The sequence below is a fragment of the Lactuca saligna genome, chromosome 9, assembly GCF_052625555.1.
Source record: "Lactuca saligna cultivar CGN05327 chromosome 9, ASM5262555v1, whole genome shotgun sequence".
Taxonomy (NCBI): Eukaryota; Viridiplantae; Streptophyta; class Magnoliopsida; order Asterales; family Asteraceae; genus Lactuca; species Lactuca saligna.
In genome coordinates, this window is record NC_136425.1 from 99,350,161 (window position 1) to 99,422,249 (window position 72,089).

Consider the following 72,089-nt stretch of genomic DNA (forward strand, 5'->3'; position numbering starts at 1 on the left):
GTTGTTGCAGCCTCTGCAACTGTGGCGGGTGCGAGTGTTGGGCCAGGATGGGTATTTTAGTATCGGGACTTTGATAACACGAAGCCCCTAACCTTTAACGGAGTATATGACCCAATCATAGCCATGAGGTGGCTATCTGACATGGAATGATGATTTTTCACATGTTCATTCCCTACTGACCAGAGCGTCAGGTGCGCTCTGAAACTGCTGAGGTCTGGAGTGAAGGATTGGTGGAGACTTGTTACTGGGTCGTATTCTGATGAGCAGAGAGCTACGGTATCATAGGATAAGCTCAGAGAGTTGTTCTGCACTCGCTACATTCCGCGGGTTGAGCGCGATAGGTTAGCTTAGGAGTTTTTGGATTTGAGACAGGTTATAGGGTCAGTAACGGAGATCACCCAGATGTTTACCGAGAAGGAGATGGTTTGCTTGAAGTTTGCTTCCGAGTAGGCTCAGATGAATGGTTATCTGAGCATGCTTAAGGCTGACATCATACAGTTCGTGTCCACTTAGAGATGTGATACTTTGCTAGAGTTACATGAGGCCGCCAGGCGGCGTGAGCTTAAGATTGAGCTTCAGTTGAGGGAGCATCGGCAGTCCCCGACATAGGCGCAGCCAACGCTGAAGCGGTTCAAAGCCGCTGATTCTAGGTCTGCTGGTCAGCATAGCCGCACTTGTAGGAAGTACAGGAAGGGTCATGTCGGAGTTTGTTGATCTGGTGGTGCGTGCCGTAAGTGTGGCAAGTAGGGCACTTTGCGAGGGATTTCCGCCAATTAGACTAGGTTTTGGATATGAGGATTTGTTACTACTGCGATCAGATTGGTCATATGAAGACCAACTGTCCGTTTCTCACCACTAAGCCGCCGTAGGTTCTAGCAGCGACTACTTTGAGGATGATTGACGGGAGTCAGGGTAGGACAAAGCCCCCAAAGGCTTGAGGATGCACTTTCCAGCTCACGATCGAGGAGGACAGCACAACACCAGATGTGGTGGCTGGTATGTTTCTATCCCTTATCTCGTTGATTATGTTTATTATATGGTCATGTGTTTGCACATATGTTAGGTATGTTCCTAGTGAACTCTTTGCATGCATGGTATTGTTTGACTCAGGAGCAAGTTGGTCTTTTGTCTCTCGATCTTTTAACAGGGAGTTTGGTTTACCATTAGGAGAGCTAGAGTGTCTATTGTGAGTTTCCATCACCAATAAACACAGGGTTTCTGCTTCATCAGTTTATTGGGGTTGTGTTCTAGAGATATTTGGGGTGTCTTTTCTTATTAACTTGATTCTGATTCCCATGGGCGATGTTTGCGTTATAGTGGGTACGGACTGGCTGAGTTGTTTTACTACCATGATTGACTGTGAATGTCAACAGGTGGTAGTCCGATCCCCAAGTGGGGGAGAACGGGTATCTATGGTGATGACACCATGTTGGGTTTAGGGTTTTGCTCAACCACCAAGGATCGACAGTATACTCAGTATGGATGTACGAGTTATTTAGCGTATGTGGTGGATATGCAGGTCAGCGATTAGGTATTGGTTTCAGAGGTTTCATTCGTCAGAGATTTCACTGATGTATTCCCGGAGTGCCTCCTGAGAGGCAAGTCAAGTTTAGGATCGATCTTGTGCCAGGTGCGACTCCTATTGCCAAGGCGTCGTACGGATTGGCACCGCCCCGAGATACGGGAACTGTCATCACAGTTGCAGGAGCTGCTAGGTAAGCATTTCATCTATCCGAGCAGTTTTCTGAGTGGAGCACCGATCCTTTTCATCAAAACGAAGGATGGTTCGCATCGGATGTGCGTTGACTACCTGGAGCTAAACAAGTTGACGGTGAAGAGTCGTTATCCCTTCCGACAGATATATGACCTCTTTGGTCAGTTACAAGGATCATCTTGGTTTTTCCAAGATAGATCGGAGTTCTGAGTACCATCTGGTCAGGGTGAGGGAGGAGGACGTGGAGAAGACCGCGTTCTACACTCATTACGGACGTTATGAGTTTATAATGATGTCGTTTGGGCTTACCAATGTGTCGACGATATTTATGGACCTGATGAATCGAGTATGCAGGACGATGCTCGATCGCTCAGTTATTGTGTTTATCGATGATATCTTGGTGTATTCCAAGACCAAAGAGCACCATAAGAAGCATCTCCGTGAGCTTTTGGGAGTTTTGAGGCAAGAACGACTTTATGCCAAGTTCTTGAAATATGAGTTTTAGTTACGAGAGGTTCAATTCCTTGGACATCTCGTTAAACAGGATGAGATTTTTGTCGACCCGTCCAAAATCAAGGTGGTGATGCAGTGGGAGGTTCCAAAATCCCCCTCGGATATCAGGAGTTTCCTGGGTTTGGCAGGGTACTACCGGAGATTTATTCAGGATTTCTCCAAAATTGTAGTACTCCTCACTCGTCTGACGAGGAAAGGGGTAGACTTTCGATGGATCCCTGAGTAGCAGACAATGTTTAAGACCCTTTGGCAACGACTATGCGAGGCTCTAGTCTTGACCCTCCTAGAGGGAGTGGAGGATTTTATGGTTTTCTGTGATGCATCCATCATCAGATTCAGATCGGTTCTCATGCCGAGAAGGCGAGTGATAGGCTATGCATCATGGAAATTGAAGCAACATGATATGAGATATCCCATGCATGATCTTGAGTTGGGAGCAGTAGTGTTCACCCTCAAGATCTGGAGGCATTACCTCTATGGGGTCCACTGTACCATCTACACAAACCACAAGAGCTTGAGGCACATTATGGATCAGCCAAAACTGAACATGAGGTAGAACAGGTGGCTGGACGTGGTCAAGGATTATGACTGTGATATCCTTTACCATCCTAGTAAAGCGAACATGGTGGTGGATGCCTTGAGCCACAAGTTGGCTGGATCTTCGGTTCTGACATCATGTATGAGGATTTCCATGGACTCTCCACTAGTAAGATTGATTAGAGAGGCTCATTTCGAGGGAGTGCAAGGGGAAAATTTGAAGATTGAGAGGATCAGGGGCGAGATCACCCAAAATGTTGAGGATAGTCGCGGGTTGTTGATCCACTGTGGTCAGGTGTAGGTTCCGGTATTTGGCGGGGTTAGACAGATCGTGCTGGATGTCACACCCCCGAACCAGACAGCGCAAACGTCCGAGGGCTGTCGTGACTCAATTGAATACCATCACAATGAATATACATGAAACATAACATTATACATCACCAACATTCGGAATGATACAACTGGTAGCGTTTACATCCATTACATTGTTCCCAGAATATTACATTCTCAAAAGTAACTGTTTGATACTAAATTAAACCACAGCAAAACGTCATAGAGTACAATTCATCCTTCACTTTATCTGTTACCTGAGAATACAAGTATTTTGAAAAACGTCAACATATGAAATGTTGGTGAGTTCATAAGTAATGTTTGAAATCCAATGTTTGTAATGTTTTGAAAAACACCAGAAAATCCGATATTTTCTGAAAATAGTAAAGTCAAGAATGTGTGAAGATCCAGAGATATGCTTGTTTGTTTCTATACTTGTAAAAATTGTTCATTTAAAATTTGTGTGCATTCCGAATCCGTATGTATTGAAATACCCTAGGAAAACCCGATGTTTTCCTAATTCTTTGAATTACATGAACGTACATTGAAACAATTGCAACGTGTGAAGTTATCGGTACCAGGCGACGTTGGATTATTTTTGAGCATGATTATTTGCTAGAAACACACGTTACACAAACGACTACTCTATAGCAATACTAACGATCCCGTAGGCGTCGTCCGTACTAATCACGTTATCCAACCGCCCTGACTACGTGTAGTCCCACACCCGAAGAGAACGAGGACACGAAGGCCTCGGTAACTCCATTAGCCGGTTTGGGATAAAAGGTACGAGGGGTCCCAGACCCGCCTCGCATGAAAAGGTAGACTTTACTAGCAATACCAAAGGACCCTTGGGGACCAGTAGTATACAAGCCATTGAAAGTCCTTTTACGTTATGTCGGATCGGTAAAACCCAACACTTCGTAAGAGAGAGGTCTTCGGGCCTTAAGATCGGGTCATTGGGCTAGCTAGGCTCAACGAACAAGATTTTACACTTTTGGGGCCCAAAGGTGGTGCGTAGACGTCTGTGCACACTCGCATGTATAGTGACTTCCCAATCATTATCGTAATGTCGCAATGTCATAGTGTCGTCGTGTTAGTAGTTTCGGATTTTTATTGGTTCGAGACCGAACCAATTCGTTTGACAACAACTTTTGGTGTTGTAATGTATTGTATTTCGTCGATAGTCGTGGTATCATCATTTGATCAAATTGCATGTATTGAACTAGTCTTGAGGATTTTTCTGTTTTCAGCCCCTCCTTATTTGTAAAAATTTACTTTTTCAACCCTTTATTTAAAAACTTTCCGGTTTGGTCCTTAAATCAATTTTCTTGACATTTTAATACCAAAAATTATTGAATTAAGTATTTTCCAGCATATTTTTCATAGAAAACAGCTTAAGTCCCTGAATTTCAGTTTTTCTCGGTTATAACCTTTCTTTTTCGAAAGTTTGACGATTTTGGCCCAAATTGTAAAATTTTTGCAACTTTGGTCCTTTTCAAATTTAAAAAGCATTTTCAACCTTTGAAAAGGACTTGGATCACTTATAGTCCACTGTTTTATAGAAAAACACAGTTTTGGCCCTCCAAAACAGAAAATTTCGCATAATGGGCCTCATTGGGCCGAAAATGTCATTTTTAGCCCATTAAGCTTGAAATTTATGTTTTTAATCCTCTAAATGAGTATATTTCCAGAAATTGTTTTATTGAAACTGTTTTGACATAGTTCCACCCTCAGAATTCGTGATTTGTCAATTTAGGCCCTTAAAGTTTGTATTTTTCGCATTTTAAGTCCAAAAATGGTATTTTTAGCCCAAAGAAATTGTTACTAAACCATTTAGCCATTTTTCTAAAAATAATTTGTATGTAGAAATATATTTGATGCTAGAGTCTTTTAACATAAGGTATATCTCGGTTTTGAGGGGTTTTATGGCTAGATCCAACATTATAACACACAAAAGCACACATATAAGCATGGAATCATACAAAGCATACAAAACACATATAGATCTACACTTTCACTTGCATTCCCCCCCCCCCCCCAAAAAAAAAAACTTATAAAAACCGAAAATAGGGGGTATGAAGCTCACCTTGTTTGAAGCTTTCGGTTTTTGGAAGAAAAGATGGAAGAAAGTTTGGTGATTTTCGGCCTTAGCACCTTACCTTGGTAGATCTCGAGTTTGATGACTTCTAAGGTGCATGATCACAAGTTGGAATAGATTTAGAAGAGGTTTTTGATGGAGTGAAGTAGCTAGATCATGGATATAAGTAAAAACTTACCTAAGATGATGATTAACTTGCAAGATCCTCTTGAAAGCTCCTAAATTTCGAGATTTTTGGAGTGGGGAGGAAGGAGTGTTCTTGAGAGAGTTGACAAATTTTTGTGAATGTGTGTGTGTGTTGCTCGGCCGAGAGTGATAGGGATTAGAGAAGAGAGTGATTTTGAAGTGATGTTTGCATGGAAGAATGAGATGAGTTGCATGGATATCCTATGGATAACAATGATGTGGCAATGGTAAAGTCAACTCTTCCATTTCCTCTTGGGCTTGTGCATTGGGCCGAGAATTTGGAAGGGAAGAGGAAAAATTTGGGCCTTTGCCCCTAAGCCCAATGTTAGTGTTAATCTTGAGTATGTTTTAAGTCTAAAGGAATGTGGTAGGATTTTTATATTTTTATTGGACTAGTTTAGGTCATTCATGTATCAAGGCTTTTAATTCATTTCATTCTAGGTCCAACATAGCCCAAAATGTTGAAATAAATAGATGTGGGTCCAATTAGAGCCCATTTAAGAGTTCTAAACCCAAGATAGTCAAATTGGAAGTTTATTGGTCCATTAGGCCCAATAAGGAAGTTCTAGTCCAAAGTGGACCTAAATAAGAACTTCTAGGGTTTCCAATTGCTTGCTGGCTATTTGTAATGCTTGTATGGTGTATTTGATTGAAATTCTGTTGTCACAATAATAGGTGTTACGCATGTTCTTAAGCTTTTGATTCACTTTAGCTTGAGTGTATAGTTTACAAGATACAAAATTTCCAGTTGTGACATCATCCCCCGTTAGAGGGAATTTCGTCCCGAAATTCTGTTTGAAAGCTAGATTTGAGAATGCTAGAATATGTGAGGGTACTTTTGCTTCATTTGATCTTCGCCTTCCCAAGTGAATTCTGGCCCCGCTTTGTGTTCCACCGTACCTTCACGATCGGGATGCAGCTCTGTTTAGTACGCTTCACCTCTCTGTCCATAATTTCGATTGGTTCTTCGACGAACAGGATATTCTCATTGATTTTGATTTCGTCAAGAGGAATGACAAGGGTTTCGTCTGATAGTCACTTCTTTAGGTTAGAGACATGGAACACGGGGTGTACACCGTTTAGCTCTGCGGGTAGTTGCAGTCTGTATGCTACTGGACCAATTCGGGCGACGATTTCGAAAGGTCCAATGTACCGTGGATTTAGTTTTCCCCGCTTCCCAAAACGAATGACTCCTTTCCAGGGCGAGACTTTTAACAGTACTCGATCACCGACCTGAAATTCTAAGGGCTTTCGGCGTTTATCAGCGTAGCTCTTTTGTCGGTCACGCGATGCTTGCAACCGAGCTTTGATTTGAACGATCTTTTCCGTGGTTTCACGGATGATCTCCGGTCCCGTTAGTGCTTTGTCCGACATGTGTGTTTTCGCTAGCTGGGTGTCACCTACTTCAACCCAACATAACGATGATCTACATTTACGCCCGTACAGTGCTTCGAAAGGAGCCACCTTGATGCTCGAATGGTAACTATTGTTGTATGAGAATTCGATTAAGGGTAGGTGGGTGTCCCAAGACTTTCCAAAGTCTATCACGCATGCGCGGAGCATATCTTCGAGTGTTTGGATGGTTCGCTCGCTTTGACCATCCGTTTGTGGATGATAAGCGGTGCTCATATCGAGGTTTGTTCACATCGCCTTATGGAGTGATTGCCAAAATCGGGACGTGAACCTACTGTCCCTATCCGAGATGATAGATGTTGGTATTCCGTGAAGTCTCACGATCTCTCGAATGTATAAACGCGTCAATCTCTCAATCTTGTACGATTCTTTAATTGGCAGGAAATGGGCAGATTTCGTCAGTCGGTCAATTATTACCCATATGGTGTCTAATCCATCCGACGTTTTAGGTAGCTTGGTCACGAAATCCATAGAAATCCCTTCCCATTTCCACTCAGGAATTGCCGGTTGCTGTAACAATCCTGAGGGTTTTTGGTATTCCACCTTTACTTTGGCGCACGTAAGGCACTTACTGATGTAGGTCGCGATTTCCACCTTCATGTTAGGCCACCAATAGTGTTGTTTAATATCCAAATACATCTTATCGGAACCGGGATGAATGGAGTATCACGTCTTGTGGGCTTCCTTCATGAAAACATCTCTGAACCCTCCAAATTTAGGGACCCAAATACAGTTCATGAAATAGTATACTCCATTCTCCTTTGCTTCCAGGTTCTTTTCCATTCCGCGCAATGCTTCGCTTGCTCTATTTTTCCGTCTTCATGGCATCCGACTGGGCTACTGCAATTTGAGTGGCCAGGTGCGATTGAATGGTTATCGAGAGAGTCTTCGTACAACGATTAGAGTACTCCTTCCGACTTAAGGCATCAGCTACCACGTTGGCCTTGCTTGGGTGGTACTTAATCTCACACTCATAATCGTTTAACAATTCAACCCATCTTCGTTGCCTCATGTTCAACTCCTTTTGGTTTAAGATGTGTTGGAGACTCTTGTGATCCGTGAAGACGGTGCACTTTGTACCGTAAAGGTAATGCCTCCAAATCTTTAGGGCAAAGACTACAGCTCCCAACTCTAGGTCATGGGTCGTGTAGTTTACTTCATGCGTTTTTAGTTGGCGGGATGCGTAGGCTATCACTCTCCCACGTTGCATGAGAACGCAACCTAAGCCCTGATTTGACGCGTTGCAGTAGACTACAAAATCTTCCGTTCCTTCAGGCAGAGATAGTACAGGTGCGCTACAGAGAGCTTGTTTCAAGGTTCGAAACGCAATATCTTGTTTGTCTGTCCATTTGAATGGTACGCCCTTTTGCGTAAGTGAGGTAAGTGGCTTGGCGATCTTAGAGAAAATTTGAATAAATCTCCTATAGTAGCCTGCTAATCCCAAGAATTGACGAATTTTTGTGGGCGTTGTCGGGATGGCCCATCCTTCTACAGCTTTGACCTTAGAGGGATCCACATGGATTCCATCTTGGCTGACTACATGACCTAGGAAATTCACACTTCGCAGCCAGAACTCACACTTAGAGAGTTTGGCGTAAAGTTTTTCTGATCGCAGAGTTTCTAAGACTTATCGGAGATGTTGGCCATGCTCTTCCTTGCTTCGAGAATAGACGAGGATGTCATCGACAAAAACAATGACAAAGTTGTCGAGGAACGGTCGGCAGATTCGATTCATTAGGTCCATAAATGCGGCAGGGGCATTCGTTAGACCAAAGGGCATTACGACAAATTCATAATGTCCGTAGCGAGTTCGGAAAGCGGTTTTTGGAATATCCTCTTCCCGGACTTTGAGTTGGTGGTATCCGGACCGTAGATCTATTTTAGAAAAATAACTAGCTCCTTGGAGCTGGTCAAATAGATCATCGATTCGTGGGAGTGGGTAGCGGTTCTTGATTGTGAGTTTATTTAATTCCCTGTAATCGATGCACATTCTAAAAGATCCGTCTTTCTTTTTGACAAAGAGCACCGGAGCTCCCCATGGTGAGTAACTAGGTCGAATAAATCCCTTGTCCAAAAGTTCGCTGAGTTGGCTGGATAATTCCTGCATCTCGGCAGGAGCCAGCTGGTAGGGTGATTTAGCGAGAGGAGTTGCTCCTGGAATAAGGTCGATTCGAAACTCAACCTGTCTCTCTGGGGGTACTCCCGGGAGATCTTCAGGAAACACGTCCGAAAATTCACATGCTACGCGAATGTCTCGAACGTTAATCTCCTCCTTGGTTTTGTCCACCACGTGAGCTAGGAACGCCAGATTGTTCCTTCTTAGATATTTCTATGCCTTGATGCACGAAACGAGGCGAAGGTTCATGCTAGATTTGTCTCCGTAAATTACCAGAGTTTCGTGATTTGGGAGGCAAAGACGAACGGCCTTCTCATGGCACATAATTTCGGCATGGTGGGGGCTTAACCAGTCCATGCCGATGATCACATCGAAACTCCTAATTGACACTGGCATTAGATCTATTCGAAAGACGTGTTGATTAAGAGTTAGGGTACATCCGGTGTAGATTTCCCCAGTGGATTCGGTTTTCCCATTGGCCATTTCCACCGTATAGGTTTCATTTAGCTTTTGGGGTAGTTGTCTTAATAAATGCTTAAACTTATTGCTTACGAAGCTTCGTTCCGCTCCGGTGTCAAATAAGATGCATGCATAAGCGTGGTTTAAGGGAAACGTACCGGTAACAACAGAGGGGTCTTGAAGGGCCTCACTCTGACCCATGGTCAACATCCTTCCTGTTCCTCCATTTCTTAAATTGTTGTTGTTAGGACAGTCTCGGCGGATGTGTCCAGTCTTCCCACATCTGAAGCAGGTGTAGCTAGGCCCTGCATTATTGCCGCTGGCATGGTTGTTGTTGTTGTTGCGAGGGTTGTTGCTGTTGGTTCCCTGATTTTGGTTATGGGGAGGGTAAGCCTTGCAGTACTTTGCAGTGTGACCCCTTTGGTTGCAACTGGTGCACTGAAAATCCTTGCATTCTCCATAGTGATGGAAACCGCACTTGTTGCATTTGGGAAGATTACCGGAATAAGGTCTGGAAGCATTTGAAGTGGCTGAGGTTGGAGCATGTGGTGCGGCTGGAACCGGTGCGGTAACAGCATTAACCGCCACTGTCTGCTGCTTCTTGGAGGTGTCGAGGCCCTGGCGCCCCTTCCTCTTATTGTTCTTTCCCCTCTTGCCATCACTTTCCTTCGTCTGCTCAGTCTCCACTGGCTTCTCTCCCTTCTTGTTGTTATGGTCATATAACCTTTTTGCCAATCTTTTCGCACTGTCAAATGTTTCGGGGTTTGCAGCTATCACATTCCCTTGAATTGGTGATGTGAGTCCCCAGATGAATCGCTCAATCTTCTTTCCTTCCGAGGCGATCATACCCGGGCACAACAGAGATAGTTTGCTAAATCTCGATATGTAGGCATCGACATTCGCGTTCTGCATAGTGAGGTTCCATAGCTCTTGCTCCATCTTCTGTATTTCGCCTCGTGGGCAGTACTCAGCCATTAACATTTCTTTCATCTCTGTCCACGGCATAGAGTTGGCTACAGGGAGTGTCATGGATTCTACATGTCCGTTCCATCAGGTGAGTGCTTGATCCATAAAAGTGCAGGCCGCGAACTTCACCTTCATGTGCTCAGGGCAGTCACATATCTCGAATACCGACTCCACCTTTTCGATCCATCGCTTCAGAGTGATCACCCCTCCAGTGCCATTAAAAGTTTGTGGTTTGGCGTTTGTGAAGTCCTTGTAGGTACATGTCTTGGTGGGTCCTTGATTCATTCCGTTGTTCGAACTTCCGGCTCCTTGCCCATTGACTCCTCCATTGTTCCCTTGTTGAATTTGCGCAATCGCTGCGGTGACTGCTGCAGATACAGCTGCCTGGAAAGCGGCTGAGTCAACTTCAGGTGGGGTTGGTCCTGGGTTTCCGCGAGCAGGTCGGGGGGGCATCTTTCTGTCACAATACGGAAAGATGTTGAGGGTATGTTGTTTCTGTGAGGTCGTGATCCTACTGACTAGGTGCATGGTACGAACTTAAACACTACTACCATTGACCAATCAATAATAATTTCTCAACACATAGCAATTTGCAATATTGTAATAAAACACGTAAAAATTTATTAATATTATCCGCATTTGATACATGAAAATTTGCTCGTAGGAGCATACATGAGTGATACTAGTTCGACAGCATAACGACTCTATGAGTAGTGTAGTCACTTAAACATAGAGTCGGAGTACATAGAATATTTCCTAAAGACCTACTATGACAAGTCTATCCCTAACCGCGATGAGCTGCGTCCTACTATAACGGTGAAATCATATGCTGAAGTGCTGAGCCAACAGCTGAGCCATCTCAGTCATGTCCACAATGACCTCATCCCTCTCAAGCTCTGCTTGCACGGCACGTGCTTCCATGGCGAACAATTGTTGCCGCAAGTCGGCAATCTCGGCTTCTGGGGAGCGATTTTCCCTCGCGGGATTCACTGGTGGGACGTGGTGATCCTGTTGCGCTTCGCTAACAGGAGATGCGACGGGAACTATGTCCGGGGCCTGATCCTCCCCCATGTCATCGTCGGTCTCATCGAACTCGTAGTCGGTGTCCATGTATTCGTCAGGTTCAACGTCGTGGACTCCCTCCTGATTCCCCTCTGGTTCGTCTTCGAGTATCCCGTGTGCTTCTAGGGCTTGGTGAAACTGAATGTCCTGATGCTCTCCCTCCATGAAGACTGGGAGAAAGTATACGAATAAGCTATCACTTTCCTATGACTCTACCGCTATTCCACAAGATAAACAGGCGTTCTCTTTTTGGTGGTAGGGGTATAGTTTTAGATTCCCTAGAAATCCCGATCTCATCAGGGCGTGTGTTAGTTTTACTTTGGAGAGAATGTAGTTGATCAGGTGGTGGATGCCTTGAGCCACAAGTTGGCTGGATCTTCGGTTCTGACATCATGTATGAGGATTTCCATGGACTCTCCACTAGTGAGATTGATTAGAGAGGCTCATTTCGAGGGAGTGCAAGGGGAAAATTTGAAGATTGAGAGGATAAGGGGCGAGATCACCCAAAATGTTCAGGATAGTCGTGGGTTGTTGATCCACTGTGGTCAGGTGTAGGTTCCGGTATTTGGCGGGGTTAGACAGATCGTGCTGGATGTCACACCCCCGAACCAGACGGCGCAAACGTCCGAGGGCTGTAGTGACTCAATTGAATACCATCACAATGAATATACATGAAACATAACATTATACATCACCAACATTCGGAATGATACAACTGGTAGCGTTTACATCCATTACATTGTTCCCAGAATATTACATTCTCAAAAGTAACTGTTTGATACTAAATTAAACCACAGCAAAACGTCATAGAGTACAATTCATCCTTCACTTTATCTGTTACCTGAGAATACAAGTATTTTGAAAAACGTCAACATATGAAATGTTGGTGAGTTCATAAGTAATGTTTGAAATCCAATGTTTGTAATGTTTTGAAAAACACCAGAAAATCCGATATTTTCTGAAAATAGTAAAGTCAAGAATGTGTGAAGATCCATAGGTATGCTTGTTTGTTTCTATACTTGTAAAAATTGTTCATTTAAAATTTGTGTGCATTCCGAATCCGTATGTATTGAAATACCCTAGGAAAACCCGATGTTTTCCTAATTCTTTGAATTACATGAACGTACATTGAAACAATTGCAACGTGTGAAGTTATCGGTACCAGGCGACGTTGGATTATTTTTTAGCATGATTATTTGCTAGAAACACACGTTACACAAACGACTACTCTATAGCAATACTAACGATCCCGTAGGCGTCGTCCGTACTAATCACGTTATCCAACCGCCCTGACTACGTGTAGTCCCACACCCGAAGAGAACGAGGACACGAAGGCCTCGGTAACTCCATTAGCCGGTTTGGGATAAAAGGTACGAGGGGTCCCAGACCCGCCTCGCATGAAAAGGTAGACTTTACTAGCAATACCAAAGGACCCTTGGGGACCAGTAGTATACAAGCCATTGAAAGTCCTTTTACGTTATGTCGGATCGGTAAAACCCAACACTTCGTAAGAGAGAGGTCTTCGGGCCTTAAGATCAGGTCATTGGGCTAGCTAGGCTCAACGAACAAGATTTTACACTTTTGGGGCCCAAAGGTGGTGCGTAGACGTCTGTGCACACTCGCATGTATAGTGACTTCCCAATCATTATCGTAATGTCGCAATGTCATAGTGTCGTCGTGTTAGTAGTTTCGGATTTTTATTGGTTCGAGACCGAACCAATTCGTTTGACAACGACTTTTGGTGTTGTAATGTATTGTATTTCGTCGATAGTCGTGGTATCATCATTTGATCAAATTGCATGTATTGAACTAGTCTTGAGGATTTTTCTGTTTTCATCCCCTCCTTATTTGTAAAAATTTACTTTTTCAACCCTTTATTTAAAAACTTTCCGGTTTGGTCCTTAAATCAATTTTCTTGACATTTTAATACCAAAAATTATTGAATTAAGTATTTTCCAGCATATTTTTCATAGAAAACAGCTTAAGTCCCTGAATTTTAGTTTTTCTCGGTTATAACCTTTCTTTTTCGAAAGTTTGACGATTTTGGCCCAAATTGTAAAATTTTTGCAACTTTGGTCCTTTTTAAATTTAAAAAGCATTTTTAACCTTTGAAAAGGACTTGGATCACTTATAGTCCATTGTTTTATTGAAAAACACAGTTTTGGCCCTCCAAAACAGAAAATTTCGCATAATGGGCCTCATTGGGCCGAAAATGTCATTTTTAGCCCATTAAGCTTGAAATTTATGTTTTTAATCCTCTAAATGAGTATATTTCCAGAAATTGTTTTATTGAAACTGTTTTGACATAGTTCCACCCTCAGAATTCGTGATTTGTCAATTTAGGCCCTTAAAGTTTGTATTTTTCGCATTTTAAGTCCAAAAATGGTATTTTTAGCCCAAAGAAATTGTTACTAAACCATTTAGCCATTTTTCTAAAAATAATTTGTATGTAGAAATATATTTGATGCTAGAGTCTTTTAACATAAGGTATATCTCGGTTTTGAGGGGTTTTATGGCTAGATCCAACATTATAACACACAAAAGCACACATATAAGCATGGAATCATACAAAGCATACAAAACACATATAGATCTACACTTTCACTTGCATTCCCCCCCCCCCCCCCCAAAAAAAAAACTTATAAAAACCGAAAATAGGGGGTATGAAGCTCACCTTGTTTGAAGCTTTCGGTTTTTGGAAGAAAAGATGGAAGAAAGTTTGGTGATTTTCGGCCTTAGCACCTTTCCTTGGTAGATCTCGAGTTTGATGACTTCTAAGGTGCATGATCACAAGTTGGAATAGATTTAGAAGAGGTTTTTGATGGAGTGAAGTAGCTAGATCATGGATATAAGTAAAAACTTACCTAAGATGATGATTAACTTGCAAGATCCTCTTAAAAGCTCCTAAATTTCGAGATTTTTGGAGTAGGGAGGAAGGAGTGTTCTTGAGAGAGTTGAGAGATTTTTGTGAATGTGTGTGTGTGTTGCTCGGCCGAGAGTGAGAGGGAGGAGAGAAGAGAGTGATTTTGAAGTGATGTTTGCATGGAAGAATGAGATGAGTTGCATGGATGTCCTATGGATAACAATGATGTGGCAATTCTAAAGTCAACTCTTCCATTTCCTCTTGGGCTTGTGCATTGGGCCGAGAATTTGGAAGGGAATAGGAAAAATTTGGGCCTTTGCCCCTAAGCCCAATGTTAGTGTTAATCTTGAGTATGTTTTAAGTCTAAAGGAATGTGGTAGGATTTTTATATTTTTATTGGACTAGTTTAGGTCATTCATGTATCAAGGCTTTTAATTCATTTCATTCTAGGTCCAACATAGCCCAAAATGTTGAAATAAATAGATGTGGGTCCAATTAGAGCCCATTTAAGAGTTCTAAACCCAAGATAGTCAAATTGGAAGTTTATTGGTCCATTAGGCCCAATAAGGAAGTTCTAGTCCAAAGTGGACCTAAATAAGAACTTCTAGGGTTTCCAATTGCTTGTTGGCTATTTGTAATGCTTGTATGGTGTATTTGATTGAAATTCTGTTGTCACAATAATAGGTGTTACGCATGTTCTTAAGCTTTTGATTCACTTTAGCTTGAGTGTATAGTTTACAAGATACAAAATTTCCAGTTGTGACACTAGAGGAGGCTCATAGGTCTCGTTTATCTATTCACCCCAAGGCCACCAAGATGTATCGGGATCTGAGTTTGAGGTACTCGTGGTCGTGCATGAAGTGAGAGATCGCTTGGTACGTCAAGAGGTGGTTGACCTCAAGGATGGTCAAGACCGAGTATTAGAGGCCACATGGCAAGCTGCAGCCTCTGGAGGTTCCCATATAGAAATGGGAGCACATCACGATGGAATTTATCACCAAGTTGCCGAGGATGGTGAATGGATATGATGCTATATGGTTCATCGCAGATCGATTGACCAAGAGTGCCCATTTTCTAGCAATTCGAGAGAGTTCGTCGGCCAAGAAGTTGACCGATATGTATATCCATTAGATCATTGCTCACCACGGGGTTCTGGTCTCTATTGTTTCAGAACGTAATATTTGGTTTACCTCCCGATTCTGGCAGAAGTTCTTTGAGGAGCTGGGCACGAGACTGCATTTCAGCACCGCTTACCACTGCAAACAGACAGCCAGAGCGAGCAGACCATTCAGACCCTCGAGGATATGTTGAGGGCATGCATCATTAATGTTGGTAGGAGTTGGGACTCCTACCTAACCCTTGCAGAGTTCTCCTACAACAACAAATTTCATTCCAACATTGGTGCTCCATCTTTCGAGATGTTGTATGGGCGGAGATGTCGTACCAAGGTGGTTCTGCAGACTACCAAGAAGACTCAGCAGATCAGGCAGCGATTACAGACTGGTCAGAGTCTGCAAAAAAGTTATGCCGACCGATTCCAATCCAAGTTGGAGTTTCAAGTTAGCGGTATGGTGTTGCTAAAGGTCTTACTTTGGAAGGATGTGATCTGCTTCAGGAAAAGGGGAATGTTGGTTCCCCGATTGGGCCGTTTCGGATTATTGCCACGGTTGGCAAGGTGGCGTATAGACTGGATCTTCCAAAGGAGCTCCGCCAGATTCATAGCACTTTCCACATTTCTCAATTACAGAAATGTATATTAGACGAGGATACGGTACTGTCATTGGATGACATTCAGGTCGACATCAGAGGTATATCCTGCGTAACAAGGATATACCTTTGGTAAAGGTACAGTGGCAACATCAGAGGGAATCAGAGTGGACTTGGGAGCCGGATGACAAGATGCGCGACCATTATCCGGAATTGTTCCCCGCATCAGGCTTCGAGGACGAAGCCTAGTTCAAGTGGGGGAGAATTGTAACATCCCTATCCTCAGGTATGAATTTAAAACATTTCTATTTATGTTTTCAGGGTAACTCGATGAATTGGAAGGCTCCAACTCGTCGTGTAGAGTTTTAATGGTCGTGCATCTTTCAGGGTTTACTCGACGAGTTGGAAGGCCCCAACTCGATGAGTTGAAGGCTGAACATGAAAACCCTAATTTCCAAGGTTTTGCACCATATTTAAAGAACTTATGACCCATTGTTAGGCTCCCTCATCGCCTCCTTGTCCAGATAAAACCCTAATCGTGCCTCTTTTCTCATTTTGAGTGTGTATGAGCTTAAAGAGTATTCTTTGGTGCTTTTCTTGAAGGAGCTTGAAGTTGGTGGTGCAAAGTTGAAGGGAGAAGCTTTAGATCCATGATTTTCAGTGTGGTTGCAACCACTTGGAGGTATAAAGTCGTTAACTTGATCATCCCTTTTTCTAGATCTATTCTTTTGAAAGTTATGACCATTATTAGCTTATTTTGGGACCATTTTTGGATTAGAGCGTGTTATGAAGCCATGGTTTCAGATATGGACATCTCATGGCCTCCATAGACTTAGATTTGCCAACTTTATCAAGTCTTGGCCCTCCTTTATGTCGTATGTCCCTTGTTAAGCCTTATTTGAATGTCTTAGCCCTCTTGATGCCATTCATGGACGTAAAGCTAGCAACTTTATGTGGTATGCCAATCCTAAGGGACCAGATCTATAGTTTGGGGCTTTGGTTTTGCTTGGAAGTGTCTAAATGCATTAAGGCTAGGAAAACATGACGAGTTTCTCTGCCAAATCGACGAGTTGGATCGATTTTTCCCTCCTTCTGGATACCAAGTGAACTCAGCGAGTTGATGAGATAACTCGACGAGTTGGCTAGGGTTCTTCTCGTCTTTTTGAGCACTGAAGGAACTCGACGAGTTGCTAGATGAACTCGACAAGTTGGGTCAACATGGACTGTTGACATTGACTATTGACTTTGACCTTGACCATGGTTGACTAAGTCTCACAATACTTAAGGATCTAAGGCACCAAGGCCAACCCTGTGGATTATATCATGCTTTATTACAGTTTTGATCTGTTAGATCGGTATCCTGATATTTCTATGTCGTTATGATCTGTTAGATCGGTATCCTAGTGTATAGGATGATGCTACGATTGATGATCTATTAGGCCTGTATGGTTATTGTATGTGCTAGCTAGTGTTTGATATCCATGTGTTTATCGTGTGATTGATGGTGGATTAAGGTGGTCCTGCTTTGTACGCTAGGCCAACAGACCCAGGGCATCCCGGATAGACTGAAGGCCCAACGGGGCGTACCAGTCAGGCTAAAGGCCCGGAGAACGGTCCAGTAAAGCTTCTTATTGTGGTGTTCTTGAATTCGTTGTAGATGAGGGTTTGATATAGATATAGATTCCATAATGGGTATGCTATATTATTCGTTCTTTTATATATTAACTTGAAAAATATTACATATCCAATTCTTTATTTTGATTTTTTTTCTCATCTTAAATGATGGAGAACATGCTGTTACTAGAAGGAGATATTGTAAATGTGAAGAATGCCAGTTTTTCAGAGGAGTTATGTGGAACTTCGGCCTCACACTATGGATTTTCTTTATATATCCAAACCAAAGCCATGTTAGTGTTTTATGATACTGTATTTCCTTGCATTTAATCTTTCTTTTTTCTTTATATTATATGGACTTACTTTTAACATTTTATCTAGTTTAGGATTCACAGCTTATATATGTCATTATCATTAAGCAGCTATTCTACTTTGACAACTGGTGATAGATCGATGGTGGTATGTATCAAATTTTATATTTATATAGTTGAGACAGATTGTGAGGTTGATTTTGCACCATCTCTCAAGTCTTGACTAGAAAGAACCTAAAATGACTTGTTAAATCAAAGAACCACCAAAAGGTCTGTTTTCTCTTATTGTTCTTTTACATTTTTCCTTCATTATCTTTTATTAAATGGTCTCAATGGAAAAAACTAATACATAAAGGGTCCTTGTATCAAGATATTGTTACTTAAATGGTCCCTATGGCAAAATCTGTTACATAAATGGTCCATGTTGCAAAATTTGTTAAATAAATGGTCCTGTATCAGAATCTGTTACATAATTGGTCCCCGTGGCAGAAACTACTACATAAATGGTCCTTGCGGCAGGATACTATTACATAAATGGTCTACATTGCAGAAACTGTCACATAAATGATCTTCATCAGTTCTGTTCTTTTGAGTGACCAAATGAAAACTTTACCAATTTACCATTAGTTTGGTTTTAATAGTCACAACTCACAATCATTGTTAGAAAACATGTCCTCACTCTCAAATTCATATAGATAAGTAAGTTGGTTGGGACTAGGCCAAGTTGTTATCAAATAACCATACAGATTCTTGTCATTGTTACGTAATTTTGGATTTTGTTTTCTTTTTGTGACTAATTATTAGTTTTTTGCTTCAAAATTTTAGTGAAGTAATCGACTTAACTCGAAAAATTCCTATCAGTGAAGGTAATATATTGCCATTTAAATGGTTTGTGGTAGGATAATTTTCATGGAAGAGCTTTATCTAATGCATAGGTTCTTGGAGCCTAATGTACATCAATATGCAGATCATGCCAATATAGTTGGACAAAGTGTTCTCTGTAACTTTTTTTGCTGTTTTATTGAAGAGATAACATTAAAAAAAATCCAAAATTATATTTTTTTCTTCATGGCAGCTCACAGGTTAGTAAAAGTCATCATAACAATGGTATGTATTTTCAACTAGAATAGCCAAGTGATCCATGATTCTTTTTGTGTGTTGAGATTGTTAGTGTATTTAGTTCAATAGTTTAATGTTTTAAGTAATTTCTAACAAAATTTTAAAATTATTAACCCACATGGAAGATATTTTTGTTTTAAATATTGAGAATTTATGTAAGCCAAGTTAAGTTTTAATTTAGATAATGTTTTTATGTTTTACATTTGTTATCTTAATGGTTTGTTATTATTTTATATTACATTTAAATTTCTAAAAAAATAAGACATAATTTTTAAATATAAATGTTTTATGGTAAAGAAAAGCTAAAAGCATAAAAATTGTTTTTATTTTAAAAATTTTATAGTGGCATAAAAACATGCCACAAAAACCAAAAGTGTTATAATGATATAAAATAGTACTACAAAAACCTAAAAGTGTTATAGTGGCATAAAAAGAAAGTCACTAAAACCTAAAAGGTTGTAGCGATACAGCAAAACAGTATTACTAAAAAGAACGTTTCTAGCAGCACTTTTTGCTTGTGCCACTGATTACCAATGGGTTCTTTAGTGATATTTTTTTGTTTTCACTGACACTTTTTTTGTGCCACTAAACATCGTTTTATTTGTAGTGAGAAATTGATAAATTAAGAGAACAAAAAAGAGAAAAACGAAAAAACACACCCTTTTAAGTTTGGTGTCTCTCTCTCTCTCTCTCTCTCTCTCTATATATATATATATATATATATATATATATATATATATATTTAGGTTTATTTGAAACCATATTAATTTTGTGAGACTGTGAGATACAATCTAAAAATAAATTTAAAATACAAAACAAAAGGAAAATTTGAAAATTCTTTTATTAATTATTATTTTCGTCATTTTATTTACCTAAAAAAATTTAAAAATAAATAAATTAAATAAATAAATAAAAATTATCGTTTTTTTAAAAATACGTGAAATATTCTAATAGAATATTACACTGTAAATATTCTAATGTAATTTTTAAAATGTTATAATATTCTAGTATTCTACTAGATTTGTCAGAGATTTAAAATATATTATAATAAAATATATTATAATATTCTATTAGAATATTTCTTAGATATTTCAAAAAAAAAAAGTAATTTTTTAATTTTATTTATTTATTTTGGATAAAAAATAATGAAAATAATATTAATTTTTTTTTCCTGAAAATATTCAATTATTTTGAATTTTAATTATTTTTATGTACCAAATGAATGATTAGGATTGCATTCTTTCCGTTTCATCAAATATATATATATATATATATATATATATATATATATATATATATATATATATAAAGGGAAACCACTTTTGTATCAAGTGGGAGAATAAAATAAACAAGTGGATATACTATAAACTAATACAAAATATCTAAGTAAAATTGAAAATGAATAAAAAAATAAAAAATATCTAATTTTACAAAAATAACGATTATAGCTTGAAGCATTATTATGCGTCTTCGGTAAATGTGGAAAGCAGTTGTCATTGTAAGGGATTAGTTTTGCTATTTACAGCAACCTTTTCCTTTCCTTTTCTTGAAACAAAAACTTTTCTCTCTCCCCGTCTCTCTCTCTCTCAACACATCACTTTCCTCTCTTTCTTCTATTATTGGTTAGCAGCTGGATATATCAATCTATCCACAACCCTCTCTCAAAGAATCAAACAGGTAAAAGAGCGCAACAATCCACCATTTTTATACCTAAAGAGTTGCATGTACATCAATATACGATTATAGTTCCTGGATTTCGTCTATTTAAAAGGTTTTCGTCGGTTGTTTGCCTCGTTTATGGAGGCTCTTTAGGAGTTAGATCTGAAAGATGATTATACCTAGCTGAATAACCACTTTTGTTACTATCATTTTTGGGTACAATAGAGCTATCAATAGTCTTATCTCAAAACTCTCTCCCTATATACTTTGAGAAAGAAGTAAGCGGATGAACAATATCTTCCATTTTTCTACCTAACTTAAGCCCTCTTTTTCTTGTAATCGAATACTGTTGCATGTTCATCAGGATATGATTATGATTCTTTCTGGGGTTTCCTGCGTTAAATATACAAGTTCAAATCAAGCTAAAAAACGTTTCTTTAGATATCAGTTGTGATTGCGGTTTTGTTTGGATTGTTGCAGAAGAAGTAGTTTTGACTTTCGAGAGACACCAATGGCGAGAGAGAAGATAAAGATAAAGAAAATCGATAATATAACAGCCAGACAAGTGACTTTCTCAAAAAGAAGAAGAGGGCTTCTGAAGAAAGCCCAAGAACTTGCTGTTCTTTGTGATGCTGACGTAGCTCTCATCGTCTTCTCGGCTACCGGAAAACTCTTCGAGTATTCAAGTTCCAGGTAATTCATCAATCTAATTTAGACTTGTATATATATCGTTCTGTGTATATAGGATCCCCTTGGGGCGTTTATTCTAGATCGAATTTACTCTAAAATTAACCTCTGAAGTTAAGTTGTATACTTCTATCTTGATTTATATGATCAATTTCATGGTGTATACTAGAAACATGAAATCATGTCAATGACTCCTTCTCTTGATATCAAGAAAACGATGAACCCTAATTAAATCCCCAAAATGAATTATATAAATTCTTTGAAGATTTTTTTGGAAAGGCTTATTTGATTTGATATTAAACTTCTTTGAGCATATATATATATATATATATATATATATATATATATATATATATATATATATATATATATATATATATATATATATATATATATATATATATATATATATATATATATATATATATATATATATATATGGGAGTTTCGGGTTGTTCATCTATAGGTTAAGATGAGTAGACTTTCTATTCTTATCAAAGTTCAAAATATTATTACTGTATTTTTTTCAGTTATCTTTTAGATTTTCATAATATCCTTTCAATGAATGGGTTTTTAAAAATATTATTTAAACTTTTTTATTGTTATAACTTCAAATTTATATCATTAAATAAATATAATCAAACAATAATTCGTATAGAAAGACTTCATAATAACTGTAATATTTTTAAAACAAACATACTATTAAATATATAGTATCATTCATAATATATTAAGATAAACATGTACACTTGTTATAGAAATATTACATATGTTTGAAGAAATTATAACACATATTTACAGAAATATTATATATTCATGTGTTGGAACATCTTTTCCAAAAATGATCAATTGTCGTAGATTGGAGTGAGTTTATTTGTTTTAATACTATTCATAATTTAGTTTTAGAGTTAAAACTATAATTGGATTAGAGAGTATTTATTCTATTTTTAACTCTAAAAATAAAATTACATTATCTATATAATTGGGTTGGAGATGAATTAGTCTAACAAATTTTCACTTTATTAATTTCTACGAAAGTTAAAAAGAAACTTCTAAAAATAATATATGCTTTTATCAAGTGGTCCAACATATATCACTTTGATTTACCAATACGTAACATTAACAGGAAACCTTATCATTGCCCATTAGAAATAAGAGTCCAAAGTCCACTTGGTTATTATGGTAGCTAATTAGTAATGCATATTATATTACCATTAAAATAAATCAACAATGAGTATGTACAATACGAGAGTAACACATTAATAGGTTGGGCTGCGTTCATAAATACTCACCAACACTTTATCGGATGGAGCACAACTTTTTAACAAGTTGGTCCGGATAAGATAAAATCGGATAAGATAGAAATCATAGAATCACTAACACTTACCCATCGACATATATAATAATTGGCATCATTTTATACATAGGACCCCAAATCATTTCATCTTATTACCTCTTGTATCTAACCACTAATTAATTATCAAGATCCATAATAAATACATATGATGAGAAGTACATAGATGCTTGATATGATACGTATTGAAACTTGATCAATACATAAACCAAATCAAAGATTACACATTAACGTAGTTAAGCACTATAATATGGAATATAAGAATGCATTAACATGTTAGCTACGCCCCCTTTGTGTTACTTGAATCACCAACATCATTATATGAGATAAAACACTAACATTTTTTCATTTGATGGAAAATGTATTTACGTTTTGTACAACTTTCAAGTTATTGATGTAACAGCCTCATAAGATAGAATCACCAACACAAACCAATATTACTACTTGCATATTACTACCATACGAAATCAACACCAACTTGCATATATATAATTGGCTATTTAATCAATCCATAATGAATTCAAATGAAAAGCACACAAATTATAAGCAAATTGTTCCCAAGGTTAAGGACCCCCTTTCGGAGTAACATGTTAGGGTTAAAAACATACAAACAATAATAAGATGCAAATAAACCCAAAAAATGATAGCGGTTTACAAAATTGTGCTATGTTCACAAGCGGATTAGATATGCATTAAATTTTTTTGGAAGAATCTTACAACCGGAGGGTTTACAAGTTTAAAATATAGGAAAAAATATGGGCATAATTAATATAACGACCCTGTCAAAGCAGTACTAAATAGTACAAGTAATATTTTATATTTTTTCTTATAAAAATGAATACTTCTTACATAGTAATAAACCAAAAGTACATTGTTATAGTCAACATGCATCGAATACCTAAATCATATTCGTATGCTCAACGAATTTTTCATGCTCATCCTTTGCCATCTTCAAATCTCGCCTGTTTTACATATCCCTTAGGTTTGATTGACAAAGAGAACATATTGCGATAATATTCTGTGAAATAAGAACAATATTAATTTAACCATTAAACAGAAAAATACAAATCATGTTAAAAGACCAGATGTACAAGCAGCAGTACGTAACTTCTAAAATTCATAGTTACTAGTTAGGTATTACCTAAGCAACCAACTAATGACATTTAAAAAACGTAAAAAAAAAAAAAAAAAAAAAAAAAAAAAAAAAAAAAAAAAAAATCAGTAAAATACGTTCTAAATAATTTACATAATCGTACCTTCTAAAGTTCATATGAACAATATAAGTTGTAGCTTAATGGAATCATTTAATAAAATAAATTGTTATTTCAAAAATAACAACTGACCATGAAAGTGGGCTTGATCACTTAAAATATTTATCACCAAAAATTGTGATCCACGGATGAACGAATATCGTCCAACTTCACACCCGAAAATGGTGTTTTCCAAAGGTTTTACATGAAAAGAAACATAAAACATTCTATTTAATAAAAGTAAAAGCTTACTTAAGGAAATGCTTTGTTGTCGGTTATCATGAATTCCTTCATCCTCTTTGAGACGTAATAACCACAATATTCTCAATAGAACATGCGATGATTATAGTTTGCTATATGTAGTATTATAGTAGTGGATTAAACTTAAACTAACGAACATGAAAAAGTTTCGCGTTCATTTAGTTTGTTTATAATCACCAACTCTATTATATCTAGATATATATATGGCCTACAACTTGATACAAATGAAACGAATTTAAAGTATTTGGGGTGTTTTGAAGCATGCAGGAAATGCTAGGAAAGTATAAGCTCCACTCCAGTAACAATCGGGATAAAGTAGATGAACCTTCTCTCAACCTGGAGGTACGTATCACTTCAAATTCAAGAATTATTCTTCTCATAATTAAGGATGCTTTTTATTTAAACAAAAACCATTTCTCTATTTTCTAAGAAAAGAAGACATATTTATAATTGTTACGTGATGATATGTAGCTAGACGAAAGTGATGAAGTAAGATTGTCCAAAGAGATCTACGACAAGAACCGTGAATTAAGGTATACATAAGACATAATCTGTATGTTTTATTCAAGTCCATGAATGATGATTTAACATATGAACAGGCAGTTAAGAGGCCAAGAGCTTCAGGGATTAACCATACATGAACTTGAACATCTGGAGACTGTACTCGAAGGAGGCTTAAGCCGTGTGCTTCAGACAAAGGTACAATCACTACAATTTTCAATGTGTAAACTATATAATTCTTCAAGAAAAACACTACTATTAGACAAAAAGCATCTTATATATCTATTATTTTTGTTTCAGGATGAAAAATTTGGAAATGAGATATCCAGACTTCAAGAGAAGGTTCGGGTTTCTTTCCATCTATTGCTACATTTTTCATTTTAAGGGCATGTTCAGTGTGGAACTTCTAACAGCTTTTAGCTTTTAGTTTTTAAGAAAAAGTTCGGTTTAACAGTAGTAGCTTTTAGCTTTTATTTTATATAAAAAGTTCCTAATCCAAAAGCTACTTCAAGTAGCTTTTGGTTTTTTCGTAATTTTACGCCTTTAAAAGCTAAAAGCTACTTTTACCGAATACTTCTACACAAATAAAAGTTCTAGCTTCCATCTAGCTATAGGTTGCTTTTGTGAAAGACGAGATACTCCCATAAGACTTAGAACTTATATCTTGGAGTATATTAATAAGCACTGTGATGTTCTCTTTGGTTATATTGAAAAAAACAAAATTGTTAGAGGTTATTTATTGATTTAACTATAGGTTATAAGTTATAACTTTCTATAATTTAGAAAAAATACGTTCTTGGGTCTTCAAATCTTCAAATTTAATTAATGATTCCATATATAACTGTTCACTGCAACATGGTAAATTGGTAATTGAATTTGAAAAGAAAACATCATCTCACTTAGCTCCGATCTGATGTGGTTTCACTATCTACATTCATCCAGGGAGCTAAACTGATGGAAGAGAACAGGCTGCTCAAACAAGAAGCAAGACTCTAATTCGACCTTTTTAATCAAATTCAGTATAATTCTTTAGGTCAAAAGTAGCTTTTGTTGTCATTAACATGGTTTTTTCTTTTTCCTATAAGTATAGATGATGATGATTACAAATGGAAAGAGGCCTGGAGCAGCGGATAATGTGTTAAATAATCCTGAAGATCAAGGTAGTTCACCATCGTCTGTCACCACACATGTAAATAGCTGCAATAGTGAACCTCCGCTTGAGGATGATGGCTCAGATACTTCCCTTAAACTCTCGTAAGCTTGTTGCACACTCCTTGATTAATGTTTCCTTTTAATATTATACTTTAAGTCTAATTTCAGTTGACTTAACTTGCTTGAAAGAATAAGAAACAAACATCCCATGTACAAAGATACATACATGCATACATACATTACATATAGACAAATGACACGCATGTATATTTGAAAATCATTCAGACATTCTATTGATCATGTATCAGGTTAGCATTTTTCTAATGCTGATGGAGTCAAACGAATGTTTACTTTCCAGGGATCGAGCAAAACATTGAAATGAGTTTGATGCTTTAATTTGTTTTTAAAGCTTTTATCGAGACTGTTTCCCCTTTCATCATTTCTTATTTATTCATGTATACTGCTATAATCTAACCTAATTATACAGTATTTGTAATATTTGTATATCTTGTCGAAGTATAATTAGTTGAACGTTATTGTATAATATATAGTTTTGCAAAATAATTATCGTTTTCTGTTAAGAGTTAGAACGTTCATGTTTTAAAAACTAATTGCCTAGAGATATCAAACTAAGTTTCTTAAAAACACAAAAACATCCAACATCAACATCTCTTTTATTGAATAAACAAGAATCCGTTGGTTTTAGTAGAACTTACAAAACAAACATCATTACAATAACACTCACACTCTATATAGATCCTTACTATAACATCCATTAACTACCTACCCTCAGCTAATCTATATGATAAATAAGAAAATAGATGAAGAACAAGACTCAACCCTAGAACATAGAAACCCCTAATTGACACCGAGAGAAGATGTAGTTGTGTGTGTAAGATATCGGTGTGTAATAAAGAAAACAACACGGTTCAACAATATATACTTCGTGTCACACCCCTGAACCGGAGCGGCGGAAACGTCCGGGAGCGGATGATATCATTGTATAGTATCATAACAGTTGAATATAATTGAAACATAGTAACCCAAACAGCATACACTAATATTACAAACTTACATATTTTACATGTTATGTTTGTTCAAAAGTTACACAACAATGACTGAAAAGTAAAATTCCATAATGCAGCAACTCCCATTCTCAATGATTCAGGTTGCTGATTATTGGTTCTCTGAGAATACAAGTGATTTTGAAAAACATCAACAATAATGTTGGTGGGTTGATCATAATCGTTTTTGTACGAAAAAGGGTTTGCAACTGCTTTGTTTAAAATAGTTTCATATGCTTCCAGAAAATCCGATATTTTCTATAAAATAGGTTGTTAGTCTAATAACTAAGACTAAAAATGTATGAATGTCTTTTGTATCTTTATCCTTGTAAAATGAATATGTATGTTTCCAGAAAATCTAGTATTTTCTTATATATGAACTGTAGCCTTAAACCTTAAAACCATAAATGTAAGCAATAGTGTAATGAAAGGTAGTATGTAGTTATATATTGATATAAAGCTATTAAAGTGTGAGCTTCCCGTAAACCAAGATAGTACCATTAATCCCCATGTGAGTTATTATAACCATGCTTGATGTGACTATTATGCCTGAACGGTGTTCTTCAGGCGTCATAATTGGTAGATATTTGTCACCCTAGACTGGTCTGTCTAACTATAGCGAACAACTTAGGTATGGGTTGTCAATCACGTATAGATCTATACACAACTATCCCGCTCTCCCTCCAGGAGACTCTGGTTATAATGCAAGACTTAAAGTGTACGCTGGTAGGTACGGTGAAGAGAATGTCTCACTAGAGCATTAATAGATTTACGTGAACTACGACTCCATTTTTCTTGTATAATGGAATAATTATACCATTGAAATGTTGTAAAAGTATGGTTTTGTGACTTCAAAACTATACCAATTATAGTTTGTCTTGTATGTTTTTGTGTAAACTATTTATATAAACTTTAAATAAATATCAATTTGTAAACTTGTCTAGTGTTGGTGTATGTTATCAAAACGTGAATCCTTGGATTTTTAACCCATCAAAAACAGTAGTGGCTAAAATATAACCATTTTACTTGAAGAACTATTTTTAGTAAAAATCACCAAAATCTTGTAGTTTGTACTACTCATATTTTTCCTGTTGATGTTTGTTATCACAAAATGAGATATATTTTTTTGTTATCTTTATACATCAACCCATAAAACATGATTTTTGTGTAAAGAAAATGGTGTTAACTACATCTATACAAATATTACTCCACATCCAAATAATAAGTTGAAGCATATAAATATCCATAAGACAAATATATTTTGACTTATATCCCCCCCCCCCCTTCCTAAAAGCATGTAAAACTAAAAAATAAGGGTATGAAGCTCACCTTGGATTGGTTTTGTGGATGATTTGAAGGTGAAGTGAAGGAGATTTCAAGACTAAGATGGAGATGATGAACTTGAAGAGCTTCTTGGAGGTGTTAGTATCCTAGTGATTTAACACATGAAAATGTGTGTAAATATGATGAAATTAGCCTAAAAATGTATAGAAACACCTAAGGTTCATGAAAATGCTTACCAATTTACTTAGGACCAGCCTTGATGTGGGGATTCTTGAGAGATTTCGGCCTTTTTCTTGGAGGGGAGAAGAAATGGAAGTGAGAAAAAGATGGAAAGAGTGGGATAAACCCACTCTCGGCCGAGGTATATGTTGACAGATGGGTGATGCCTTTTATCTTTACATGTTGGTTAATTAACGGTCATGCATGGATATCTGATGTGTATTTCCATGCATGGTGTAGGCGTATGGTGAGTATTGTCTGGGTGTTCGATGGATAAGGTGATGTAAAGGGAAAATGCCAATCTTGCAAGTCCATGCTTTGGATGCTACACCCAACCGAAGCCAAGGGGTTCTCGGTTTTACGGTGTCCGAAAACACCCTCCCCTTTGCATAGGTTCTCGGTCCTTAGGATCTCCATTAGAAGGGTTTGCGGTCAAGGGGTTTTCTTGGCCTAAAACTTTAAAGCAAAGGGCCATCTTTGATTTATGCGATACATTTCAAAATCAATTTCAACAAGGTTACATCACGAATTTATTTGTACATGTATACAATTTAGACTATTCCTGACCCAAATTTTTCTAGTTGTCATATCATCCCCCTGTTAAAGGGAATTTCGCCTTGAAATTAGTTCTAGAGCGGGCCCTTGAGAACTAGGGAAAAGATATGGATACTTTACTTCATATGGTCTTCGCATTCCCAGGTGAACTCTGGTCATCGTTTGACGCTCCATTGGACCTTCACTATGGGGATGTGACTCTGTTTCGTTCGTTTCACCTCCCTGACCATTATTTCTACGGGTTCCTCGATGAAATGGAGGTTTTCGTTTATTTCCTCTCACTTTGCCTGTCTGTTTGGGGATGGTAAGTTGTACTCATATCGAGCTTGGTTCCCAAAGACTTTTGAAGTGACTACCAAAATCATGAGGTAAATCTACTATCTCTGTCGGAGATAATAGACATTGGCATGATGTGTAATCTCATGATTTCCTTCATGTAGGTCCTAGTCAGCTTTTCCATCTTGTACGTCTCTTTTATTGGCAGGAAACAGGCGGATTTAGTTAACATGTCGACAATTACCCAGATGGTGTCAAGTCCGCCTGCTGTCTTAGGCAACTTGGTTATGAAACCCATAGTTATTCGTTCCCACTTCCACTTAGATATGTCTGGTTGTTGTAGTAGACCCGAGGGATTCTGGTACTCTACTTTAACTTTGGCGCAAGTCAGACACTTGCCTACGTAAGTAACAACTTCGGCTTTCATGTTCAGCCACCAATAATGTTTCTTGAGATCCATGTAACTTTGCTCCGAACCTGGATGTACGGAGTACTTTGTCTTGTGGGCTTTATTCATGACTACGTCTCTGTACCCACCGAACTTCGATGTCCAAATCTGGTCCATGAGGTAGTAGGCTCCGTTGTCTTTGACTGTAAGGTTCTTGTCCATCCCTCGCAAGGCTTCGCTCGTGATATTTTCCAATTTCAAGGCTTCCAGTTGTGTCTCCTTGATTTGCGAAGTCAAGTGGGAATGGATGGTCATTGTTAGTGTTCTTACTCGACGTCCCGAGTATTCTTTTTGGCTCAGGGCATCGGCTACCACATTGGCTTTGCTCGGATGGTATCGGATCTCGCACGCGTAGTCGTTCAGTAGAGGTAGTGCCTCCACATTTTAGTGCAAACACAACTACTCCTAGCTCAAGATCATGTGTGGTGTAGTTAACCTCGTGGTTCTTTAGTTGTCTTGATGCGTAGGCTGTGACTTTTCTTCGCTGCATGAGTACACAGCCTAATCCTTGATTGGATGCGTCACAATAGACCACAAAGTCTTCTATCACTTTTGGGAGAGACAAGACTGGGGAGCTGCATAGAGCTTGTTTCAAGGTTTGGAAGGAAGTCTCTTGTTTCCTCTCCCAAACTAAGGTTACACCTTTTTGCATTAGGGCGGTGAGTGGTTTAGCTATTTCGGAGAAATTATGTATGAACCTCCTGTAGAAACCAGCGAGGCCTAAGAATTGCCTGATCTTCGTTGGGGGCTCTTAGGGTTGTCTAACCTTCGATTGCTTTGATTTTGGAAGGATCCACAAGTATCCCTTCTTCACTGACTACATGACCTAAGAATTCCACCCTTCGGATCCAGAACTCGCATTTGGAGAATTTCTCATACAGCTTCTCCGCCCTTAATGTTTCTAGAACTTGCCACAAATGTTGATTGTTTTCTTCTTTACTTCGCCAATAGACTAGTATATCATCAATAAATACTATCATGAATTTTTCAAGGAAGAATCGACAGACTCGGTTCATCAGGTCCATAAATGTCGCGGGTGCATTTGTTAGACCAAAGGACATTACTACGAATTCATAATGAATGTAGCGAGTTCGGAAGGCAGTCTTGGGAATATCTTCTTCTCGAACTCGTAGTTGGTGGTACCTGGATCTTAAATCTATCTTTGAAAAGTAACTTGCTCCTTGTAGCTTGTTGAATAGATCATCAATCTGAGGAAGATGGTATCATTTTTTGACAGTGAGCTTGTTTAGTTCTCGGTAATCGATGCACATGCGAAACGACCCATCCTTCTTCTTTACAAAAAACACCGGAGCTCCCCAGGGTGAGAAGCTTGGCCTTATGAATCCCTTGTCCAATAATTCTCTCAATTAGCTAGAGAGTTCTTGCATCTCAGCAGGAGCTGATATGTATGGCGACTTGGCGACTGGTATGGCTCTGGGTATCAAGTCGATTCTAAATTCGACTTGTCGTTCGGGGGGTACTCCCGGGAGGTCTTCGGGAAACACATCGGGGAAATCGCGCACCTCTAAGATGTCTTTAATGTTCTTTTCTCCTTTCTTTTTTTCGACCACGTGGGCTAAGAAGGCGTGGTTATTCTTGTGTAAACACTTCTGTGCCTTGATACATGAGATGAGGCGAAGGTTTGTACAGGGTTTGTGATGAGATTTAAAAACTCTTTGATCGATTAGATCTTTGTAACAGGTAGATAATGAAAGTAAAACAATGAAACAATACTCAAGAATGGATCTGATTGAGTCAAATGATTAGAACGTTCAATCCTCAGCAGAGCTCGATTAAGAACTTCCACTGTAGAGGATTTTAGGGTTACAAAAAGGATCTTCTTAATTGCACGTAAAAAACGATCTATCAGTCATGAAAAAGATGCATGCAAGCATCTATTAATACACAAACCCTAACAAAACAAGTCACGGATGGACAGGCCCATACCAGATACAAAATGGGCTAAGAGACGAGCCCAAGACGCAACACCAAATACCCAACAATCTCCCCCTTTGCGTCAATAGGGGCAAGACCTCACTCCAGCTTGCTTACTCCTGCGACACTGGCTTTCTTCACAGTTTTGAATAGGCAGGGAATTATGGCAAGAAGTGTTTGTCGGAAGTGAATGTACCAATTGATCATATCATTGAAGTACTTCTTATCACTCTCCGAGTTCTGTTTGCATCGATTGATGATACCTAGAACATGCTCCAAATAGGAAGTAGTGTAAAGATGTTTGTCAGTCAAAGAAAATAAGAATTTCTGACCTTCTGCCCTGGTGAACATGACTGAGTTTCATTTCGGATCAATCTTTCCCATTTGCATTCTGTTTAAATCACTTGCAGAACCGACTGGAGTGATGGTGGGCTTCTTCCTGAGAACATTTGCCACTTCTTGATCCAGCTTAGCAACCTCCAAAATATAACACACCAACATTCTCTTGAAATGATCTATGATCGGACCATATTCCACTTCATTAACAAGAAGAATGTTGTGCAAGATTATCCAGTCATGAGGGTTTAAGTTTGGAAGATCAGCTAGAGAGATGGAATGCTCGGTTTTGTCGGATCCCCTTAAGACCTTGAATCTGACATTGGTGAAGTTGCCCTCCTGAACAGGTTTGATAACCCGAACGTTGATGATCTTCTGTGCGCTCCACGTCTGATACTGAGGTTGAGCTGAAACAACGCAAATTTTCAAACGAATTTTTCATTTAAAATAAAGTGATTTTATTCAACTAAATATAATTATTCCAAGTTTCATGTCAAAATACAATCAACAAAATCCCAAGATCTCAAAATAACAACAGTGTGTACACATCACGCCGGCGCCTTCCCACGGTCCTTGCTAGTACCTGAAACACATACATAACAACTGTAAGCATAAATGCTTAGTGAGTTCCCCAGTATACTACTTACACATATACGCCTTTCCAGGCCCTGACCTTCCGGTCTACAATACAACGCCTTCCGGCCCGTAACATAATCGCCTTCTGGCCCATAACATATTCGCCTTCCGGCCCATAACATACACAGCACATAATACATTTATCCTAACACATATAGCACATATAACATATATCACATTCGACCTTTCGGTCACATAACATATTGCCTTCCGGCCTATATAAACATACATAGCACGCATATCAATTACCTTTCCATTTATAGCACTTATAACACATATCATATCCGACTTTCCGGTCACACAGTCAAACCCTTCCGGGTACAGTATAGTGAGAAGACTCACCTCGTGGGTAATGAAAGCTAGTGACTCCTGAAATCACTCGCACTCGATCCGCCGAGCTACAGACTCCCTATAATATCATATATCCCTTATTAATACTTTTATCTTTCAAGACAACTGACCCTAAGAAATCACATGCAGGTCAACTCTGGTCAACGGTCAACGGTCAACGGTCAACGGTCAACTGGACCGGACTCGGCGAGTGCTAAGGCGACTCGGCGAGTGCTAAGGCGACTCGGCGAGTCTAGACGTCCTCACCAATCCTGATGTTCCCTTTCTACTCGTCGAGTATCCCTCTTGACTCGATGAGTTTCTCGTGGAAGAATCGCGGGGCCACCCTGACTCCACTCGCCGAGTCTGAAGAACAGCTCGACGAGTCCCAGTTATTCTCCAAGCTACTCGCCGAGTCTGTTCATTGGACTCGGCGAGTCCATGCCATGCAGTCGATCAAACTGCTTCCTGAGATCAGTATTGTCCCGACCATTCATAGGTTTGGTCCTCCTAAGCTGGTACAACACGTAAGGCCTTCATTTAGGTGCTCATGCTACACCCCAAGGCCTATAATTTACATTTTGACCTAAGGCATAAGGATTCCAATCCAAAAGCTCTCTTAATTCCCGAAATACACAGGCATGGGACATTCTGGACCTCTAAAGGTCCTAATACAGGGTTATAATCGTTTGGGAAACAAGGATAACAATCAATCTAGTCACAAAAGGGTTCCATAAACCCTAAATCCATGCACACATCAACATAGCAGATTATAATCCGAATTGTTACCTGAATAATGCACTCTCTGTGTCCCCAATCCTCAGAACTTGATTCCCTTGCTGTTCCTTTAGCCAAACCCTTCTCTTCCTTGCACAATAACTTCTTCAAGATCACCAATGGCCTTCAATCCTTGCTCCAGATGCACACAACCGATTAGGGTTCTTCTCAGTAGGCTAAAGACGGACAATGACGGCCTATAAGTTCATTATATACGTTCCAAAACCAAACGGCTAGGGTTTCCGCTGAACAGCGCAGACTCGCCGAGTCCATATCTGGACTCGTCGAGTCCAGTCGCGAACCCGCGATCAAGTCTGTGGTCCTACTCGGTGAGTCTGGCTCCAACTCGCCGAGTCCCCTCCTAAAACACCCCAAAAACAATATTATGACAATACCTGAAATTCCAGGCTGTTACAACTCTCCCCCACTAGGACTAGACTTCGCCCTCGAAGTCTCACTCTACAAATAACTCCGGATGTTGCTCCCGCATCTCACGCTCCGGCTCCCAAGTCATCTCCGATCCTTTCCGGTGTTGCCACTGAACCAACACCAGAGGTACCTCCTTGTTCCTCAGAACCTTGATCTTCCGATCCCTGATGGCTACTGGTCTCTCGGCGTAATTTAGGCTCGCATCCACCTGAATATCCTCTAATGGAACCACTGTCGATTCATCGGCTATACACTTCCTCAACTGCGATACGTGAAAAGTATTGTGGATCTGTCCCAACTCTGCTGGCAACTCCAACCGATAAGCTACCCGGCCTACCCTTGCAATCACACGAAATGGGCCTATAAACCGGGGCCCCAACTTGCCCCTCTTCCTGAACCGGATCACTCCCTTCCAAGGAGAAACCTTCAAGAGAACGAAATCGCCAACCTGAAATTCAAGCTCGGACCGACGTCTGTCCGCATAACTCTTCTGTCGGCTCTGGGCGGTCAATAACCTCTGTCTAACCTGCTGAATCTGCTCTGTCGTCTGAAGTACGATCTCCGTACTGCCCATCACTCTCTGTCCTACCTCTCCCCAGTAAATGGGGGTCCGACACCTCCTACCATACAACAACTCAAAAGGTGGCATACCAATGCTCGAATGATGGCTGTTGTTGTAGGAAAACTCTGCCAAGGGTAAATGCGCATCCTAGCTACCCCCGAAGTCTAACACACACGCTCGAAGCATGTCCTCCAATGTCTGAATCGTCCGCTCGCTCTGACCGTCTGTCTGGGGATGGTATGCGGTACTAAAATGCAGTTTAGTACCCAGCTCCTCATGGAATTTCTTCCAGAACCTGGAAGTGAAACGTACATCACGGTCCGAAACAATCGAGATCGGCACTCCATGCCGAGATACTACTTCCCTCACGTATATCTCCGCCAACTTCTCCGCTGATGAACTCTCGCTGGTGGCAAGGAAATGTGCACTCTTCGTCAACCTATCCACAATCACCCAAATTGCATCGACTCCCCTGGCAGTTCTCGGTAATTTGGTGATGAAATCCATAGTAATCTGTTCCCACTTCCACTCAGGAATCTCCAAAGGCTGCAACTTGCCATGCGGTCTCTGGTGCTCGGCCTTAACCCTACGGCAGGTCAAACACCTCTCAACGAACCAGGCGACGTCTCTCTTCATACAAGGCCACCAATATTCCTTCCTCAAGTCCAAATACATCTTTGTAGCACCGGGATGAATCGAGAATTTCGATCTGTGAGCCTCTTCCATCAAAGTAGCACGCGTACCGCCCACGAACGGTACCCAAATCCGACCCTGAAATGTCAGAAGTCCTCGTCCATCCTTAACGAACTTTGAGATTAACCCAATGATCCGCTCTTTCTTCTGCATCTCGGATCTCACAGCCTCGGCCTGCGCCCCATGAATAGCATCCAATACTGGAGTCATCACCGTCAGTCTCAGACATACATCTCGCAATGGAGTGCTCTCCGCCCTGCGGCTCAATGCATCGGCTACCACATTAGCCTTGCCCGGGTGGTATAGGATTTCACAGTCATAATCCTTGACCACATCCAACCATCTCCTCTGACGCATATTTAGGTTGGGTTGATCCATCAAATACTTCAAACTCTTATGGTCCGTGTATATCGTACACCGAACCCCATACAGGTAGTGACGCCAAATCTTGAGAGCGAACACTACTGCCCCCAACTCTAGGTCATGCGTGGGATATCTCGCCTCGTGAGGCTTTAGCTGCCTCGATGCATAAGCTATCACATGACCTCTCTGCATCAACACTGCACCCAGTCCCGAAATCGATGCGTCGCAATATACGACAAAATCTCCCATCCCTTCCGGGAGAGCTAATACCGGGGCTTCGCACAATCTCTGGCGAAGTGTCTCGAAAGAAGTCTGTTGCTCGGGTCCCCATGAGAATGCAACACCCTTCCGGGTCAATCTGGTGAGCGGTACTGCGATCTTGGAGAAGTCCTTAATAAACCTCCGATAGTACCCTGCCAACCCAAGGAAACTCCTGATCTCGGAAGGTGACTTCGGTACCTCCCAACTCATCACTGCCTCAACCTTGGCCGGATCGACCAATATCCCGGCCTGATTAACAACATGTCCAAGGAATTGGACCTCCCGCAACCAGAAGTCACATTTGGAGAATTTTGCATATAGCTTCTCCGACCTCAGTACCTCAAGGACCTCCCTCAAATGTCCCTCATGCTGCTCTCTAGATCGCGAATACACTAAGATGTCGTCGATAAATACAATCACTGACCGATCCAACATCGGCCTGCATACCCTGTTCATGAGGTCCATGAACACCGTTGGGGCATTGGTGAGCCCGAAAGGCATCACCACAAACTCGTAATGCCCATATCGCGTCCTAAATGCTGTCTTCTGGACGTCCTCATCCCGCACTCTTACCTGATGGTACCCTGACCTCAGATCGATCTTGATGAACCAAGATGCCCCTTGCAACTGATCGAATAAATCATCGATCCTCGGTAACGGATAGCGGTTCTTGACCGTCACTTTGTTCAACTCCCGGTGATCAATGCACATCCGGTGTGAACCATCCTTCTTCTTGACGAACAGGATCGGTGCTCCCCACGGCGAGCTGCTCGGCCGAATAAATCCCTTCCCCAGCAACTCCTGGAGTTGCGAGGACAACTCTTGCATCTCTGGAGGTACGAGATGATAAGGCACCTTCGCAATAGGCGCAGCCCCCAGAATCAGGTCGATACCAAACTCTACTTGCCTCGCAGGAGGTACTCCCAGCAGCTCCTCGGGAAAAACATCTGGAAACTCGTGCACCACTGGGACCTCTTCCACTGACCTCGGTCTCTCGGAAGCCTCCCGCGTATCCATCACATACGCCACAAAACCCTTACATCCCTGCTGTAGACATTGCCTCGCCCTAGCGGCCGAACAAAAAGCTGATCCCGAACAGGTACCCTCGCCGTACACCGTAAGAACTCCCCCACTAGGGTCTCGTATAGTCACCAGCTGGCGCTCACAGTCGATGACAGCGCTGAATCGACTCAACCAGTCCATGCCCACGATGACACAGACATCACCCATCGCAATAGGAATTAGGTCGATCGGAAACTCAACCCCGAAAATCTCTAGTACGCATCCCCGAAGAACCTCCGTGGCACAAACCACCCTCTCGGCCGCTATAGAAACGCTCAGAGGCCGACTTAACGGCTCACGACTAATGCTGATATGCTGACTAAAAGCTAAAGATACAAAGGACCTACTCGCACCCGAGTCAAATAACACTAGAGCAGGCATAGAGTTCACAAGAAAAGTACCTACACATATATTAACATAAGCATAACATTTCGACTTTAAATAAATATGTGAATTATAGCATACCTGCCACAACATCGGGCGCAGCGCGGACCTCTTCCGCAGTCAGCTGAAAGGCTCTCCCGCGAGCCCTCGGGGCCTCGACCTTCACTGGTCGAGTCTCAGTAGTCCTGGTAGTAGGTGTAGACCCCTGACGAAGCTGCGGGCACTCGGCCTTCCGATGGCGTGTCTGGTTGCAATGAAAACAAACCATAAACCCCTTAGGACAATCCCTGGTAATGTGTCCTTCCTTGCCACACTTGTAGCAACCACCAGCTCGGCACGCCCCCTCATGACCCTTGCCGCACTTTCCGCAAGTGCGGCCCTTCGGACCTCCCGTCCTCAAATCAGCGGACTTGGTCCGCTTGGCTACCGGCTAAGACTGAGCCGGCCGCCGGTCCACCTGCCGAGACTCGGCCTCCTCCCTGGCCTGGGTCTCCAACTCGATCTCGCGCTTCCTGGCATTCGCCTGAAGCTCAGTAAAAGTACGGTAGGTGGAGTTTGACACAAACTCCCGGATATCCCTCCTCAAAACACCCAAGTACCGGCTCATCCGCGACTGCTCTGTAGACACCAGCTCGGGGCAGAACATCACCCTCTCATGAAATTTCCGCGTGACCACCGCAACCGAATCAGTACCCTGCTTAAGGGTCAAGAACTCCTGAATCAATCGTTCCCTCTCCACTGGGGGAACGTACTCGTCCCTGAACATGTCAGTAAACCTATCCCATGTCACTGCTGTAATCTCCGCCATCGTGAAGTTCGCCGTCACGAACTTCCACCAATCCTTCGCTCCCAGATGGAGCTGGTTCAAAGCGAACCATACCCTCAGGTGCTCCGGGCATGAGCAAGTGTAGAAGCACCCTTCAATGTCGGTGATCCACCTCATCGCAGCAATCGGATCCTACATCCCATCGAACTCAGGGGGTTTCGTGTTGCTGAATTCCCTGAATAGCAACGAATCGCCCCCTTGCGGCCTGGCAGCGGCCACGGCTGCGGTAGCGGCAGCGACTGCAGCCTCAGTCAGTGCGGCATACCGCTCTTCGAACGTCTCCATCAGAGTGGTCTTAATAGACCCAAACATCTCCGGGATCTCATCCCGGATCGCCGCAGCTACCTCCTCCTGAATCATCTGACGAATATCCTTGTCGCTCACACCGCTCGAACTCGCCCCGTGGCGTGTGGTAAACATGATGTCTCTGAAATACAACATAAAATTATCAGAGACTCCATCAAGTACAATTGTACTTGATAACGCAACCCTACTCAGTCTCCGATATCCAGGGATTCTTACTTGGGTCTCCCACCGACCCGGTGTTTTCGGTAGTACGGGCCCACTACTACCGACCACACCGTATCATCATTCGTCCCAAATCTTCCTCCCCAAACCCCGGATAGTGAGTACTCTACTTTTGATTTGCACTATCTACCTGCACGCTACCAAATATCTCATATCGGCAAACTCCCTAGACTAAGGCATCACAAATCAGACCACTCTAGTCCTATCATGAATACCTAGCCTTCTAGCATGCATAACAATTCATAATTCATTGCATAACATAACATTGTAAGGTATTCTGGGGATCTTTACCGTTCGGGCGCTGGCTGATCGTACACACTGCTTCTTTCTTGTTTACCACTTTACCATTTATAAAAGTTTATGCCTTTATTATCTTTAAAAGATTCTCCTCAAATCCTCGGTTTGAGTTCAGTTACACCCGAAGGTACACCCGAATCCCTCAAACCAAGGCTTTGATACCAATTGAAACAACGCAAATTTTCAAACGAATTTTTCATTTAAAATAAAGTGATTTTATTCAACTAAATATAATTATTCCAAGTTTCATGTCAAAATACAATCAACAAAATCCCAAGATCTCAAAATAACAATAGTGTGTACACATCACGCCGGCGCCTTCCCACGGTCCTTGCTAGTACCTGAAACACATACATAACAACTGTAAGCATAAATGCTTAGTGAGTTCCCCAGTATACTACTTACACATATACGCCTTTCCAGGCCCTGACCTTCCGGTCTACAATACAACGCCTTTCGGCCCGTAACATAATCGCCTTCCGGCCCATAACATACACAGCACATAATACATTTATCCTAACACATATAGCACATATAACATATATCACATTCGACCTTTCGGTCACATAACATATTGCCTTCCGGCCTATATAAACATACATAGCACGCATATCAATTACCTTTCCATTTATAGAACTTATAACACATATCATATCCGACCTTCCGGTCACACAGTCAAACCCTTCCGGGTACAGTATAGTGAGAAGACTCACCTCGTGGGTAATGAAAGCTAGCGACTCCTGAAATCACTCGCACTCGATCCGCCGAGCTACAGACTCCCTATAATATCATATATCCCTTATTAATACTTTTATCTTTCAAGACAACTGACCCTAAGAAATCACATGCAGGTCAACTCTGGTCAACGGTCAACTGGACCGGACTCGGCGAGTGCTAAGGCGACTCGGCGAGTCTAGACATCCTCACCAATCCTGATGTTCCCTTTCTACTCGTCGAGTATCCCTCTTGACTCGATGAGTTTCTCGTGGAAGAATCGCGGGGCCACCCCGACTCCACTCGCCGAGTCTGAAGAACAGCTCGACGAGTCCCAGTTATTCTCCAAGCTACTCGCCGAGTCTGTTCATTGGACTCGGCGAGTCCATGCCATGCAATCGATCAAACTGCTTCCTGAGATCAGTATTGTCCCGACCATTCATAGGTTTGGTCCTCCTAAGCTGGTACAACACGTAAGGCCTTCATTTAGGTGCTCATGCTACACCCCAAGGCCTATAATTTACATTTTGTCCTAAGGCATAAGGATTCCAATCCAAAACCTCTCTTAATTCCCGAAATACACAGGCATGGGACATTTTGGACCTCTAAAGGTCCTAATACAGGGTTATAATCATTTGGGAAACAAGGATAACAATCAATCTAGTCACAAAAGGGTTCCATAAACCCTAAATCCATGCACACATCAACATAGCAGATTATAATCCGAATTGTTACCTGAATAATGCACTCTCTGTGTCCCCAATCCTCAGAACTTGAGTCCCTTGTTGTTCCTTTAGCCAAACCCTTCTCTTCCTTGCACAATAACTTCTTCAAGATCACTAATGGCCTTCAATCCTTGCTCCAGATGCACACAACCGATTAGGGTTCTTCTCAGTAGGCTAAAGACGGACAATGACGGCCTATAAGTTCATTATATACGTTCCAAAACCAAACGGCTAGGGTTTCCGCTGAACAGCGCAGACTCGCCGAGTCCATATCTGGACTCGTCGAGTCCAGTCGCGAACCCGCGATCAAGTCTGTGGTCCTACTCGGCGAGTCTGGCTCCAACTCGCCGAGTCCCCTCCTAAAACACCCCAAAAACAATATTATGACAATACCTGAAATTCCAGGCTGTTACTTGAGCGGTCCTCAGATAGAAGTCTACAAGCTCCATATCAACCTTCGGGTGAGGATGAGGAACTTCAGCTATGTGGGCGAATGCATGGAAGATAAAAGCTTTTCTGGTCAGGGGCATGTCAAATTGGGAATCCACCGAATTGACCCGGTCCAAGGAGATCACTAGTTCTAGCCAAAGAGTGCAGGGGGACTCGATAGTATCTTTGACAAGCACGTCAAGAGTCCAAGGAGGAAATAGAGTTTTTCTGCTTTCAAGGAGATCATGAGCCTCCTTTGTCTTCCTCTCCTTAGCTTCAGCCTCTCTAGCAATGCGAGCATTTTCATCAAGCTCCTTCTCTCTGGTCTGTTTCCTCAGTAGGCTGACAATCGATTCTTGATCATCACTTTCATCACTATCATCGATGATTTGTTTGTCTTTGCTTTGAGCACTCAAACCTGATGCAGGAACAGTTGTTGGTTTGGGTGCTTTCGGAGGGACAAGTGATGAAACTGGAAGTGATTGAGCTTTGGAAATCAAAGGGGGTTTTGATTGAGCTGTGGGCTTCCCTTCTCCCCCTTGTTTTGGATGTTCATCCTTCTCAGGAATCCCTTCAATGCGGCTTAGCGAGGCAAGGGCAGGAGCGAGCTTCTCGGCAAGAGAGCGCCTCACCGAGTAGTTAAGAATCGTATCATGGGCTTCGATGATGTTGGATAGAGCCCCATGAACATCCGAAACACAAATCCTAACCACAACTTTCTCAGACCGAAGAGAATCGATCTCCTTCTTGGCTTGGGAGAGTTGATGATTTGCAAGATTAAGCTCGGAAGATTTACGAGCAAGCTCATCCGTTGTAGAAGACTCAGCGGCAAGAGTTGCTTGAAAGGAGAGAAGACGATCCGCAACCGAAGACTGAAAAGATTGATTGGACCAGCTTCTCCACAACGGTGCGAATCTTCTTTGAGGTTCTGACGGAAGCTGGCAAAGTGGTCTTTTCTGTTTCAAGAGAATGGACCAGCTTCTCCACAACGGTGCGAATCTTCTTGGTATTGGTTTCGGATGCCGCCTGCAAAGACTCCAGCCAAATCTGAGCATCTTGAAATAGTTTTTCGACTTTTTCGGTCGCTTCAGCACTAGCCTTTGTAGATTTGTCAATACCAACAACAGCTGAGCTGATGGAGGCTTCATGTGCTTTGGTGAGAGATTCCACCATCCCCTGAATGGCAGCCTCCAAAAAGTGAGATTTTGAGGTAGAGGAAGAAGCCACAAGATTATCAATCTTCTCGTGGAGTTCCTTGATGTGCTTTTTGGTAACTGAAGCATCATCATGATCATCACTTTTGACTTGATAGGGGCTGTAGTAGATGGAATCAAAGACCATATCCTCCCCTCCCAAAAAGGTTTCGGTTTCAGCAGAGGGAGTGGGAGATAAGGGTGTGGCGGATGGTTCGGTAGTGGAAGTGGGTTCGGGTACGGAAGTAGGTTCGGGTTGTGAAGTTCGAAACCCCGTATCAGATACGTTGGTTGGAATCTCACTGGTGGTGGTTTTGGTGGCTTCAGTGAAGATTGGTTGTGGTATGGAAGTAGTTGTGGGTGGAATGGTAGTAGAGGTAGTTATGGGGGGAATAGAAATAGGGTTAGATATGGAGGGAATGGAAATGGAGGAGGTTATGGTGGGAATGGAGGGTATGGGGATAGGAGAAGGGGCAGGAGGTTTTGATGAAACTGGTACCTCATGAGCAGGCGAGTGAGGTGGAGTATCGCCTCTAGCTGACTCATCTGAGTCAGATTGGTTATCCTCTGAATCGCTGGATGAAGAAGAGAGAATAAGTTTCCTCTTCGGCTGTGCTTTCTTCTTCTTCGCTGGGGGGGGGGGGGGGGAAGATCTGTCTTTGAGGGTTTTCGCTTCTTAGGAGAAGGACCCTTTGCTCCTTTTGCTGCTTTCTTAATCTTCCCTTTCTCGGGTTTCTTCCCTCTAGCAGCTGGTTTATCTGCATCATTGATGGACTGAACCATTTCCGTAGAAAGTTCCCGTGGGCCCGAAGGACGAAAGTCCTTGTAGGCCTTCATGATCACACTCTCCTTGGACACACCAGCGGACATGGAATCCGGAATGGATCCGACTAAGGAGAACTTGATCGGATCAGTGATGATGATCTTGGTGGTGTGGAAGACACTGATGGAGGAGAGGAGGGAATCGGCAACAGTTGGAACATGAAGCTTATCCATTGACCATTTGGTGATCAGTGTCCAAAATCTGGCATAGGACACTTCAGTATGGCGTGAGGAGGAGGCAAGGCTCTGAATGAGTTGTTGCCAGAGAAGCGAGCCATAGTCGAGGTTGATGCCATTGTATAGACCATAAAGGATGGTCATGAACAATTTACTGGCCCCATCGGAACCAGAACTTCTCTTAGATAGCCCTTTGAACAGAATGGTGAAGAATCCATTCCATGGAGGAGGAAGACACGACATTTTGAACTTGGTAACAGTCGTGAGAATTTCCGTGTAGCCCATGTTGTAGAACATCGAGAATAACTGTCCCACAGTTATGGAGTCGGGATTCACCCTAGATTCATCGGGTTCAAACCCTAGGAGCCAGCAGAACCTTTGCTTGGAGATGGAGGTCTTGTGAGAAAGGAGGTCGAAGTAGATTTGATCCACTGATTTATCGTAATGAGCAGTGGAGAAGACCTGGGAAAGACATACCATGGGCACAATCTCGACCTTTGAAAGGGCTAGAACCAATGGAGAGTATTTGAGACACTCCACCATGGGATACATATAATTCTCGTAGGCTTTAGGGTTTAAATCGATATCCAGACTTTATTGAGCGCGAATGGGAAGAATGTTGGTGCGAGAAGAGGTTTCCTGAACTGAGGAAGAGTCCGCCATTGTTGAATGTTGAAGATGATGAACAGTAGAGAATAAATCGCCTGATTTTGCTCGTTTAATTTTTGATTGCTGTAATTGTGGAATGAATCAGGAGTGTTGCTTTTATACTGTGGGTAGAGGAGAGAGAAGAATCATCCCCCAAATCTTCTTAATACACGAAACGGTTTCGGATGTGATAAAATCGCGACGGTTGGAAACCCCGATGATTACGCATGAGAGAGAAAAATTGTTTCGTTTTGCACGCGTGCCTGTCAACTCAGTATTGAAGCTGTTACTCTTTCGGCTGAGTCGGCATCTTATCTGTTAAATAGTTGTCATCCAAACAAAAGATAGTGATGGAACCGAACTAGACTTTTGGAAAATCAATGATTTTCGTGCATGGAGTGTCAAAGATGAGGAAATAAAGCGATATTTATGTGGGAATTTGTGATGTCAATATAGACACAAAACAACTAATCCCGAGCACGAATCACTTTCTTCAAAGTCAAGAGAGACCTTAAAGTGTCTGTATGGATTCCCGTTGAATTACGATCAATCACTTGTTAAGAAGTGCTGAAAGGCATCTTTTGATAAGGCTTAAAAGGGTGGCTTTCGCTTCAATTTAGAATCCCGGACCTTGACATAAGACCGAGACTAAATGAAGTACCTGTGAGACCGATGTGGTCTGTTGAACAAGTAGGTTGGAATATGTATATAGTGACTCATTGAAGATGTGTGTTTGTGAAATCTAAAAAAAATTTAAAACTGGATTCTAAGGGAAGAAATGTTAAGGTAAATAACAATTTCATAAGAATCTCACAACGAAAAGAGATTTCATGTTTACCGTCAATTCATGTTAGGTATTGAATTTAGGGTTTCACTTAGTACGTAGTGACACGAGGCTAAGATCATAAACACAGAAATTGTGTAACCATAAACCTCAGTGGTTATTTCTAAGAGTCTCAAGGGTTTCGATATGGGACCGAAATATGATGGAGAAAAATATTAAGGTGGTGAAGAGAAACTAAAGTACCTCTGCTGAAAATGGTGACCAAGCAGTAAACTCTTAACCCATATGAGAAAAGAGTAAGGTAGCTCAGGATTAGAATAAATGTAGCAGCCTTATTGGGAAGACAAGGTTTGTATATACCTAGTCATTAAGGCTTTATTCAAAATCAGTTGAGGCTTTGGACAACATGCAGCAACATGCTTCTAGGGACGCTTAACTAGTATAAAGTGTGAGAACGAAACCTGTCCCATCGATATTTAAACAAGAATGAAAGAAAAAGAAAGAAAATATTTTTGGAGATTTTAAATTTTTGAAAAGAGAAAAACCAAACAAAACAAAATAAATAATAAAATTTTTTTGAACCGAACCCGAAATGGACCGAACGCTCGGTTCATTTCGGTTCCAAATTTTTTTTTTTGGATTTTTGGAAAACAACTTTACAAAAGTATACAACCATAGACAACACCTTTTTGAGATTAAGAGAAAATATGTGCAATGGGACCGAACCCGAAATAGACCGAGCGTTCGGTTCATTTCGCTTCCAACTTTTAACTTTGAGAGGGTGTTTTTGGTACCGATTCTGATTCCATCATTCCTAGACCTTGAAGGATTTTATTGAAACTTGCTTCAGGTAGAGCTTTGGTGAAGATATCAGCCAGTTGATCAGTGGTTCGAACAAAGTGAATTTCGACATTTCCATCCTCCACATGATCCTTAATGAAGTGATACCTCAGTGCTATATGCTTGGTCTTAGAGTGTTGCACTGGGTTATGACAGATCCTAATTGCACTTTCTGAATCGCAATATAGTGGGATATTTTTCATGTTGAGTCTATAATCTCTGAGCTGGCTTTGGATCCAAATGACTTGAGATGTACAAGAGGCGGCTGCGATGTACTCTGCTTCGGCTGTAGAAAGAGAAACGCAGGTTTGCTTCTTTGACTGCCAGCTGACCAACTTCCCATCAAGGAATTGGCAACCTATTGTGGTGCTTTTCCTGTCTAAACCGCATCCTCCAAGGTCTGCATCTGAGAAGGCTTGAATGAAGAAGCCTGAGTTTGATGGATACCATAGACCGAGAGAGGTGGTTCATTTCAGATACCGGAGTATATTTTTCACTGCAAGCATATGTGGTTCACGAGGATTCGCCTGAAACCTAGCACAATAACATATAAAAAAACATTATATCAGGCCTGCTAGTAGTTAGATACATTAAGGACCCAATCATCTGGCGGTATAGCGTAATGTCAACTGCCGGTTTTTCCAGGGAAGGTGTGAGTTTGGTGCCGAATGCCATTGGAACTTTGACCTTTGAGTCTCCCATCATACCAAATTTGGCAAGAAGAGTTTTGGTGTATGCTTCCTGGTTGATAAAGATGCCTTCGGGTCCCTGTCTAATATTTAAACCAAGGAGAAAGTTAATAGGACCCATTGAGCTCATTTCAAATTTAGTCTCCATCAGCTTTCTGAATTCAGCTGTTAAGTTGGGATTCGTTGAGCCAAAGATGATATCATCGACATAGATTTGCACAATCATAAGGTGGTTACCTTCCTTCTTACGAAAGAAGGTTGGGTCAACCAAACCTTGTTTGAATTTGGACATCTTTAAAAACTTAGTTGGCGTTTCATACCAGGCCCTAGGTGCTTGTTTCAGGCCGTAAACTGCCTTGTCCAGAATATAGCAGTGATTTGGGTACTTTTCATTGACAAAACTAGGAGGTTGCTCCACGTAGACCGTTTCTTCAAGTTCTCCATTCAAAAATGCGCATTTTAGGTCCATTTGGTAGACCTCGAAGTTTTTGTGCGCAACATAGGCAAGAAATATTCGAACAGATTCCAGCCTTGCAACTGGAGCGAAAGTCTCTTCGTAAACAATTCCTTCTTCCTGGCAGTATCCTTTCACCACTAGACGAGAATTGTTTCTTATTACATTGCCTTCCTTGTCCATTTTATTTCTAAAGACCCATTTGAGACCAACAACCGAGGCATCTTGAGGAGTTGGAATTAGACGCCAAACAAGATGAACCATTTAAAACCCTAATTGAGATTTGATGAACAAGATGCGGAAAATAAGAACAAACACAAATATGAAGATTATGTCGAATGATCACTCGATTTATTCAAATATGAGGAATAAATTACACTTTCAGCATAGACTAAAGAATCTAACACTACATAAGAAACCTCACGTGGCGGCTACATTTTGCCTCACTCTTAACCCTAATTGTGAATAATACATGACTATTTATAGGGAAAAGACAAGTATTGGGCTTTTAACCTAGAATTTATCAAAGGGGCCCATTGCCATCATCCATGGAGTGCTTTGAAACCCTACAATCTCCCCCTCAAAGTATGGAATGGATGACAATGCTTTAACTTCCAAAACAAGCATCTAGCAAATAAAAAGATCTGCAACGAGGAATATATGAAGCAATCCACGAATCTTGATTCTTCAATAGTCTTCAAAAACGGGCTCTAGGATATATAAATCAAGCACTGAAGTAATGTCTTTAAACTTCATTTTCGAATGTAATCCCAAAGAATCTTCATGAAAACCAAACCCGCCATAAAAACCCATTTCAGAACAAAGAAACCGAATCACTTCTTGTCTTTGAAGAACTCCCCCTCCAAGTCACAATGATCTTCAAATAAGCTAATGATATAAGCCATCGAAAAATATCATGTAACAACCCAAACTTTAAGATTCGTAACGCCACTTGATCGAGAAAATACTAGAAGTCGGAGATATAACAAGTCCTTAGCAGAGCTCGATGAAGAACTTCCGCTGTAAAGGATACTTCTCTATAAAAGCTTTAGCAGAGCTCGATGAAGAACTTCCACTGTAAAAGCTACCTTCATAAATCTACCACAAGCTTTATCAAAAATCTGTAACTTTGAAAAGTCACAAATCCAATTTCGAATGGCCATACCAAATTCTCCCCCGATTTATAATCAAAAACATGATTATGAAGCCTTCAAATGGTCATGAGAATGATCTTGAATGGATAAAAATTTACTATGCTCCCCCGGGACAAAATGATATACACAATAAAGTATAAAATCCGAAAAAAGTCGTGAAAATTTGATGTTATCACGAAAAACGACTTTCCAAACCGCCAAGACTTGATGGAATCCATAATTTTCTAATTACGAAAAAATATGAGCGTTCAAAAATCCAAAACTGTTCACCGGCCCTCAAAGTAGTAAACTTTTCTGAATATTGGGCTAAAACGGTCACTTTCTGAAAGACAGGGGGCTAAGTAAAAATTCTGCATCATTCCCCCTTCATTTGTAACAGTTTCTGGAAATGGATCAAAACTGCCAAGCTGTGAAAATAGCAAGGACGGAAACTATCAAATCGCTAAAGTTGTAGGGACCAAAAATGTAACTTGAGTCATCTTCTCCAATTAAACGGACGATTGACGAACATCAATACGATTGATGAACCCAACGATTTCCCCTCATTTACCAAAAACTCCAAATCCACCAAACAAACCTCTCGTTCCGATCATACCAATACGAACGCGAATCCAATTTAATATCCGATGCGAGCCAACTGGAACAACAAAGCCAGGTTCGTTCCGAGTTCATTAATACAAAACGGAAACCAAGTTCGGTCCAAGATTGTTGATACAAAAACCATGTTCGGTCTAAAATCCAAATTCATGACAAGCGAAACCTTATCCAAACCGAATCACAGGTTCGCTTTCGGTCCTCCCCTCTTTCGTTCCAATTACTTTCGTTCCAAGGGTTGACAAACGAACCCAATCACAAGTTCGCTTCCGAATCGAACGAGTTCGAACCCAGAACTTCAATCACCGATTGTTCACAGGTGAAACATTCTCAAAAACTCAATTTTGACTTTCATGTACACTAGGAATTTTGAACAAAAATACACCCACTCAGACTTCATTCATCCCGATTCTGATACCTTTCGCTCCTAATCGACCATAGACCATTCGTTTGACTGTAGTTCTTCCCAATTGAGTACCAATTCCGAGACCCACTACACATTAACAATATGAAAAGCGAACCATGAAGTTGCGAACAGATTAGAACATCAGAATTTTAATTTTGACTTTCAGGTTTGACTTGGCAATTGCGAACAAATCATCAACACATTCCAGATGATTTCGATAACATTCGTTTCAATCATCACTCTATCCACGCGATTCCAGTTCTAGGTCCGAGTCACAATAACTTTCGCTGAGAGACCGTTCGCAGGGAAACATTCGTCCATTGTTCACATTCAATTTTGACTTTTCAAACTATGACCAATTGTTCGTCAACTATAACTTCACACGACTCCAAAAACTGCATTCAAAAATCATGCAATCGCCACTTCCAAAAATCGAGATAGACCACAAAAATATCATCAGATAGTTTCCAAGATCAAAACGATTTAATCAAATCGATCTTAAGGATATGAATTAGAAAATCGATGAAAAGTTTGATCTTGAATAAAACTACACACAGATCCATTCATCAGAATCGATGGTACAAGCAACGATTGTTAATCATTATTGATCTTGAGAGAATGAATGAATGGAAGAACTGAGCACGCAAAAGCAAATGACGCAAACAGAAAATTGAATCTAATATTAGGGAAAAAGAAATGGATCATGAACAGAACAGTAACGAATCAATGGCCCAATAACAAATGTAGCTGATCTATCGACAATACATTGGATTTGGATTAAACTGATGATAAGATCTAATCAGGCAACACTTACAAGATCTGAATCGAATTAAAAAAAAAATACCCAGATGAACAGTGACAGAAAACAAAAGCTTTCATGAATGGTTTTTGAATATAAAATTTGATTCCATACCGCCAAAACACCAATAATCTTCAATAATTTGTGTAGAAAATCACCAAATCAAGAACCGATACTTCAAAAATCAATAGATCTTCAAAGACCCGCTCTGATACCACTTGATGAGATTTAAAAACTCTTTGATCGATTAGATCTTTGTAACAGGTAGATAATGAAAGTGAAACAATGAAACAATACTCAAGAATGGATCTGAATGAGTCGAATGATTAGAACGTTCAATCCTCAGCAGAGCTCGATTAAGAACTTCCGCTGTAGAGGATTTTAGGGTTACAAAAAGGATCTTCTTAATTGCACGTAAAAAACGATCTATCAGTCATGAAAAAGATGCATGCAAGCATCTATTAATACAAACCCTAACAAAACAAGTCACGGATGGACAGGCCCATATCGGATACAAAATGGGCTAAGAGACGAGCCCAAGACGCAACACCAAATACCCAACAGTTTGTCACCGTATATTACCAAGATATCGTTGCTTAGTAGGTGAGGGCGAACGACCTTCTTGTAGCACATAGTGTCAGCACGGTGAGGACTTAGCTAGTCCATGCCGATGATTACATCAAAAGTCCTTATGGTAACCCGCATTAAGTAGATTTGGAAGGAGTGGTTATTCAAAGTTAGTATGCACCCTATGAATACATCGTTTGTTTTTTCGGTTTTTCCATTAGCCATTTCCACAGTAAATGTTTCGTTCGGTGTTTGAGGATTTTGTTTTAGTAGATGTTTAAACTTCTGACTCACAAAGCTCCTCTCAGCCCCACTATCAAATAGTATGCATGCATAAATGTTATTGAGGAGGAACGTACCAATGACCACTGCAGTATCTTTTATCGCCTCCTCAGGTCCTATTGCTAGGACTTTTTCCGTTCCTCCAGTATTTCAGTTGTTGGTCTTTGGGCAGTTCCTTTTGTAGTAGCCTGTTTCCCCACAACCATAACACACTTGGCTCACCCCAGCACTAGTGGGTTGGGTGGCCTGTTGTGTTGGTGGGTTGCAGTAGCGGGCAGTGTGCCCTTTCTTGTTGCAGGTTGTACATTGCATCTCCCGGCAGGCCATGTGGTGGTGAAAGGGGCACTTGTCGCACTTTGGAAGATTATCAGCATATTGCTTAGTGGGTGTTGGTGCGGCAGGGGCGGTAGCGGCGTGAACTACCACAACCTGTTGCTTCTTAGAGGGTTCCTGAGTTGGTTGCCCCTTCTTTTTGTTTCCAAACTTCCTCTTGTTACCACCTTCTTTTTCCTACTCAGGGATGGGAGTTATTACGCCTTGTCGAACTCCATGATTAATGAGCCTTTGGACAAGGCGTTTGGCATTGTGAAGCCCCCAGATGAAACGTTCTACTTTCTTGCTCTTCGAAATGATCATTCCATGGCACATGATTGTCAGGTCGCTGAATCGGGTGGTGTAGGCTTCAATGTCAGATCCATTCATAGTGAGATTCCATAACTCCTATTCAAGTTTTTGTACCTTGCCCTTTGGGTAGTACTCTTTAATCCTCAAACTTTTTAGATCCTCCCATGTCATCGAATTCTCCACTGGGAGTGTTAGGGCCTCGACATGGTTGTTCCACCATGAAAGGGCCCTATCAGAAAACTATAGGCTGTGAATTTTACTTTGCTCTCCTCGGGGCAGGCATATATTTCAAACACTTATTCCTTCTTCTCGAACCACCGTGTTAGAGTAATAATACCCCCACTTCCATTTCTTAAGGTCCTCTGCCCAGCAGGGCATAGGTCCGTTGTAGCCTAAACGGTGTGCAGGGACTCGAGTTACGTAATAAGGATTGATGACTTTGGATTCCGCATCTATCACACCCTAAAACCAAGAACGGCAGAAACATTCTAGGGTGGAAGACGTCATGTAAAGTATCACAACAGTGTAAAGTTGTAAACAAGAAACAACATCATCCAATGCATTAATAGTAATATTTTAATACATGTGAGTTCTTTCATAGAAAAGACATGAAAATAAGTAATCAAAATAAAAGACAAGTCTTGACTACTCCGTCTTCTCCAAAACCTGGTCATCGTACCTATCTACTGGTGACCTGAGAATACAAGTTATTTTGAAAACTTAAATCAGCATAAAGCTGGTGAATTCATAAGTATTTTAGTGTCATTATTTTGTAAAAACTTGTAATGAAAGACTTGTAATTGTTTTGAAGAAAAGTTTGTATAAGTATGAAAACCCTAGAAAATCCCATATTTTCTACTAGTATAAAAGTAGTCTTCTACTAAGACCCGATTATTTTGAAGGTTTGAACCTCTGCAAAAATGAAGATTTTCCCTTTGTACAACTATTATTATTAAAATCTAGTCTACCTCATCAATTGTGTGAATGTGTCACAAAATAAAGGATTGATGACTTTGGATTCTGCATCTGTCACACCCTAAAACCAAGAACGGCAGAAACATTCTAGGGCGGAAGACGTCATGTAAAGTATTACAACAGTGTAAAGTTGTAAATAAGCAACAACATCATCCAATGCATTAATAGTAATATTTTAATACATGTGAGTTCTTTCATAGAAAAGACATGAAAATAAGTAATCAAAATAAAAGACAAGTCTTGACTACTCCGTCTTCTCCAAAACCTTGTCATCGTACCTATCTACTGGTAACCTGAGAATACAAGTTATTTTGAAAACTTAAATCAGCATAAAGCTGGTGAATTCATAAGTATTTTAGTGTCATTATTTTGTAAAAACTTGTAATGAAAGACTTGTAATTGTTTTGAAGAAAAGTTTGTATAAGTATGAAAACCCTAGAAAATCCCATATTTTCTGCTAGTATAAAAGTAGTCTTCTACTAAGACCCGACTATTTTGAAGGTTTGAACCTCTGCAAAAATGAAGATTTTCCCTTTGTACAACTATTATTATTAAAATCTAGTCTACCTCATCAATTGTGTGAATGTGTCACAAAATAAAGGTAATAAGGAAAATAATATAATTAGTGAAATCGTATCCTTTTGTACTAGGATAAACACGACGTGGTAACTCGCCGAACAGTACAACCGTAGACATCCGTCGATGCGCATTTTCCCACTGTAGCTAACAGCCGGGTGTAGAATGGTCATTCTCGTATCGTATGTAATAGTATCTCTTCATATAGTATGCAATAGTATCTCTTCATATAGTACGTAATAGTATCTCTTCATAAAGTATGTAATAGTATCTCTTCATATAGTATGTAATAGTATCTCTTCCTATTGTATGTAATAGTATCTCTTCATATAGTATATAATATATTTGTATAGACTCATGAATGAACTGGCTCTTGTGTGATTCCTTGTACTAGGAATAGTAAGTAGTATTTCCTAACTATACCTATTATAGTTACTATTAATGTACGTTTATAACCGAAAGTATGCCTTTGCTACCCAAAGGTACTGAATTGACTGATAGAACATTTATCTCTATGTATCTATACATAATATATAGGCATGCATTTGACAATATAAAAGTTTAAAAGAAGTTTTGTAAAACCTTTGAAAAGTTTAATAAATAAGAATTGATGACTTGATGTCAGTTTATAAAATGATTTAAAAAGCAGATTGTTTGATAAGAATAGTTTAAAGTATAAGAATCCTTTGTTTGAAACCCAACTTGAAGTACATGAACACCTTTATTTGAAACGTAGTTATAACAAAGTTTTAAAGGAAAGATATAGTACATAAGACAGTTTGATAAAGAGTTTAGTATGTAAAAACGTGTCGAGAAATCATTTTGAAGTAGTATACTGAGTTAAAACAGCTAAAAGTGTAGTAAATCCATTTGTATGCTAGTTATTAATCACATGTGATTGATATATTAACTAGTATGATTCAACTTGTATTCCCCCCCCCCCCCCTAAAAGCATTTAAAAACATTTAAAAGGTTAATTAAGGGGTATGAACTCACATTGTGACAATCCGAAAACCTTTCGTCACTGTATCCCGCTCCCGTTAATAAAAAAACGTTTGTATTCCAATTTTTCTGTTAACTTTTGGTTTAAGTTAATTAAATTGAGACCTTTATTTTATTTTCTAAGTGTCAGAACGAAATAAAATCACGTGAAAACATTCTCGTTATTTAATTGGAAAATTTTTAGTTACGACAAAGTCGGGTTACGACAACTTAATCGGGTACGGCCATAAACCGTGTTTAACGTCGGTATCGGGTAGATTTCCACCGGTCCACAAACTCAAGCCTTATATAAAGGATGAGTGAACTTCAATTTAGCTTTTTACCACCACCTCATAACTTTCTCTCTCTACTCTCTCTCTAAAACTCGAGTTTGATCCAAAAACGCCTCTTCAAGCTCCCAAAATTGTAAGTAATCTACCACACCTTATTGTTTAACTTGTTATGCTTGCAAATCTATGTTTAAATCACCAAAAACACTCAAGAACAAGTGTTTACGGTTTGGGAACACCTCCCAAAACCGTGAACTCCCTTAAAGGGGTTTTGAAGCCCTAAAACCCTTCCAAGTCCCTTCTAGTGCTTAGATATGGCTTAAGGAGTTGCATGTACGAGATTTGAACACCAAAATCATATCATTTGGGTAGTAAACATGAGTTTACGGCCCAAGAACATTCTTGGACCGTAAACACACCTTCAAGGACCATAAACACCTTTTTAGGTGTTAAATTGCCCCTTAAACACCTCCAAAAGCTTCCATGAGTGCCTAGAACTTTGTACTACTTCATGTGATGCATCAAACCATACAAAAATGAGCTAAACATGAGTTTACGGTTGGGAAGGTCTCCCAAAACCGTAAACACCTTCAATGGGGTGTTTAAGTGCCCTTAACACCTTGCATGGCTTAGAATTGGGTCTAGAACTTTGTATGCTTAACCTACAACCACCAAAACACATGATTCATGGACAAACATGAGTTTATGGTCGTAAAATCATGCGTTTAAGGCAGTAAACTCCCCAAGGGTCCTTCAAGAGCCGTAAACCCTTTTTTCCAAGGTCATTTCAAGTCCTGATCACTTCCTAAGCCATGGAATCAACCCTAGAACCTTCCTTTGTGCATTGTAAGACCTTTAAACATCCAAGAACACACCACCCATGAGTTTATGTCCATAAACTTATGGGGATATGGTATTTGGACCGTAAACACCCCTAAGGGCTTACTCTTAAAGAGTAAACTCCTTATCTAGGCCCTACACATCCTTAGATGCTACCCGGGTCACTCCTAACACTTGAAATAAAGTGTTTTCACGCCTCGGAGTGTATTGTCTCACTTAATTGGTAGTTAAGAGTCTAATTAGATACAATCATGTATCTCCTCATGTTACATAGGAACCTCGCGTGTATTCAATCCCCGAACTAACACCTAGCATCCTAACCGGCACATTTCTCGACTGGTGAGTTCATACCCCTACTCTTTTTCCATGTTTTCAATGTTTTCAGGGGGAATACAAGAAAACGTACAAGAATATCTTGTACTCAAACTTATGATTTCTTATGAAATGTTTCATATTCCGTATGCTTTTAACACTGGAAACCGTATTAACTAACCGTTTAGCTTGCTGAGTTAGTTTCAAATTATTTGTGAAACTCATTATAAAATGTTATATTTCATATTTCAAAAATGATTTTCCACATAATTACTGTTAAAACTATCAACTTCAGAACTTTTCTAACATCCTCGGTAACACTCCCTTGGATACGAGAATGGAGGACTAATCAACATGATTTTCTAATGTCCTCGGTAACACTCCCTTGGATACGAGAGTGGAGGACTAAACAATAGGATTTTCTAAGGTCCTTGGTAACACTCCCAGGATACGAGAGTGAAGGACCAATTTCATTAATCTTAAGATTGGAGACACGTCCTTGGTAACACTCCCCCAGATACGAGAGTGTAGGATTACCCCTGTAACCAGAATCTCCTGGAGGCAGAACGTGACTTGAGTGTGGTAGATACTTATCTTAACACTACAAGTATGGTAGATACTTGTGTTGGATTAATGTCTAAGTCCATAACTATAATTGGTAAGACTTGACCCGACCCGGCATGGTCCATTTGGGTTGCATGGTATCATGCACTTGGATAGACTATAATGAGAGAAATAAGACACTTATGGTCATTAATATATTATAAGTTCTAGTATATTAATAATAAGAATAATTAGATTATTTAATTAGTATTGATCAAGAATTAATCTAGGATTAATTAAGTGATCAAAAGAAGACTAATTAAATATATGGGTTGATTGTGTAAATCATCCATACTTGTATAGTGGGCTAATGCTCCATGGATTATCTAGTTGGGCCAAAACCCATATGATGCTCCATGGTGTATTTGAACCTATGGATCCAAGGAAATGGAAAGTCATGACAATTAGGGTTTGCCCTAATTGTAACACTATATTAGGGCTGTCAAATCGGGCAGTCGTGTCGTGTTTTTGTCTGACACGACACGACACGACAAGGTTTTGGATAACACGAACACGACACGACACGATGTCGTGTTTTTTTCATCAACACGAAAACGAACCAATTAAAACACGACAACACGACACGACACGACAAAGATAATATTACATAACTATTAGTGTATTTCATTCATAGTTAAAGATATATAACACGACAAAAATGAAAAACACGAAAAACACGACAACCATATGCTTAATCGTGTCAATTTCGTGTCGATTTATGAACACGAACACGACACGACACGACATCGTGTTTTTTAATCTTGACACGAACACGACACGAACACGAATTCAAATTTTGGTTTCGTCCCGATTTCGTTTCGTTTCGTGTATTTTTTTCGTTTCGTGTCATAAATTGACACCCCTACACTATATAAAGATATTATTCTTGACAAAATCGGGACTAGTATTATTCTAGAGAGGGCTAGCTGATTTTCATGAAGTGTAGAATTCTCTCAAGTTATTCCAAGTGTATTTGGTGTTGTGTGAACCATTTGAGGTGTCACACTTGGGGCACTACGCACTCAAGCTTCATGAAGACATTCTACATCAAAGAGGTATGTATTCTATCTTGTTATATTGATAGTTTTTGTATTCTAGATTAGGATAATACCTTGGATGTTTATATTTGCATGTATAATAGAGAAAACATAGATCCAAGGTATTTAGGGTTGCATGTACACTTAGGAGTGTTAGAATGCTCATAACCCAACAACTTGTACAATGCATTCCAAATTGACAACCAACTACTAACTTCTAAGGAAAATAAGGGTTTTTCCTGGGATAACTGAACTGTTCTTAACCAGATTGTGTAACAAACGGATAACTTAACTTTTCTTATAAGAAAATATGGGATTTTCTTGTATAACAACTTTTTCAGAAAACCAAAGGAAACTTGTTCTTTCATAGAAACAAACCGCTTATGAACTCACCAACTTTATGCTGATATTTTCAAAACTACTTGTATTCTCAGGTCCACATTAGACATGTATCCCGCAAATCTTTTGGAGAAGACGGAGCATATTAGCAGTCTCGTCTTTGCTTTTGTTCATTTTGGATGTATATATATATATATATATATATATATATAATCATGTGTAACTATACTTTCAAAAAAATGTAAATACTTCTATGTAATGTAATGGTTGTGTTTACTATGCTTACTATGTACATTGGTTGTGATACTTTACATGACATCCTCCGCCCCGGAACTTTTCTGCCATCGGTTTCAGGGTGTGATAGATTGGTATCAGAGCCCTTGTTTATAGTGAAGTAAGTATACCGAACCTTACATGGTATAAGACTATAAACACTAAGGGGCCGAAGTCCTCTGAACTAAAAGTATACTTTAAAATATAAGTATTTTTCAAAAGTATACAAGAATACCTAAACGTCAGATACCGTAACCTCGAGTAGAACAAAACATAAATAATTGTGTGTTGTGCGCTACGGTTACCTGGGAAATTATGTAGTCGTGTCCAGGGTCAATATAGCCTGATCAACTATATTCATTCGAGACACGGCCGACATGTGCTTGGGAGTGACTGTGGTGCATCATGCCTAAAACTTACCTAATATCCAAACAATGAGTCATCGTCGCAGCAAGTCATAAAATGCTATGGGAGTATTTTAGCCAAAGCCGAATACGTTGTAGAATTTCATTCCGAGTGTTGCTACTCATTCTTTCTTTAGTGATAGTTTATCTGCTTTGATAACTCTTTCTTGTTTTATCGCTTAATAAAACTCTATATCTGTCATAATGAGATATCTCTTGTTCCATATCTCTTGATTCAATTCAGTGGACTTATGATTCTCTCTTTCCTGGGTATTTTAGATCAAGATGCCTCCAAAGAAAAGACCCAGCTCAAAGAACAACAATGCTCCTCCACCACTACCTCCCTCTCCATTTGACCTCGCCATGTTCCAAGCAGTTGTTACTGCTACTGTGGTTGCTGCCATGTCATAAATGAACCTTGGTGGTTCAGGCGGGCCAGGAGGTGGAACTCAGCCTCAAATCCTCGAGGGTAGTCAGGGACACAGGAAGGAGTGTTCCTACAAAGACTTTATGAACGCGAAACTCGCACCCTTCAATGGCACTGGAAGTGTCATTACCCTAACTTGATGGTTCGAGAAAATCGAATCTATTTTCGAAATTTGTTCCTGCTTTGAAACTGATAAGGTGAAGTTCGCCGCCTGCACTTTCACCGACAAATCCATGACTTGGTGGAACGGCCGAGTCAAATACTTAACCCTACCTATAGCCAATGCTATGGGTTGGGAGAGCATGAAAGAGCTCTTACTTGCAGAGTACAGCCCTCGGGGCGAAATGCAAAAGCTAGAACACGAACTCTAGAACCTAAAGATGAAGGGTTTCGATATCGATGCTTATACTTCTAGATTTGATGACTTGGCGCTTCTCTGTCCAAGAATGGTTACCCCAGAGAGTAAAAAGATTGAGAGATTCATATGGGGGTTGACCCAGCCAACCAAGGGTAATGTCTTGCTTGCGAAGCCAGACACCTATCACAGTGCCAAATGCCAAGCGCAAACTTTGATTGACCATAGTGATGACCTTGAGGAAGCGGCCACCACTCCTGAACCGACAAAGAAGAGTGGTGAGAAAAGAAAATTTTGGAAGAAGAAGAAGAGTCAGTTTTCGCAGGAGTCCTCGAAAAAGCAGCAAAATGTGGCAGTCCACGCTGCTACTACCCCTGCTACTGTTTCTGCGATGGATCCACAACTTAAGCACCTACTACTAGGTATGCGGGTACCCTTCCCCGATGCGACAAGTGTAACTTCCATCATAACCCCAACCCATGTCGTGAACCGTCATGCTCCAGCTGTGGCAAAAATGGGCACACGACACGAAACTACATAACACCAACCCAATCATCCAATCAATCTTCCGGAGCGGGTATCGGACAGGCCTGCTACGGATGTGGTGAAGTCGGGCATTTCAAGAGAAACTGCCCCAAGGCAGCAACAGCTGGTAACACCGGGAGAGTCCTAGCTATGGGATGGGAGGAGGCAGTCGCCGATCCCACTGTTGTCTCGGGTACGTTCCTTCTTGACAACTCTTATGCTAATATGCTTTTCGATTCTGGTGCTGAAAGAAGTTTTGTTAGCCATTCATTCAAACATCTTCTTAAACATAATCCCCAACCATTAACTGAAACATTTACCGTCGAGATGGCTAACGGTGAGAAAGAGAATGCTAACGAGATATTCATAGGCTGTACACTTACCCTAAATGATCATTCTTTTCCTATTGACCTAATGCCAGTTTCCATAAAGAGCTTTGATGTTATTATTGGCATGGATTGGTTGAGTCCCAATCATGCAGATATCCTTTGTTATGAAAGAGCCATCCGTCTCAATCTTCCCTCTGACCAGACTCTCATGATTTATGGTGATAAACTTAGTTCCAACCTTCGCATCATTTCATGAATAAAAGCTCAAAAGCTCTTGCGAGAGGAGTGTTACGCATTCCTGGCTCATGTAATCAATGAGAAACAGGAAGTTAAAGACCTCGAGAGCATCCCCGAAGTCTGCAACTTTCCTGATGTCTTTCTTGAAGAGCTCCCGGGAATTCCTCTTGAACGTCAAGTCGAGTTTTGTATCGACCTAATTCCTGGAGCTAACCCTGCCAAGTCTCCATATCGCTTAGCTCCAGCAGAAATCCAGGAGTTATCCAGCCAGCTTAATGAGCTACTCGACAAAGGGTTCATCAGACCGAGTTCCTCACCTTGGGGAGCCCCGATATTATTTGTGAAGAAGAAATATGGATCATTTCGGATGTGCATAGACTATTGTGAGTTGAACAAATTGACCGTCAAAAACCGGTATCCTCTTCCTCGAATAGACGACCTTTTCAATCAACTTCAGGGAGCCAACTACTTCTCAAAGATAGACCTTAGATCAGGGTACCATCAACTTCGAGTTCACGAGAATGATATTTCCAAGATAGCATTCAGGACTCGACACGGTCACTATGAGTTCGTAGTGATGCCCTTCGGTGTAACCAACGCACCGGTAGTGTTAATGGATATGATGAATCGGGTGTGTCGTCCTTTTCTGGACAAGTTTGTCATCTTGTTCATTGACGACATACTTGTCTATTCCCAAAGCGAAGAAGATGACAAACAACACTTGAGGTTAGTGTTGGAAACACTTAGAACGGAGAAGTTGTACACGAAATTCTCCAAGTGCGAGTTCTGGATTCGGAAAATAGCTTTCCTTGGTCACATGGTAAGCGAGGATGGTATACATGTGGACCCATCCAAAATCAAGGCGATGGAGAATTGGTCGGCACCGAAGACACCCACAAAAATCCGTCAATTCTTGGGTCTCGCCGGCTACTATCGTAGATTCATTCAGAATTTTTCCATAATCGCCAAACCCTTAACTACTCTGACACAGAAAGGTGTACCCTTTTGTTGGAGTGAAAAGCAAGACACCGCATTCCAAACATTGAAGTGAGCCTTGTGCAGCACACCTATCCTGTCACTGCCCGAAGGAACAGAGGATTTCGTTGTCTGTTGGGATGCGTCTAATCAGGGCTTAGGTTGTGTGCTTATGAAGAGAGGAAAAGTTATTGCTTGTGCCTCAAGATAGTTGAAGGCACACGAAGTTAACTATACAACTCATGACATGGAGTTAGGACCAGTGATTTTCGCACTGAAGATTTGGAGACATTATCTTTACGGAACCAAGTGCACAATCTTCACTGACCATAAAATCCTGCAGCACATCTTCAATCAAAAGGATTTAAACATGAGGCAACGACGATGGGTAGAGCTGCTCAGTGACTACGAGTGAGAAATCCGCTACCATCCCGGCAAGTCCAATGTGGTAGCAAATGCCCTTAGCCGAAAAGAGAGTTCAATCCGCAAGGCGAAGACATTAACGATGACCATTCATTCCCACCTATCCGTACAGATCCGAGAAGCCCAGTTGGAATCCCTAAAACTAGAGAACGTGCTGAACGAAGCCTTGAGAGGAATGGAGAAGAAACTTGAGATCAGAGGTGATGGAGTCTACTGTTTCATGGATCGAATATGGACCCCAAGGTTCGGAGGTTTCAGAGAAGTTGTTATGAGCGAAGCTCACAAGACCAAATACTCTGTTCACCCAGGTTTGGACAAGATATACCTGGATCACAAGAAACAATACCGGTGGCCAAACATGAAAGCCGGAATCTCTACCTTCGTGGGAAAGTGCTTGACATGTGCTAAGGTAAAGGTCGAATATCAGAAGCCCTCGGATCTGCTCCAACAGCTCGAGATACCTGAATGGAAATGGGAGATGATTACCATGGATTTCATCACCAAATTACCCAGATCTCCGAGTGGGTACGATACCATCTGGGTAATTGTCGATCGTTTGTCAAAATCGGCTCACTTCCTTCCTATCAAAGAATCATTCAAGATGGAAAGACTCACGTGAATCTACACCCAAGAGATAGTCCGATTGCACGGTGTGCTTGTGTCCATTATCTCCGATCGAGAAAGCAGGTTTACCTCAAGGTTTTGGCAGTCCCTTTAGAAAGCTCTTGGAACTAAGCTGGATATGAGTATAGCTTAGCATCCTCAGACTGACGGACAGAGTGAGAGAACTATCCAAACCCTGGAAGATATGCTGAGAGCATGTGTCATTGATTTTGGAAAGTCGTGGGACACCCATTTACCCTTGATTGAGTTCTCGTATAACAATAGTTACCACACTAGTATCAAGGCTTCCCCGTTCGAACCCCTTTACGGTCGCAAGTGCAGATCCCCTATGTGCTGGGCCGAGGTAGGGGACACGCAGCTAGCCAAGGGTCGAGTCCCTGATAGTGCTCTCACTGGTACTGAAATCATCCGTGAAACCACCGAGAAGATCATCCAAATCCGAGAACAACTGAAAGCTTCACAAGACAGACAAAAGAGTTATGCCGATAAACAATGGAAACCTCTAGAATTCCAGGTTGGAGATCATGTCTTGTTGAAGGTCTCGCCCTGGAAAGGCATGATACGCTTTGCAAAGCACGGAAAACTTAACCCGAGGTACATAGGACCTTTCGAGATCCTCGCTAGGATCGGCGCCGTAGCCTACAAACTCCGACTGCCACAAGAACTTAGCAACATCCATCCTATCTTCCACGTCTCAAATCTCAAAAAGTATCTATCCGATGAAACCCTGTGATACCTCTCAACGAGATCGAGATCAAAGAAAACCTGAACTTTGTGGAAGAACCAATCGAAATCATGGATCGAGAGATCAAACGTACGCAACAAAGTCGCATCCCGATAGTGAAGGTTCGTTGGAATGCCAAGCGGGGACACGAATTCACTTGGGAGCGCGACACTCGATGAGATAGAAATATCCGCATCTCTTTCCAAATCCATGATTTGTATCTTGACTCTAAATTTCGGGACGAAATTCCTTCTAACCGGGGGATAATGTGACAATCCGAAAACTTTCCGTCACTGTAGCCCGCTCCCGTTAATAAAAAAAAGTTTGTATTCCCATTTTTCCGTTAACTTTTGGTTCAAGTTAATTAAATTGGGACCTTTATTTTATTTTCCTAAGTGTTGGAACGTAATAAAATAATGTGAAAACATTCTCGTTATTTAATTGGAAAATTTTTAGTTACGACTAAGTCGGTTACGACAACTAAATCGGGTACGACCATAAACTCCGTTTAACGTCGGTATCGGGTAGATTTCCAACGGGCCACAAACTCAAGCCTTATATAAAGGATGAGTGAACTTCAATTTAGCTTTTTACCACCACCTCATAACTTTCTCTCTCTACTCTCTCTCTAGAACTCGAGTTTGATCCAAAAACGCCTCTTCAAGCTCCCAAAATTGTAAGTAATCTACCACACCTTGTTGTTTAACTTGTTAAGCTTGAAAATCTATGTTTAAATCACCCAAAACACTCAAGAACAAGTGTTTACGGTTTGGGAACACCTCCCAAAACCGTGAACTCCCTTAAAGGGGTTTTGAAGCCCTAAAACCCTTCCAAGTCGCTTCTAGTGCTTAGATATGGCTTAAGCAGTTGCATGTACGAGATTTGAACACCAAAATCATATCATTTGGGTAGTAAACATGAGTTTACGGCCCAATAACATTCTTGGACCGTAAACACACCTTCAAGGACCATAAACACCTTTTAAGGTGTTAAATTGCCCCTTAAACACCTCCAAAAGCTTCCATAAGTGCCTAGAACCTTGTACTACTTCATGTGATGCATCAAACCATACAAAAATGAGCTAAACATGAGTTTACGGTTGGGAAGGTCTCCCAAAACCGTAAACACCTTCAATGAGGTGTTTAAGTGCCCTTAACACCTTGTATGGCTTAGAATTGGGTCTAGAACTTTGTATGCTTAACCTACAACCACAAAAACACATGATTCATGGAAAAACATGAGTTTATGGCCGTAAACTCATGTGTTTAAGGTAGTAAACTCCCCAAGGGTCCTTCAAGAGCCGTAAACCCTTTTTTCCAAGGTCATTTTAAGTCCCGATCACTTCCTAAACCATGGAATCAACCCTAGAACCTTCCTTTGTGCATTGTAAGACCTTTAAACATCCAAGAACACACCACCCATGAGTTTACGTCCATAAACTCATGGGGATATGGTATTTGGACCGTAAAAACCCCTAAGGGCTTACTCTTAAAGAGTAAACTCCTTATCTAGGCCCTACACATCCTTAGATGCTACCCGGGTCACTCCTAACACTTGAAATAAAGTGTTTTCGCGCCTCGGAGTGTATTGTCTCACTTAATTGGTAGTTAAAAGTCTAATTACATACAATCATGTATCTCCTCATGTTAGATAGGAACCTCGCGTGTATTCAATCCCCGAACTAACACCTAGCATCCTAACCGGCACATTTCTCGACTGGTGAGTTCATACCCCTACTCTTTTTCCATGTTTTCAATGTTTTTAGGGGGAATACAAGAAAATGTACAAGAATATCTTGTACTCAAACTTATGATTTCTTATGAAATGTTTCATATTTCGTATGCTTTTAACACTGGAAACCATATTAACTAACCGTTTAGCTTGCTGAGTTAGTTTCAAACTATTTGTGAAACTCATTATAAAATGTTATATTTCATATTTCAAAAATGATTTTCCACATAATTACTGTTAAAACTATCAACTTCAGAACTTTTCTAATGTCCTCGGTAACACTCCCCTGGATACGAGAATGGAGGACTAATCAACATAATTTTCTAATGTCCTCGGTAACACTCCCTTGGATACGAGAGTGGAGGACTAAACAACAGGATTTTATAACGTCCTTGGTAACACTCCCAGGATACGAGAGTGAAGGACCAATTTCATTAATCTTAAGATTAGAGACCCGTCCTTGGTAACACTCCCCTGGATACGAGAGTGTAGGACTACCCCTGTAACCAGAATCTCCTGGAGGCAGAACGTGACTTGAGTGTATAGATCTATACGGGATTGACTGCCCCACACGTGGTTGCTAGCTACAGTTGGACCGACAGGTCTACGGGTGACAAAAGCCATATCAACGATATTGGCCTAGTATGAGCCTTATCTAGTCTAATGTATGGTTATGGAACTCGCAACTTAGATTATGAAATCTTTTCTACTTACTTATTAGTTTTATATATGTGTTAAAACTAATGTACTTTTCAAGGATAACCAGGTTTTTAGAATACTTATCTTAACACTACAAGTATGGAAGATACTTGTACAATGCATTCCAAATTGACAACCAACTACTAACTTCTAAGGAAAATAAGGGTTTTTCCTGGGATAACTGAACTGTTCTTATACAGATTGTGTAACAAACGGATAACTCAACTTTTCTTATAAGAAAATATGGGATTTTCTTGGATAACAACTTTTTCAGAAAACCAAAGGAAACTTGTTCTTTCACATAAACAAACCGCTTATGAACTCACCAGCTTTATGCTGATATTTTCAAAACTGCTTGTATTCTCAGGTCTTCATTAGACAGGTATCCTGCAAATCTTTTGGAGAAGACGTAGCATATTAGCAGTCTCATCTTTGCTTTTGTTCATTTTGGATGTGAATATATATATATATATATATATATATATATATATATATATATATATATAATCATGTGTAACTATACTTTCAAACAAATGTAAATACTTCTATGTAATGTAATGGTTGTGTTTACTATGCTTACTATGTACATTGGTTGTGATACCTTACATGACGTCCTCCGCCCCGGAACGTTTCCGCCATCGGTTTCGAGGTGTGACACACATTTAGTGAGTGGATTATACTGAAGTGTTGGACAAGATTCTAGGTGTTAGGTGAAGACCTGAACACACACTATGATCCTAAATAACATATAATAATACATATATGTATCAAATTAGTCATTTAACAAATAATTAACCAAGTACCCTAGGGCATGGAAACACTTTGATTCAAGTGCTATAGGTACCAAAGGGTTGAATCTAAAGGTTGTATGGCATTGCATTTGAGTTTATGAACCAAGGACCACACTCAATGGAGTTTACGGCCCAGGAGAGTTTACTCCTGGCCGTAAACTCTCTAAAGGGCATATTTAGAGGCTTAAAGGTATGGAGTCTCAAGTGTTTAAGTGTTCCAAGGCTAAACAAGGGTCTATATGAGTTTAAGGTCCAAGAATTGACCTTAACATGAGTTTACAGCCGTAAACTCATGGTATTGTGTACTAACTCGAAGTTTAATGTCCCTAGGTCATTGGTGGAGGGTTCTAATCAAAGTTCTAAGCATAAGGAAGGAAGTTAGGGCATCGATGCACCTTTATAGGGAGTTTACGACCTTGTGAGATCCTTGGCCGTAAACTCTCATCCAACCCTTGATTCTTGATGTTTCTAAGCCTAAACATGTTTAATCTAGTACATAACAAGTTAGAACAAGAGTACTTACGATATAGGAGCTTGAATGGTCGGTTTTGGCCAAGAACACTAGTGTGTGTTCTTGGTGAAACTTGAAGATCTATGAAAACATGATTTTTATGGATGAAATCATCTAAGGATATTAGATTAAGAGATGTATCAACAAGTCAAGGAAGAATACTTACTAGTGTTAAAGATCTAGGGAGAAGATCGGGATGATAGTTGAGAGGATTTGAAGTAAAATCAGCCAAGGAATGGAAAGAATGAAAGAAATGGCTAAGGACCATATATATACTCTTGAGTTTATGGCCACATGAGTTTACGGCCATAAACTCATGGTCTTGTGGCCGTGAACTCATTTTGAGTAGGTTATGGTCTGATTTGCTACATTTTGGTTATAGCATGTACTTTCTAACACTTATTCCTTAAGTGTACTAGGCTAAAAAACGCTCAAAGAGACTCTAAATTATGATAAATGATAACAGGAATGAGTTTGAAACTGAGTTGAGCTGACTGACTGAGCTTTCAAAACATTTGAAAATTCCGGGTTGTCACGACATCCTCCTCCTCCTCATCGTCTTCCTCTTCTTCATGTATCTATTCTTCAAACTCTTCCTCTGGCTCTTCTTCCAAAATCTCCTCGGGATCCTCCTCAATCCACCCTCCATTACCCTGGTTGGGGAAGTAGGGATCTCCTGGGATATGGAAACCTACCATCGTGTCTGTACGAGAATATAAGTATGAGAAGTATATGAAAGACCTTTAATATACTAAAATACTCATGTAGTATTTTAATTCTTTATGTTTGGTTCGTAGAGGTTTTTGATGTAAGGTTGGTAAGTTTTAGATTTGTTCTCCACCTCAACCACTCTTAAACACATTTTGATCATATCTTGAATAAATATAGTTGATCAGGCTATATTAACCTTAGATATGATTACATAACTGTCTAAGTTTAATCGTGATGTCTACACTTTTAAGAAATACATATATTTTAAAGCATAATTTTAGTCAGAGTGTTTTAGTCCCATTGTATTTATAGTTGTATATCTTGTATGGTTAGATATACTAGTTCACTATAAACAATGCTCTGATACCAATCTGTCACACCCTCGAACCGGAGCGGCAGAAACTTCATGGGGCGGATGACGTCATTTTATATTATCTCCCCATATTTTACGTGTTGTGTTTGTTCAAAAGTTACACAACAATGACTGAAAAGTAAAATTCCATAATGCAGCAACTCCTGTTCTCAAAAATTTAGGTAGCTGATTACTGGTTCTCTGAGAATACAAGTGATTTTGAAAAACGTCAACAATAATTTTGGTGGGTTGATCATAATCATTTTTGTACGAAAAAGGGTTTGTAACTGCTTTGTTTAAAATAGTTTCGTATGATATTTTCTGACATTTTTGTTCGAAAAATGGTTTGTAATTGCTTTGTAACTGCTTTGTTTAAAATAGTTATGTATGAATGTATTATGTATCTTTATCCTTGTAAAATGAATATGTATGTATGTTTCCAGAAAATCTAGTATTTTCTTATGTATGAACTGTAGTCTTAAACCTTAAAACCATAAATGTAAGCAATAGTGTAATGAAAGGTAGTATGTAGTTATATATTGATATAAAGCTATTAAAGTGTGAGCTTCCTGTAAACCAAGATAGTACCATTAATCCTCATGTGGGTTATTATAACCATGCTTGATGTGACTATTATGCCTGAATGACGTTCTTCAGGCATCATAATTGGTAGATATTTGTCACCCTAGACTGGCATGTCTAACTGTAGCGAACAACTTAGGTGTGGGGTTGTCAATCACGTATAGATCTATACACAACTATCTCACTCTCCCTCCAGGAGACTCTGGTTATAATAAAAGACTTAAAGTGTATGCTAGGTAGGTACGGTGAAGAGAATGTCTTACTAGAGCATTAATAGATTTACGTGAACTGCGACTCCCTTTTTCTTGTATAATGGAATAATTAAACCATTGAAATGTTGTAAAAGTATGGTTTTGTGACTTCAAAACTATAACAATTATAGTTTGCCTTGTATGTTTTTGTGTAAACTATTTATATAAACTTTATATAAATATCAAGTTGTAAACTTGTCTAGTGTTGGTGTATGTTATCAAAACGTGAATCCTTGGGTTTTTAACCCACCAAAAACAGTAGTGGCTAAAATATAACCATTTTACTTGAAGAACTATTTTTAGTAAAAATCACCAAAATCTTGTAGTTTGTACTGCTCATATTTTTCGTGTTGATGTTTGTTATTACAAAATGAGATATATTTTTTGTTATCTTTAAACATCGATCCATAAAACACGATTTTTGCGTAAACAAAATGGTGTTAACTACATCCATACAAATATTACTCCACATCTAAATAATAAGTTGAAGCATATAAATATCCATAAGACGAAACATATTTTGACTTGTCTTCCCCCTCCTTAAAAGCATGTAAAACTTGAAAAATAGGGGTATGAAGCTCACCTTGAGTTGGTTTTGTGGATGATTTGAAGTGAGGTGAAGGTGATTTCAAACCTAAGATGGAGATTATGAACTTGAAGAGCTTCTTGGAGGTGTTAGTATCCTAGAGATTTAACACACGAAAATGTGTGTAAATATGATGAAATTAGCCTAAAAATGTATAGAAACACCTAAGGTTCATGAAAATGCTTACCAATTTACTTAGGACCAGGCTTGATGTGTGGATTCCTGAGAGATTTCGACCTTGTTCTTGGAGGGGAGAAGAAATGGAAGTGAGAAAAAGATGGCAAGAGTGGGATAAACCCTATATCGGTCGAGGTATATATGGAGAGAGGGGTGATGCCTTTTATCTTTACATGTTGATTAATTAAGGGCCATGCATGGATACTTGATGTGTATTTGCATGCATGGTGTGGGTGTATGGTGAGTATTGGTGTGTATTGTGTTTATGTTCGATGGATAAAGCGATGTAAAGGGAAAATGCCAATATTGCTAGTACATGCTTTGGATGCTACACCCAACCGAAGCCAAGGGGCTCTTTGGTTTTAGGGTGACCGAAAACACCCTACCCTTTGCATAGGTTCTCGATCCTTAGGATCTCCATTTGAAGGGTTTGTGGTCAAGGGGTTTTCTTGGACGAAAACTTTAAAGCAAAGGCCCATCTTTGATTTATGTGATATGTATTTGATCTATTTTGGTCTTCTTACATGTTTATTATGAATAGGCATATGTAGTCATATAAAAATGTCATTTTTGATTTACAAAATCAACTTCAACAAGGTTACATCACAAATTTATTTGTACATGCATGCAATTTAGACTATTCTTGACCCAAAATTTTCTAGTTGTCACACTTTGGGTATCCAAATTGGTTCGAACCCGGTCGGATTACAGATAATAACCACCTAGATTGATGTGGGGTATAACCCGCATGATATTTCTCCACCATTTTGAAACAAACGAGAAGCATTCCACCTAAAACACCAAAAAATGACACAACTAATCCTTCTAAAACAATTTATCACAAATTAGATAGTTCTAAGAAATTCCCAACAAACCTTATAGTAAACAGATAAATAAAAAAAGAATGCATAATCAAAGGGTAATCTATAACTAATGATGTGGCCCATTCTTCGCATGAGTCAAAATAGTTATTGTTTTTTATGGTGTATTTGATTTGTATTGTATGAACAAGATGCAGTTATATGGGGACATAGATTGTAATAAAAAATAAACAATAATAACATTGGTACATAAACAAAAGATAGGAATAATCAAAAGTCACAAGCTCTATTCTTATAGCCTGAAATTTCACCCTCAATTCTTTTCGGACTCAAATTAGCCCCATCAAAAGTTACAAATATAAGCCAAATCAGCCTAATAAGTGGCTACATAGTAGAGAATAATGCCTATGACTATGAGATATGTATTTGATAGCCAAATAGTGGCTACCAAGGCGGATTCCGGTATCCCATCCAGCAAGTCTGGTGATATATGCAGATGTTTGGCAGATAACATAAGCATAAAACCATGCACACATAAAAAAAAAATAGTGTTCTACCACCCCCACCAACAGGAAGGAAGCAACATGATACCTGAACAAAAAAAACACTAAATCAGCAAAAATAGTTACTCCATTTGTTTCCAAAAAAATCCAATCAAATTTGAACGAATAAAATGAAATAATAGAAAAACATCAAAGAGATATATGCAAATGTTATAAACATACCAGCAAATTGTCCAAAAACTTGATCATTTAAATAACTTTGGGCTTGATGATACATGAAAAAAAAAACATTAAATAAGCAAACATGACAAATTTGTTAAAAGTTAAGACTAAAAAGTCGTTCTTTTTTTATTAAGTAAGAAAAACACTTATATATATATATATATATATATATATATATATATATATATATATATATATATATATATATATATATATATATATATATACCTTATGTGATTAACTTTTTTCCTCATTGAGCCAATAAAAAAAAGACCAAGCCGTTTCAATTTCCTCAGTATTTCATACGTTGAATTGTTCAAAAGTTTAAAAGAGTGGCATATGTAAAAACTGAGAGTTTTTCGTCATTAATTATTACTAGGAGTTAGGATAGACTTATAATGATAAAAACTTGGGATATATACACTAAAGTTTTAATATTTTCATCGACTTGACAAGAAAATCTTAATATCATGTTATGCTAGACAAGATTTAGGATATGCGCAGTACGTAGTTGTTACTCTGTCTAAATATCATGTTAAAATAACCATAATTAGGATATATATATATATATATATATATATATATATATATATATATATATATATATATTTGAAGATTTATATATATTAGACAACTATGAGATCTTAAATATAATTATCAACTACACACACACACACACACACACACATATATATATATATATATACACAAAAACCATTTGATGATATATACCCGGAATAGGTATATATAAAGATAGCGCGATGTGTGTGTGTGTGTGTATATATATATATATATATATATATATATATATATATATATATATATATATATATATATATATGGGTAATTATTGTAAGATAAAAGATTAAAAGCCTAGGGTTAATATATTTGTGAGGTCATTATTCATCCAAAAGCCTTGATTAAATTCGGCTTATCCCCAATACCTATAATCGTTAATCTTGCAAGAGCTAGGAAGTTATGTATAGATCTTTACGAGGTCATGACAACACCACCTGCGATTGCTAACTACAATCTCGATAGGATACCTTCCATATAAGTTACTATTCGACGTCTGATGAAGCGTCATGATTTAGGGTACATTTTCGGTCATTCATTGATTATAGGGGCTCACAATAATACATTAAAAATTTTCTTAGAGTTTAGATTATTATTAGGGACACCTGGAATGGTAATTAAAATACATTAGGATCATTAAATTTCCTAAAAATATAGTAAATTAGGATTAATAAAAGATATCCTAATTAAAATATGTTAGGATCATTAGATATCCTAAAAAGATAGTAAATTAGGATTAATAAAATATATCATAATTAAAATATGTTAGGATCATAGATATCCTAAAAATATAGTAAATTAGGATTAATAAAAGATATCCTAATTAAAATACGTTAGCATCGTTAGATATTATAAAAAGATAGTAAATTATGATCAATAACAGATATCCTAATCAAAATACGTTAGCATCGTTAGATAGTATAAAAAGATAGTAAATTAGAAATAATAAAAGATATTCTAATTAAAATATGTTATGATCATTAGATATCCTAAAAAGATAGTAAATTCATATATATATATATATATATATATATATATATATATATATATATATATATATAAGGGACACTTCTTAGGAACAGTACCTGACCAGGGTACTATTCCTCAGGTTCACTTCCTCAACCAAGGTAACCGCCCCTACCTTATCTGGTATAATCCACCGCCTCATCTCGATCCTTCCTCATTCCATTATCACAAAAACCCACTGCCTCATAACCCTCTGTGAGTGTTTCCTCTTCTACCACCTCCTTGCTCCACTAAAGAAATCTCCATTTAACATCTGTTGC

At 39.6% G+C, this 72,089-nt stretch overlaps 1 protein-coding gene across 6 annotated transcripts; it reads left to right on the plus strand.

The window, feature by feature from the left end:
• The first annotated feature begins 20,546 nt into the window (after positions 1-20,546).
• Positions 20,547-26,439, plus strand: LOC145014891 (MADS-box protein AGL24-like). Of its 6 annotated transcripts, none has more exons than XM_078973331.1 (9): positions 20,547-20,688; positions 21,151-21,363; positions 24,483-24,564; positions 24,694-24,755; positions 24,822-24,921; positions 25,024-25,065; positions 25,666-25,707; positions 25,814-25,977; positions 26,234-26,439. In XM_078973331.1, the coding sequence occupies exons 2-9, from the start codon at positions 21,182-21,184 to the stop codon at positions 26,250-26,252; spliced, it is 693 nt and encodes a 230-aa protein (XP_078829457.1). In that variant the 5' UTR covers positions 20,547-20,688; positions 21,151-21,181; the 3' UTR covers positions 26,253-26,439. The 6 variants fall into 6 exon arrangements, with proteins under 6 accessions (XP_078829457.1, XP_078829455.1, XP_078829458.1 ...); XM_078973329.1 differs by having other exon boundaries at positions 20,573-20,782; XM_078973332.1 differs by lacking the exon at positions 20,547-20,688 and adding an exon at positions 20,695-20,948 and having other exon boundaries at positions 26,184-26,439.
• Positions 26,440-72,089: the final 45,650 nt, after the last annotated feature.

Bases quoted from the DNA above. Each gene is read 5' to 3' on its own strand.
- LOC145014891 (XM_078973331.1), top strand. From the start codon at position 21,182: ATGGCGAGAGAGAAGATAAAGATAAAGAAAATCGATAATATAACAGCC. The intron at 24,756-24,821 runs GTATACATAAGA...ACATATGAACAG, and splicing joins GACAAGAACCGTGAATTAAG to GCAGTTAAGAGGCCAAGAGC. The intron at 25,066-25,665 runs GTTCGGGTTTCT...ACATTCATCCAG, and splicing joins TATCCAGACTTCAAGAGAAG to GGAGCTAAACTGATGGAAGA.